This window comes from Brachypodium distachyon, chromosome 2 (genome assembly GCF_000005505.3).
Source record: "Brachypodium distachyon strain Bd21 chromosome 2, Brachypodium_distachyon_v3.0, whole genome shotgun sequence".
Taxonomy (NCBI): domain Eukaryota; kingdom Viridiplantae; phylum Streptophyta; class Magnoliopsida; order Poales; family Poaceae; genus Brachypodium; species Brachypodium distachyon.
This window is the reverse complement of record NC_016132.3, coordinates 34,769,168-34,823,460: the sequence shown is the minus strand read 5'-3', so window position 1 is coordinate 34,823,460 and position 54,293 is coordinate 34,769,168. Positions and strand designations below refer to the sequence as shown.

At 42.2% G+C, this 54,293-nt stretch overlaps 4 protein-coding genes and 1 non-coding gene across 7 annotated transcripts; 2 read left to right on the top strand and 3 right to left on the bottom strand.

Annotated features, from left to right (window-relative positions):
* Positions 1-17,350: 17,350 nt before the first annotated feature.
* LOC100843760 (serine/threonine-protein phosphatase 4 regulatory subunit 3B) lies at positions 17,351-31,921 on the bottom strand. Of its 2 annotated transcripts, XM_014899867.2 has the most exons (25): positions 31,619-31,917; positions 28,738-28,818; positions 27,765-27,864; positions 27,602-27,686; positions 27,462-27,511; positions 27,320-27,385; positions 26,838-26,917; positions 26,250-26,309; positions 25,164-25,263; positions 24,899-24,976; positions 24,684-24,751; positions 24,419-24,487; positions 24,231-24,311; positions 24,050-24,145; positions 23,383-23,453; positions 22,256-22,333; positions 22,072-22,180; positions 21,412-21,513; positions 20,875-21,086; positions 20,673-20,787; positions 19,347-19,478; positions 19,123-19,230; positions 18,860-18,942; positions 18,660-18,752; positions 17,351-18,329 (listed from the first exon to the last, which is right to left on the bottom strand). In XM_014899867.2, exons 1-25 carry the CDS (start codon positions 31,685-31,687, stop codon positions 17,876-17,878), a joined length of 2,640 nt encoding a protein of 879 aa, XP_014755353.1. In that variant the 5' UTR covers positions 31,688-31,917; the 3' UTR covers positions 17,351-17,875. The 2 variants fall into 2 exon arrangements, with proteins under 2 accessions (XP_014755353.1, XP_024315752.1); XM_024459984.1 differs by lacking the exons at positions 17,351-18,329; positions 18,660-18,752 and having other exon boundaries at positions 19,065-19,230; positions 31,619-31,921.
* MIR5070 (microRNA MIR5070) lies at positions 18,419-18,542 on the bottom strand. The gene has a single exon (NR_126854.1). It is a non-coding gene; the product is annotated as a microRNA MIR5070 (primary transcript).
* Positions 31,922-34,055: 2,134 nt separating the features above from the next.
* LOC100837564 (dihydrolipoyl dehydrogenase 2, chloroplastic) lies at positions 34,056-40,337 on the top strand. Of its 2 annotated transcripts, none has more exons than XM_014899885.2 (15): positions 34,056-34,562; positions 35,262-35,408; positions 35,910-36,044; positions 36,522-36,639; positions 37,369-37,493; positions 37,901-38,026; positions 38,128-38,208; positions 38,509-38,571; positions 38,667-38,741; positions 38,822-38,900; positions 38,998-39,098; positions 39,271-39,384; positions 39,501-39,614; positions 39,711-39,782; positions 39,910-40,337. In XM_014899885.2, exons 1-15 carry the CDS (start codon positions 34,248-34,250, stop codon positions 40,009-40,011), a joined length of 1,767 nt encoding a protein of 588 aa, XP_014755371.1. In that variant the 5' UTR covers positions 34,056-34,247; the 3' UTR covers positions 40,012-40,337. The 2 variants fall into 2 exon arrangements, with proteins under 2 accessions (XP_014755371.1, XP_003568887.1); XM_003568839.4 differs by having other exon boundaries at positions 34,059-34,562; positions 39,873-40,337.
* A 2,183-nt stretch (positions 40,338-42,520) lies between these two features.
* LOC100837257 (tubulin gamma-2 chain) lies at positions 42,521-47,983 on the top strand. Its single transcript, XM_003568838.4, has 12 exons — positions 42,521-42,881; positions 43,600-43,800; positions 43,998-44,109; positions 44,351-44,751; positions 44,955-45,008; positions 45,090-45,194; positions 45,794-45,868; positions 45,944-45,988; positions 46,073-46,201; positions 46,638-46,742; positions 46,907-46,966; positions 47,537-47,983. The coding sequence occupies exons 1-11, from the start codon at positions 42,753-42,755 to the stop codon at positions 46,958-46,960; spliced, it is 1,410 nt and encodes a 469-aa protein (XP_003568886.1). The 5' UTR covers positions 42,521-42,752; the 3' UTR covers positions 46,961-46,966; positions 47,537-47,983.
* A 577-nt stretch (positions 47,984-48,560) lies between these two features.
* On the bottom strand, positions 48,561-53,123 carry LOC100836952 (dnaJ protein ERDJ3B). Its single transcript, XM_003568837.4, has 10 exons — positions 53,044-53,123; positions 52,730-52,878; positions 52,494-52,626; positions 51,302-51,419; positions 51,004-51,120; positions 50,751-50,837; positions 49,482-49,541; positions 49,311-49,388; positions 49,132-49,203; positions 48,561-49,035 (listed from the first exon to the last, which is right to left on the bottom strand). Exons 1-10 carry the CDS (start codon positions 53,121-53,123, stop codon positions 48,877-48,879), a joined length of 1,053 nt encoding a protein of 350 aa, XP_003568885.1. The 3' UTR covers positions 48,561-48,876.
* Between the last annotated feature and the right edge of the window lie 1,170 nt (positions 53,124-54,293).

Below are 54,293 nucleotides of genomic sequence, written 5' to 3'. Positions count from 1 at the left end.
GAGTTAATTTTCTCAAGAATTTAAAATTTTCAAGCTTTCTTGCATTGTGGCTTAATTTAGTGCGGCAACTAATTTCAAAGACGGTCGATGTACGTAGCAAATTAAGTATCGCATGCCGTATTGCATTACGACTTGCTACAACTCTGCAGCAGCACTTTAATTATTTGAGTCTTAAATTAGGAAATTTTGATCCAAGCTGACATCACCAGCGGACACACAGAGTCTCTCCTAGCTAGTGTAGGGACGATTTATTTATTTTCTTAAAGGCGTTGGGTCAATAGCCAGCCGACGGCCAGAGGCCGGAGCACACCTCAAATTGAGAGGTGATTAAAGATGACACCGCCGTGGGCCGCGAAGAAGGGCGCGAAGACAAGGGCCTCGACTGCCATCAAAAAAAAAAAAGACTGCCATGAGCTTGATTAGGATATTAATCGAAGGCCCCGAGGTTTCCTTGAGCGGGTCTCGAATGGTGTCGCCAATCACCGCCGCCTTGTGCGCGTCGGAGCCCTCGATCGGGCCCGACCGCCCTGGCCTGCTACGACGCGCCGTCCTCGATGTGCTCCTTCTCGTTGTGACGTTGTCCCATTAATTCCCCTCCAATGTTTGACGTCGAGATAGCCACCCGCGCCCCCGCTAGCAGCCGTGCCCGCACCTTCGTCCGGAACAGAGTCCCTGCAACGAGCAAGCTGAGCACTAGATTCCACACTGTCATGGCGGAGTACGCATGGCGCCCACGAGAAGCCCCGCGGGCTGAGCGGCGGCTCGCGTAGGCGCCGAACAGCGCTGGTGGTGCTTGCTCAGCCGCTCGTTGCCGGCCGGGACTCTGTTCGGGACGGAGGCGCTGGCGGGGCTCTTCTTGGCCGGGGTGAAGGGTGGGCAATCTCTGCGTCGAACAGTGGCCGGAGGGCCGTGGGATAACGGCAAGAAATACATCCAGGCCGTCGGAGCAGGCCAGAGAGCGCGCGGGCCCAAGAGGTCCGTCAGACGCGCAAAGGCGGCGGTGATTGGGGATACCACTGGGGACAGGCTCAAGGATACCTCGGGGCCTTGACAAGCTTATGGCCGTCGAGGCGCTCGTCTTCGCGCCGTTCTTGCGGCACATGGCGGCGTCATCTTCAATCATCTGTGAACTTGAAGAGTTCCGCCCGCCAGCATAGTAACCCGGCTCCCTTAGGAACTATATAGACTGGGAGAGACTCTGTGTGTCAGCCAGTGATGCCTGGCTGTGTTTAAATTCCCCAATTTTAGACTTTGTAATAAGAGTGTTGTTGCACACTTGTGTTAGTGCTGCCTGTTTTTTAACACTAGCCTAAGGTCCGGCGCGCGGATAGCTAATACACTATGAGAAAACAAATCCAAGGTAATATACGAACCGAAAGAAGTTACCTCCTCTGTTCCGTTTTAGTGTTCCAAAACGTCAATCTAAAATGAACAGAGGTAATACTCTGAAGAACAAACATATATAGGGCACACGCCACATGAAAAGAAACCTCTTAGATGCCTATGAAGTATGAAGTACTCCCTCCGTCCAACAAAGAATATCTCAACTTTGACTAAATTTGAATGCATCTATATAATAAATCACATCTAAATACATCCAAATTTTGACAAACTTGAGACATCTTTTGTTAGACGGAGGAAGTACTCCTTTCATACTGGTTTACAAGGCTTCTATTGAAAAATTGCATAACCAAGACATTAGTACTACGATAAAAACGTTGACACCAAAACACCAATGCAAAACTGACACAATCCATGCAAGCGTATAAATGTTCAAGTGGAAACTAGGCGAACTAAGGCATACAGTTAAGAAAGGAAATTTGAAGAGTGGCCTTGTAGTCTTGAATTTCTAAGATTTGGAGAGTGACTTTGTAAACCCGAATGGAGGAGTATATGGAAAGAAAATTTAAATCTTTGGTTAATTAAACAACATGCACTAGAGTAGTTTAACAAACTTACTGGGGTACAAGCTAGGCAAGCTAGCCTGGAGCTCCTGATAACTTGACCAACACGTCGCTTTAGGAAGCACTAACAGAAGAATTAGTTGCAGCCATCTAGCGAAAATTTTGAAGTCCCAAATTAAAACACACAACAATGTGGTCACCAACTCCTTATCGATAAGAAATGGTTTGTAGACTTCTAGAAACCATGACCCCTTCACAAAAAATTTCAACCCTCCCGCATATTAAGTGAAGTTACCATGTAAGTCATTCTGTATATTCCACAAAGTTCATAACATAATAAACATCCCACCAACAAGAACTACTTTGGAAGGTAACTTCCTCAAAAACTGAGAACATTCAGCAACAAATGGCCATACAAACTTGGCAATCATGCAACCGAAGAGTAAGTGATGACTAGTTTCACATTACCACGGAATAAGAAGACATTGTAAACGAGGTTGCTTTTATTTTGATGTCTTCTTCCTAATGTATCGTAGACAAGGAACCAAATGAAAATGTGAATCCTGGGAAGTATGTCATTCATCTATCACAAATCAAGAAAATGGTATAATTATTTTAATCAAAACCCAAGAGGAGTGTAATAAATTCTAGAACAAATTGCCATGATCAATAGATCCGCTATTATGAAATTACCAATGGAACACAACTAGTCGCTCCAAAGATCATAGTCCCAATACACCCACCACCCTAACCCCAACTCTTCCCGCCCCAATCAAAAGGGGAAGATGTTTGTGTCCTATTTAACAATATGGGATCTGAAAAGGGGAGAAGGATCGAGTGAAGTACTGCCCCTGACTTTGGTTGGCTGACATGTGGGCCAACTTGCCGTGGGACCCACGTGTCAGCCACCCAAAGTCACGTGCAGTTACGTCACTGAATCCTTCTCCCTGAAAAGGATAGCATACTAACCCTTAATTTGTGTCGAGAACAAATTGATTCCACAAGAAAACCTAGATCGGCCGGAGAAAAAATCAGATCATGTGCTTTAGATCCAACCAAAGCAAATAAATAGCACGCGATCTCTGAAATTGATCCACATAACAAATCGAGATCTGGTTCGCCGAAGCAAAAAATTCAACTGAATCGATGTAGTCCCCTAGAAAAAGAGCGCAAACATACCATCCCAAGGAGAAACTCAACCTCAAGCTAGATAACAACAACCAGATATTCTAGGTTCTGTGGAAAGACAAGGGAAGCGCCACATTGTGAGAAGCTCCCATTAACAATACATGACATGAAAAAGATAGCATACTAACCCGTAATTTGTTTGGAGAACATATTGATTCCACAAGAAAACCTAGATCCGCGAACAAATTGGATCATGTGTTTATGATCCATCGAAAGAAAAAATCCCTCGCCATCTCTGAAATTGATCCACATAACAAATCAAATCTGATTGCCGAAGCCAAAATTCAACTGAATCGAAGTATTCATCTAGAAAAAGAGCGGAAACGTACCTCCCCATCGATAAACTCAACATCGAGATAGACAAGAACAACCAGAGATTCTAGTCAGTTCCATGGTAAAGACAAGGGAAGCGCCATCGCATGCAGGAGGTCTGATACTGGGGAGATCTGATGCCCTTGGAGATGGCTCGTGATGACCCATCAGAGGATCTCGTGGGAAGAGAAATGAACCGGAGGAAGGATAAGGGGAAGGGTCTAGGAGGTTGGTTGAGAACAGATAAGATAGATAAATAAATAAATAGAGAGAGAGAGGGCCGGGGGGGGGGGGGTTAGTACTAGTGGGCTAGGCAATTAGGCTTGCCAAAAGTGGGACGCTACTTGAACACAAAAAAGGAAAAGGAGAATAGTGCAGTGGCCACTTTCGTCCACCGAAAGTCTTTTCTTGTAACATAACACAAAATCAATTTTGGAATGTTAAAGAAGTGATTACCTTAATTAGTTTATTGTTTTGAATGTGAAAACATGTGGATGAATCAGTTAGGATTCGATCTGCAGATTTCCAAAAGCAAGTTTCACACTTTCTTTTGAGGCCATTAAATTAAGCTCCTGTGTGAAAAGTGAGCTGAAGAAAGAAAGGTTTCAACTCAGAAGATTCACAAACTTTCCTATTAACAATCATGATATTTGGACTCTGAAAATGAGAGTAAAAAGAAGCATAATTTTTTTATGGAAAAGGGATGTAAAAAAGGCATCCATGTGAATTGGGAATAGCATAGTGCACTGTTGGTAACGACCGTGGCCACGGTATTACACTATAAAGTCTTTTCTTGTAATGTAACATCCCAAAATTTCTCCATTTTGGAATGTGCAATGAAATAATTATATTAATTGAATTTATTGTTTTGAAAATATTGTGTTTGAGTTTTTCCGAAGAATTAAAATTTTCAGGAGTAGTTTGAAATTCCCCCGCCATGTTTGAATTTCCACAAGATAGGGAATTAAAATGACTAGATAAAATTTCACTAAATGGTCGCAAGATTTGTACAATTTCAAACTATTTTATTCAGAGTAGCTTGCATTTTATACTATTATTTGAAATTTAGGAATTTAATAAATAATAATGTCCTGTGTATGGATTTATTAAAGGCCTATCTGAAGATATCTTTTCAATTAAAATGTATTTGTGAGGGCAAAGAAATCCCTGTCACATTATGATTATTTTGAATTACTGGAATTTTTAGAGTCAATTTTGTATTTAACCGAGTCAGTTGGGAATGCCTTCACATGAGGGGATATAGAGTGGTTCTAGGTGTCCGAGTGTTATCTAGGTAGTGTACATGTGCATATAAATGTAATAAGGAATCCTACATAACATTCGAGCAAATAACATTATGCATGCATGCCTTTGAAAAAGATTTTTTCTTACACCCTCCATTTCAAATTAGTTGAACGTGCAACATTGTAGTGACAAAATATTGCTCGATCTGTTTTTTTATATTTCCATTCAATTTGTTGTATCATTATTCAATGATCCTCTAATCTCAACTTAGCCCCACCTTCCCTTTATTGGATAATGGCATTAAAAATTTCTGCCTAAAAATAAAAGCACAATGATTGATTAGGCTTTTGGATGTAAATGTACAACCCAAAGTTCCAAGGAAATCACTGTGCATGTGGTCATGCGTAGAGAACTCTCATTGCACCGTATCTTAAAATTGTACTCTCTATGTTTGCACTGAAACCATGACAAGTATATAGGAACGGAGGAAGTACCAAATACATTGAACGGCCAATCTAATTGGCAGACGTGCCCACGCATGCTCTATCGTGCGGCGCGCGTTGAGATTAGGAAACCTCCCTGTAACTTCTCGTCCTCCCGATTCACTTCCCCGATTCCTTTCTCTTTCCTGTATCTCTCTCTCGAGCTATCTGGTCCTCCCAATCCCACGGCTGCGACCTGGCGAAGGCGGCACGGAGACCTGCGGCGGCAACGGCCTTCTCCAGCAGCGGCGTACTCCAGCGGCTAGCGCATGTGACCTGCGGCGGCGGCACGGCGAACTGCAGCGGCCTTCGGCGGCGGCGCGGCGACCTGCAGCGGAGGCACGAACTCCAGACGCGGCGCGGCGACCTGCAGCGGCAGCCTTCGGCGGCGGCACGAACTCCAGAGGCGGCACGGCGACCTGCAGCGACAGTGGCACGAACTCCAGCGGCAGCGGCGACATGCCGCGGAACGGCAGCAGCGAGCCGGCGGCGCAGTGCTCAATTTGGCTGGATGTTGGAGACGGAACTGGGGAGGGAATCCCTGTTCATCTAAAGAAAATTGGCAGCTGCATGCAGGTGGACGAATCGGTGGTGGCGAGGGCACGGTTGTGCCGGACGATCGCGGTGGTGGCGCGCACAGTGGCTGCGGAGGGTCGTGGCAGCGGGGACGCGCTTGTGCTGATGGGTCACGGCATCGGCGGAGGGTCGCGATGGCCGAGTCGGGTGCGGCTGCGACGGCAGGGCAGGGCACAGCTTTGGAGCAACGCGCTAGTAGGTCGCCAGAAAACAACGGCGGCAGAGCCGGACGTCGCTGTGGTTGCAGAGCAGGGCACAACTTTGAAGCAGCGCGCTACCAGGTTGCCCGGAAACAACGGCGGCGGAGCAGGCACGATCCTTGGGGCAGAAGAGCAATTCGCGTGGCAGCATAGTGTGGCGGAACGGGTACGTCAACAGGGGACGGCGGAACATGTCCTGACCTGGAGGAGATGGCCGTCGGCCTCGATGGTGACGCAGAAGTGGGTGAGATCGCTAGGCACGAAGACGAAGTCCTCTTCCTTTTCATCTTGTTTCCCATCGTCGGCTTCTTCTTCCTCGCCTTCCACAGCGGTGGCTCGTGAAATTGTGTAACAAGATGTGCGACGAGCTAACCTAGTAAAGAAGCGACTATAACCCGATAAACATGCTATATTAATCTGATAAGCTGGTGACCATAACATGGTAAACAAATTATATTAACCCGGTAGACCAGTGACTATAACCTGGTAAATGGGTGATAGTAACCTTGTAAACAAGCAATAAAATCTGGTAAGCAAACGATATTAACCTAATAAACTAGTGATTTTTAATCTGATAAATGAGTAACATGAACCTGATAAACAACTGATATTAATCCGGTAGACAAACAATATTAACCTAGTAAACGAGTGATTTTTAATCTGATAAACGAGAAACATCAACCTGATAAACAACTGATATTAATCCGGTAAATAAACGATATTAACCTGGTAAATGAGTGATTTTTAGATTTTTAATCTGATAAACGAGAAACATCAACCTGATAAACAAGTGATATTAATATGGTATACAAACGACATTAACCTAGTTAATGAGTGATTTTTAATCTAATAAACGAGTGACATCAACCTGATAAACAAGTGATATTAATTTGGTAAACAAATTATATTAACTTGGTAAATGAGTGAATACAGCATGGTAAGAATTTAGGATCGGAGAGAATAGTAAATAGGTGATATAGTGAAGTGTCTAATAAGCAAGTAAAAGATGTCATCAGATCATAAAAGTACATGCAAGTCAGCTAACGAGGACGCCGCACGCTGGCGTAAGGTTGCACACGTAGCGCCAAAAAAACGGAGCGCGAGCTGGGCCGGACGTGCAAGTGCCTGGTAGGTTGTGCACACATGGCTCATAACTCTTTTTATTAATATGCTGTAAAAAATGTGTCTAATTTAGTAGAAGAAACGGAAAAAAAAGAGGCTAAAGCAAGCTAGGCTGAGCCTGCCACTGCACTGAGCGTGGAATGTTACTATGGGCTTGACCTGTTCGCGTGATGCTACTGGCCACAAGCGCTGCTGGGCCAGGCCGGCTGACACCGCGCGAGGGGGAGAGGCGCTAGGCTGGCTGCACAATGCAGGACAGGCGGGTACGAGCCAGGGGCGCCGCACGCTAAACTAGCCCGCGCACGTCGCCCCATAGTTGGCTCCTACATTAGCTAAATTTTTTTAAATAATACATTTTTTTAATCATTTTCAAAAATACGTGTTTTTCAAATTTTAAAAAAATAATACGGCCTCAGGCAGGCCGGGGCCGATTAGGCCCAGTCGGCCTCGCCCAGGCCGACTGCAGGCCGCTTACGCCCGGGCCGCCCGACTGGCGCCCAGTCGGCTTGGGCCAGGCCGACTGGGTTGTCGGCTTCGCCTGGGCCGACTGGAGCCGACCGCACGCGGGGCCCGCGCCTTTTCTCTTTTTCCTTTTATTCCTTCCCTTCTTCCTCCCTGGGCCGAGCCCGAGCAGCCCAGCGCCCAGCTCGCCCTTCCCTTCTCTTCTTGTTGTTCTCTTCTTCCTCCTCAAATGCTCCCAATTTCTAGCCAAAATTAGTGAGATTTGTTCCCGTTTAACCCACAAAACTGCATCCCCTTGCTATTTAGCACCCAATGACACCTTGATCTACTCTTTTCGTTGAACATTTTGAGCTAATTTTGTGTTCCTAAGTTTGGGCAATGGTGGTGGTTTGGAGGAGTTTGGAGGTGGTGGTGGTGCTCATCCGGTGACCGTGAGGCTGCTCGAGGTTGGGGTTTGCACGCTTCAAGGGTAAATCCTAATTTCTCACGTATTTATCTTATAATGTATATGTTTATGAGGATATGTGTGTACGTATATATAGAAGTATGTTTTAGCGTTTGGTAGTGCTCATTATTTTGAACAACTGTTAATGTCGTACTGCTTAGTATTTGATGCATCTAAATATTATGGCCGGGAGTAATATGTTTGATAGAATTTTTTTTTTGATGCCGTACTGCTTAGTATTTGACGCGTATTAATATTTTTAATATGCCGTACTGCTTAGTATTTGACGCGTATTAATATTTTTAATACACCGTACTGTTTAGTATTTGACGCGTCTAAACATTTTTAATATGCCGTACTTGTGATTATTTAACGCATACTAATATTTTTACTATGCCGTACTGCTAAGTATTTGACGCGTCATAATATTTTTTATATGCCATACTGGTTAGTATTTGACGCGAATTAATATTTTTTATATGCCGTACTGGTTAGTATTTGACGCGTATTAATATTTTTAATATGCCGTACTGGTTAGTATTTGACGCATATTAATATTTTTAATATGCCGTACTGCTTAGTATTTGACGCGTCTAAACATTTTTAATATGCCGTACTGGTTAGTATTTGACGCGTATTAATATTTTTAATATGCCGTACTGATTAGTATTTGACACGTATTAATATTTTTAATATGCCGTACCGGTTAGTATTTGACGCGTATTAATATTTTTTATATGCCGTACTGGTTAGTATTTGACGCGTATTAATATTTTTAATATGCCGTACTGGTTAGTATTTGACGCGTATTAATATTTTTTAGTACTGCTTACTAATTGACGCGTCTAAACATTTTTTTAGGCATCAGAGATGTCCGGTGTAGTGAAGTTTGTTTTTTACTACGGTTCCGGTACTGTCTTAACAACCGAGCACGGAGCTGATCTGAGTCAGTTTAAGTATGTGGAGTTGGATCTAACGGCCCCTCAAACATGGACGTTTAGTCAGCTGCATGAATGGTTGGTAGGATGTTTAGCGGTCAATCCTGAAACATACACCGTCCGTGTGCAAGCATTGTGGACCAGGTCAAGTTCAAATATTTTCTGGGTTTTGAGGCCGATAGACCGGACATCAAAGTGGGTGCGCTGGTTAGAAAGTTGCGAGAAAAGGGGAACTACACCTGTCGCCTTAATCCAGGTTGTCGCTCATGAGACCAATCGAGCTGAAGGCGAGGATAAATCAAGTTATGACTTGTCCAATGCAAACTCTATGTCGAATGCTGGAGGTGGTGGTTATGAATCAGGCCAGAGCTCCGGGGCAGTAGGAGAGGATGAGTACACTGGCGAGGCAGATGCGGACGAAGAAGATGGTCACTTGCAGAACGAGATGGAGGATGAAGATACAGATGGTCGTAGTTCTTATGACGATGAGTCTCATGAGTCGGACGAAGAGGAGGTGCCAATTCCTGCATCATGGAATCCGCACTTCTCTTCAGCTATGACCGTGAACGATGGGCATGACTCTGCATGGCAATATCATCAGAACAACATTGTGAAGGGTGCCAGATTTCCTGACAAGAAACATCTGCAGGATGCCATAGTTGCTTGGGCAATGTCCACGCAAAGGGTTTTCAAAACAACAGTCTCTTCACAAAAATATCTGACAATGGAGTGCGAACAAATAGATTGTCCCGGGAGGGTGCATGGCTATGTTCCTAAGTATGACACAGATTGGGTTGTGAGTGACTTGGTGTTGCACACATGTGTCATTCCCAGTATCCCTCAAGACCATCGTAACCTCTCGTCGACGCTTCTTGCTCGGTTGCTTTACACAGAGATAGTGGAGAGCAAAGCAATGGAAGTGAAGGTCATCATGCATAAGGTCAGGGTAAGGTTTAAGTACAACATTTTGTATGGCAAGGCTTGGAGGGCTAAGCAGAGGGCTCTTGAGGAAAGATTTGGTTCGTTTTTCGACTCGTACGACTCTATTGTCCGCCTCCTCCATACACTGCAAGCCCGTAATCCGGGCACCTATGTCGACATCCAACACTTCGTGCACCCAGAGTATCCAACTGTGAGGGTGCTGCAATGACTGTTCTTCACTTTCGGTGTATGCGTCCAAGCTTTCCATCATTGTCGACCGGTGTTATGCGTAGATGGCACTTTTCTGACTGGCAAATACAGGGGGCAGATTTTGACCGCCATTGGTCAAGACGGCAATAATCAAATCGTTTCGCTCGCATTTGCTTTCGTGGAGGGTGAGAACACTGAAAGTTGGTTATGGTTTTTCAGGCAGCTCAAGAGAGCAATTGTGCATGATAAGCCGAATGTGTGCATCCTTCATGACAGACATGCAGGCATACTCAGTGCGATAAGGACACTGACAAACCCTGGGCCTGATGAACAGACTCCATGGCAGGACATGTAGAGTCGTTGGTGCATGCGGCATTTGGGGGCCAACTTCTTCTCGCAGTTCAGGAACAAGTCACTTATGAATCTATTCAAGAAACTCTGCAAACAGAACCAACAATGGAAGTACACTAGGATACGTGGTTATCTTGATGAGTTCACGAAGAAACATGTTAGGGAGAGGACAGCGGCACGAAACACGGCGGTAGCAGCACATGTAGCAGCAGTGGCTGCACAGACAGCAGTTGGAATAGGACCATCTGAGGAAGAACCTGTTGGGCTTTGTGACTTGCCAGGGTTTGACCCACTCGGCACTAGGAGAAGGGTGGGGAGGCAGATTAAAAACTTCCAGCAGTGGATAGAGCACGAGCCTCTGGAGCGGTGGTCTTTGCTGCACGACACACATGGCGCTAGGTACGGCGTCATGACTACTAACCTGGCAGAAAAATACAACTTTGTCTTGAGGGGAAATAGGGCTTTACCACTTACAGCCATCGTCGAGGGTATTTTCCATGGCACGGTGAAGTATTTCAGAGAAAGACGCCAGAGAGCTGAAATGCATATCATGAACAACCCAAATACACCGTATTGTGAAAATATTATGAAGTACATGAATGAGAAGATGGAAAAAGCTAGGTCGCATACTGTCGTCGCCATCGGTAATCAAGAACACAGGTTTGAGGTGCGCTTGCCAACTGACAAGTTCGGCGTTGGAAATGAATTGAGAACACAGGAGGTGAAGATTGGAAATGAAGCGTGGCCAACGTGTGAGTGCACCTGCAACAAACCAAAGTTGCTTCGCCTTCCTTGCTCACATGTATTTGCTGCTTGCGGGCAGCTAGGGATGGACGCAATCTCATTTGTGTCTCCCTATTACTTGAAAGAGTCTGTGCTTAGCACATGGACGGGTGAGATGCTAGGGTTTCGTGCAATGGGCCATTTCAACAAGGTAACCCCTGGTGAAAGGCGGTACATCCCTGACCCCGGGCTACTGCGGACAGGCACAGGCAGACGCCCGTCCAGGCGCATCCGAAATGATATGGATGAATCTGAAGCCGGAGGACTGTCACGACAATGTTTTCTATGCAACCATTTTGGCCACAGGGACACTTATTGTCCAACTTTCGGTACTGGTGGAGCTACTGCCCGTGGAAGAGGCAGACGTGGACGACGAGGGAGAGGAAGAAACTAGGCTTATCATGCATATGTGAAACTATGTGTTAATTTGTACCCTATGTTTTAATTTGTACAATATGTGGAACTATGTGTTAATTTGTACTCCGTGAAACTATGTGTTAATTTGTACTCTATTTGGAACTAAGTTTTATTTTGTACTCCGTGAAACTAAGTGTTAATTTGTGCCCTATGTTTTAATTTGTACTATGTGTGGAACTGTGTGTTAATTTTTACGCTTTGTTCAACTATGTTTTAATATGTACTCTCGGTTTAACTATGCTTAACTTTAATTTGTATGTCTAACTATGTTTATAAATGTTGCAGGCACAAAATGGAGAGAGTATCGTTGCTATCTCCAGAGATTGAAAGTAAGCATCGGGCTGCTCGATTGGTGGCGCATCCTAGGAGTGTCGAGCCCCTTGTCACGCGCACTCCTAAGGAAAATTGGATGATACACCCTGCCTGGATTCAGCGGTATTTATTCAATCATCCCTTGCATGTCCATTTTATTTATTCACCCCTTGCATGTACATTTCATTCAATAATCCCTTGCATTTACATTTTATTTATTCATCCCTTGCATGTCCACTTTATTTATGCAGTTTGAAGTGGGCTGGCCTTTTACCTTTCGCACGACTTGTTGAGGCAACTCGTGCGGAAATGGTAGAAGGTGAGCGACGAGGCTTCAACTCTACACGGGTACAAATTGACCACTCGCTGCTGAGCTGCTTAGTGGACAGATGGAGGCCCGAGACACACACGTTTCACTTTCGCTGGGGAGAGATGGCTCCTACTCTCAAGGATGTGTCGATGCTGCTGGGACTACCATTAGTGGGTGATCCCATAGGACCGTTGCAGGCACCAGCTGATTGGCAGGAGGGTATGGCACTACGCTTTCAAGGTATGTGTTAATTCGTGCCGTGTGTTTTAATTTGTTTGTACTCTATGTGGAATTATGTGTTAATTTGTGCCCTACGTTTTCAAGGTATTCTTGCCGGAGCTGGGCCACTCACCTCGGAGGCTCACGGACCTAAGCTAGATTGGTTGCACAATTATCAGGTTAGACCTAACTCATATACTTGCATGGGTTTACTAACACTTGGTTTTTGTTGCATGCAGATTCAGAAGTTTGGGTATCTAGAGACCCAAATGACTGAGCCTCAGATCACTCGGAGCCTTGAGGCATATATAATGTGGCTTCTCGGGAAGGTGATGTTCACCGAGAACCACGTCACCACCATTAGCGCACGCTACATCCCTATTGCAGTGGAGATCGCAAATGCAACTTGTGGTGACGACATCACACAAAGGAGTTGGGGTTCGGCCGTCTTAGCGGCTACGTACCGAGGTATGTGCAACGCTTGCCAGCTTGCGTCGCCCAAGTCAGCCCTGCTTGGATGTCCTTTATTGTTGCAGCTCTGGTCGTGGGAGAGGTTTTCTATCGGCCAACCAGACATTACGGGTGATCACCCTAACCCTGAGCAGGAGTTGTTTGACTTAGAACACATCGACCTGCCTACTTTTGTGACAATTTGGACACGTAGCAAGGTATGTCGAATGTGAAATTCATACATTAGTTTACATAAACCATGAATGAAGCTAAATTCTTTTTTTACAGAGACGCTTTGCACACGATCAGGTCAGGAATTGCTACCCATCATTCAACGAGCAGTTCGACATGTTGCACTCTGAGGCGGTTGTCTGGGAGCCGTACACACAGGACGCCATCGAGGATAGATACCCTTGCGGGATGTCCACGGTCTGCACGAGAGATTACGCTTACTGGATGACAAAATCAAAGATCATCTTCGATGTCTGCGTGGAGGAGATGGCCCAGCAGAGGGTCATGAGGCAGTTTGGGGCACGCCAATTGGTCGTTCCTCCACCGACGGAGGATCCACTTCCACAGGTCGTCCACAGGTATCTGCAGTTCTCCAATTTATGATTGTCGTTCAGAATTGTCCAGAATTTATTGTTCAACTTTCTATTGCAATCTCAGGTTTACCAGGAAGGGAAGTATCAGGACCCAGACTCAGTGGCTGCAGAGGGTTCAGTCGTACGTCACAGAGTGGGAGACTGCGATGACACGGGTTTGGCCATTGGCGGCCTTTGATCTCGATCTATTCAACGGATATTTGCAGAGATACATGACAGCTACCCGATTGACCATCATTCAGCACTCTCACCCCCAGGAGATAGCCGAGCCGAGTTTGCAAGATATGTACCCTAGCCAGTCTACTTCAGGCTCTAGACAGCACGCGGTAAGTATCTTCTCTTAACATAATGCATGTGTTTGTTACGTACTTTGCCATATATATGTAATACTCTTTGTGCTAATTGCAGGCTCAGTTGACACAGGATTTACAGGCCGAGTTCGCTGCGTATGGACGTTTGCTTTCGACCGGTCCACTTCTACTACCACGGGAGCCGCACCGGTCCTGGCTTAGACGAATGGAGGAGAAGCTACGCTCTGTTTACGCGGCTATCACGTGCACCCGCACTTCCGACGTTGTTCACCACCAGGCGTCCGTACGGCCCCCTCGTCACTCCACGCACCAGCAGCGGCCACGTCAGCAGGAAGCACCGCACCCCCGACACCACCCGCGTCCACGTCTACCAGAGCAGTCGACGCCCAGGAGACCTCCTCCTGAGCAGGCGGGAGGTTCGTTGTGGCACCAGCCGCAGTCTTCTTTCGACTATTGGCACTAGCAGCAGCCCTCTTTTGAGGCTGGAGGTTCGGCGTGGCACCAGCAGCAGCCTTATTTTGAGGCTGGAGGTTCGTCGTGGCAGCACCAGCAGAGTCCCAGGATGAACTTCGAGTTTCGTCCACAGACCCAGCCACAGGGTATGTATATTTCTATCTATTGTGTTCGTTACCATGACTGCTACGCAATTGTAATGCTAAGTACTTTCACACATGCAGGAGCCTACGGGCATCAGTCATCGTTGTCCGAACCCTCGTGGGGTAGTGAGCAGGATCACGCTCAAGGAGAGGACTATTCTGTCCAACACAGTTGAATGTTCAGTACTCCGCCACCAGACCCCACACAGGAGGATACACAGTATCGTGAGGATGGGTCCGTGATTCCTCAGCGCAACGTAGTGCCACCTCATAGGTATGGCTGGACCACGCCACAGGCACCCCCGGAACGCCGTCACAGACGTCGTGCCTGATATTTGGATGTAGGTCCTATGTATGAGACATATTTCTACCTATGTATGAGAGAGACATGTTACTAATTTTCGCATTCTTATTCAAGTTACATTTGCATATAAATAACGGCAAGACTTAAATACATATGCAATAGAAAGATTGAAATTAAAACCGACAACTTAAAATAAACGGGAAACGGTGGCGGTAAAAGGAGGCAGGAAAAGGAGGCGGTAAACGGTGGCGCAAAAACGAGGCAGGAAATGATGGCGGGAAAAGGAGGCAGGAAACAGTGGCGCGAAAAGGAGGCGGGAAAACCAGGCGGGAAAAAGAGGAGGGAAACGGTGGCGGGAGAATGAGTTTGAGAGCCTATAAATACCTCATCTCCGGTAGTCATCTAAGCATCCTTCCCACTACTCTTTTTTCCAATATTTCAGTGTCCCCAAATGAGTTTGCCTTGCTCGGACCAGGGCAAGAGGCCGAGGAGGATGAAAGATGCGATGTTGCCTCGGGGGGTGGAACATCTCAGGTGTTGGTGCGGCAATCTATGCAAGGTGAAGGAGGTGACAGATTTTTCAGATAAGCTGGGCATGAGGTTTTTCATGTGCACGAACTATGAGTATGAACCACCTGTCCCGGTTTTGCCGTACGACAAGCCTCCGGTAAGCACATTTAGGTGTTCTAAAACATGTTTTTTGTGTCATATCAGATTTGTAACAGTAGGCTTTTTTGTAGTCTCCTCCGCCCCTATGTATGTGGTATCGTTGGATTGACACAGAGATGCCGGATTGGGTGGTGGAAGAGATCAAAACAAGGTCCCGAAATGCATGGCAGCGTTTCCACGCGGAGGAGCGTGCGGAAAAAGCTGCAGCCCAGGAGAAAGAGGAGCAAGAGAGAGAGATGAAAGAGCATAGGGAGGAACAACGTCGTTGGATTGACGAAGCACTAAGGAAAAACAGGGAGAAAGCGCTTGAGATGCAAGAGAAGGAACGAAGGAGCAAGGATGCTCGTGAGGCAGAAAGGGAGAGGCAAAGAGAAAGGGCCGCCGCGGCAAAGGCTGCAGAAGAACGTGGCGATACGAGCGGAAAATGGCCTAAGTGGACTCAGTATTGCTTGTGTTTTTATGTATTTGCTATCTTTAATTATGTCCAATTGCAGTATTACCAATGTATGTTAATTTACTCGTGCCTTGGTTCCGTAACTAGCACATTATCGATGTATGTTAATTTATCCAAATATCAAGTCTTTCAGTTCAAAAAACCGCAAAAAATCGACACAGAAATTGTCCAGCAATTTCTCGATATATGTTACTCTTTATTCAAGTTGTCAAGTTTTAAGTTCAAAAAACCGCAAGGATTCGAGACAAAAATGGGCCTCGGCCGTGTATGCGTTGATCATGCAACGAACTAGCGGCGAAGACTAATTACTTTCAATCAGATTCGGCGTGTTACTTTTATCCAGGTTGTCGAGTATTTTAGTTCAAAAGACCGATATTGTCGAGTATTTTTAGTTCAAAAGACCGGAAGGATCGGAAGAAAAATATGGAATTACTTGGAATCGGGCGGGAAAAAATGAATTGAAACCAGTCGGTTTGGCCCAAACCAACTGGGCCAGTCGGCCTGGGCGAAGCCAACTAGGCTTCAGTCGGCCTGGGCCAGGCCGACTGGCGTGGGGGGGGGGGGCCGCGGGCGAGACGGGCGGCCTGCAGTCGGCCTGGGCGAGGCCGACTGGACCTAATCGGCTTGGGCCAGGCCGACTGGGCCCAATCGGCCTCGCCCAGGCCGAGGCCGTATTATTTTTTAAATTTTTTAAAAACGCGTATTATTTTTAAAAATGATTAAAAAAATCGTATTATTTAAAAAAAAATTAGCCCTACATTAAATACATAGTCAGATACAATTATACTGATGTTTTTATGTTATAGCTGTATCTAAATAAACTCACAAATGTGTTTTGTGAGAGAGTAGCTTTTTTTTTTTGCGTTCAGTGCTAAGAGCCGTATCTAGATTACCACACGGCATCTCTCTCATTTTTCATTCATTAGGATGCCACATTAGATTTTTTTACTTGGTCGGCTTGATTTAGATACGGTACGAGATGGAGCATTGGTACTGCCCTTAGTTGCAGGTGAGCCCTTAGTTGTGCAGGTGAAAGCAAGTGCCCACAACAAAAATGCCAAACACCGCCCATTTAAATGCATCCTCGAGTAACAATATTCTCAGCTTCCTAATGCCATATTGTCTGGTAAGTCTTGTGTAACAATACTCTCAGCTTCCTTCAAACTTATTTTGTATGCAGGATGCTTGCTTGTTCACAGATGTATGCCAAAGTTGCCGTTGAGATTATAGCTTCTGGTCCCGGAATTATACGACCATGGACTTGGTGATTCAGAAACTAAGATTCCAATATGTGACACCTGAAGTACAACACTGGGACCTACTATAAATTGTCACGCCAAATTAAAATGAAGTCCCCCGGAGGCAGAGGAGCACATCTAGCCCGAAGATGCACAAATCTAGAAGCAAAAATAGACTGCCCTCGCGATGGCACCGATCGAATTTCATCTTCCTCTATTACCTGTCATCTCCAGTTTCCTGCATCAATGATGTGGTCATAGAAACTAAGGATTTACCAGTTAAGATCGCTAAAGGATGGTGCAGGAGCATCTGAGCACAACACCAGTACACCACGAAACCATTTATGCACCACCTATGTCACGTACAGAAGATTGATTGCTGGTAATCATATTTGTACTACCATCTGGAATTGCTGAACGGAGCAGCTTTTGTGAGCCAAACTAATCTACGGAGTATAGGTTTTACAAGAGAGCAGCTTCTGCCAGTCATACCACGGAGGGAGAAAAGACTCAAGCAAAGGGTGGATTCTGTGCCCCTGCGAAATCTAAAATTGGTCATACTAGGCTAATGCAACAAAAAATAAGTGGCTAGACCATTTTCCTATATAGCATGTGTTCGAGATTTCTTTTTCCTATACAACCGAGACAAAAGCTGTGTTTTCATTCTCAGCTTCAAATTCTGTCATTGAATATCAGTTCTACACTTTCACAAGGGCAGCTGTGCCCAGAATTATCTCAGCTTCAGCCATGCTTGCAGGCTCAAAGTTTGGGATATCATGAATGTAGCCTTCTGATGCATTTCCTTCTAGTGATGGTTGGGTTGAAGGCAATTCACAGAGAAAAAACGACTGTCATTTTGATGTATCAGGCTCCGAATCGGTTGCTTTTGCTGAATCTGCTTCCATCTTTTTTTCCCCAGCAGCTCCTATACAATCATCTCCAGTTTTATGCGTGAGATCCAAACTTTCTGGGGCATGTTGTTGAATTGGAGAGCCTGGGTTTCCATCCCCTACATCATCATTGCCGCCAGAATTTTCCGTGCCTGAGACAGGTGAGAGCAGTGGCTGCTTATCTTTCAGATCTGACTGCCTGCCAGCCACATTAGCTATACTCATGTTAGAGAAGCTGATTCCAGCATCCAGCTTGGGCTTCTTTGGAATCTTCCCATCTGTATTTTTGCCGTCCGATGAACTGTGCCCTTCCATGGGTATATTTAAGGCCTCATCATCTTCTAGAGGTCTTTTGGGCGATGTGTTATAATCTTCCGCATCATCGTCATAATCCACAAGACCACCAGATTTAGGCCTGAAAAGCAGAAGAACAAAAGGCAGTAGTAAGTTTAAGAGTTCAAAATTACACCACTCGTAGTTATCGACAGGGCTGCAAATTTTTGACCCTCAGGGTACCCTCTGACCCTACTTAGTTCAAACAAATGAACTAGTTTTCCAAAAAGTTGTGTCATTTTAAAATTTTAGTTCATTTGGTTGAACTAAGCAGTGTCAAAGGCTACCCTGAGGATCAAAAATTTGCAGCTCTAGTTATCGAGTTATCATCAGTGCAAAGCAGTAAAAGTGAGCAAACGAATCTTTATTACAATACAGCTGGTAATATCTCCCACTTGTGAAGATGAGATACCTTGCAGGGATGTGATGGATTTCACTTCCATGGGCTGACGTAACCATGGATTGTTGTTGTTCACTTGCCGTCTGTGTAGCAGAACCTTCATTGCTGGAGTAAAAATTAAAAAATCACAATGGTTAACAATGCAACATCTAAACTCAATTCCACCTAGCAACATAAAACAAGCAGCAAATGAGGAAAACAACTTAACAGACCTGTCCTTATCAAGACCTCTTTCATCTGCCTTTCCCATGTGACCCACACTAGTAGTTTGCTTTGTTTCAGCACTCTCCACAAACTAGCAAGAAAACAAGACCATCATTATTCATTTAAATAATGCATAGAGTACTAAGGCCTAATGAGGACACGAAAAGGAAGCTGTTAAGGAAAGAAATTGCTTCAATAATATACTGGGTAAACCTGCTAAAGTTCACAGTGATAACAGAATGCAGATTAAACGGAAGTCTCAAGTCTCAACCTCTTGATACTTGATTTTGAAGGCTTGAATGCTTTTCAAGTGCTCAAACCTCAGAAGTTGGCTCCAAAATGACTCGACAACATATACAACAAGGGAGTTTAGATTTTCCTGTGCACAAAAAATGCATCAGATCGCCAATCCCACTAGATAGTCAGTTTTTTTCCAAGAAAGATAAATATTTTCCCATACTTGGTAACAAGTACACAACAATGCATAGGATGTACCTTTCTTATGTATTCCAACAACTCAAGGACTCCAGAGTGTAGCATATTGTATCTATCCCCATTTTCAACAAATGCTTCAATAATTGGTTTCAACATGTTCTGGCTGATAACATGGCTAATTAGAAAAGCATCCTACAGAACACAGCCAACAAAATTTTCAACTCAAGTTCAATTATGACAAGAACATGGCAATTAGGATATGCTTGCTAGCTAGTACTACCTCCGTCCGCTTTCATAAGGCATGCACATGTTCCAAGATTACCAATTTAACTAACAAAATATGTATTATATTACACAAAAAAATATGCATGAAATTCATAGTCAAATGAACTTTTGAATGACATATTTTTTATGCCATATAACTTACATTTTGCTAGTTAGATTGATGATCTTGGAACATGTGCATGCCTTATAAAAGAAGACAGAGGTAGCATAACTCTTCTCTAACAATCAGTGGTAAAAGGTGTACCACACAGTTTTGCTAAAAAACGAGCATGTGTGATTGCCAGATGGGAGCTAATTACCCATCTTGGAATCATCGGTCTTTTTTCTCGGCTTTAGGCCTTCTCCAGTGTGGGATTTCAGCAGGACCAAACTCTGCCTTTTGCTTGTATGGACCGGTCCATGCCATTGGAGCAAGCCGGCGCTTGAAGTTAAAAGCATGAACCGGTCAATACGGATGCACCGGTGCAAACTACGCAGCTACTGGAGCACCCCTTTCATCAATGAATATAGTGTTTTTTAATCTCAGATGGATCCCACTCCAAAGTTTGGTCCGATGCATGCACACGGTGGAAATTTTGGTTTGAAGGATCGGTCCGTCCGGTTGCTACGTGGCAGAGAAAATACGAAGTATGGTCCGACCACACTGTGGAAGGCCTTATACCGTGCTGCACCACTTGGTAATACTTCTAGCACTTACATAAAGGGCAGTTTAGACAATACAGATCAAGATAAATATGCCTTGGCTAGAAAGCCATCACCTCTGTTCCCTTACATAGTTTAAGCTACAAATGCCTCTCTTTTTTGCAGTAATAAGATGTCGGGTCTATGCAAAAGATGCGAGCGCAAGCAAGTCTAGGTGCAATCATGCAAACTCACATGTGGATCGACGGACGAAGGATTGGTTATATTTGGGTGGTCTTCAAACGTGTATGCAAAATAGCTTGCACTTAGTCATAAATGTAGTCAAGAAGGAATGAAGGATCAATAAGCTTAGTGGTGCAAAGAAGAACATAAATTTTTGATTATGAACGTTTTCCAATGTAAAAGAACCTTCAACTTTGCAGTGCTTTATTTATTTAAGCGACAAAGTAAACTCCTTACATTTCTGCCAATAACAGTACGCATAAATCGAACAGCTGCCACAACCAAAAACCTCTCTCTCCGACGGGTCAGAGTAAGGATTTTCTCCATTGAATTCCTTGTAAAAAAGTTGACCCTGCAAGATTGAGAATTACATTTTATCAAAGAAACAAAAAGAAAGTAACATGAAACGTCAAATGAACTGCTGAATGAAAAGCATTACGTGATCTTGTAGGGGTGATGAACTACGCAAAAGCATAAAAACTCGCAGATGTTGGACAATATTTCAGGCTTAGCAGAATATTCGTCAAATCTTCTACCAGCACCATCTGAACCAAATGTTGATCCCGCAATACTCTTTGGAAGACAAGATGATTCAATTACATCAACCAATATATCAAAGTGATTCTCGTAAAAAAACTCGATAACGGCTCTCTGCAACAGAACAAAGAAAATAAAGTTCATACCACAATCTAGTCAAACATCAGCATTTGAAACTGTAATATATTTTAAGGACTGCAAGTCCATGGTGGTCATGCACACACAAGGACAAACCAAATGAGGATGGATAACTAGGCAACAGAAAGCACAGAGGCAGAATATGGTAATATTGCTACTTGCCTATTTACAGAAGAGATTCATGATACCACAGATGTATATATTGTATAATGTCCTCAATACAGATATTCCTACAGTATAACTAACACATTTTACACTTAGGGAACACCAAAAGTCTGTTTTATAGGCTACAATATCTTACACAATGTGTAACTGTATTCGGAGCAAATTCCAGCAGTATCTTTAGAATTTCCAGAAACTGAGAGAGCACCTCGCCACCAAATTCGGTTACCATGCCTTGCACCTGAAATTTGAGTAAGTTTTAGCGACATCCATAATTATGCTAGATGAAAACGTCAAATGTGAGTTTGTAAGATTATTCCAAGAAGCATCAGATAATGCAGGCACTTGATAAAATACCATACTGATTGGTAACTTTGAAATCATGGACCAAGCACAATGTTTCCATTTCATGACTGTTGGAACTCACTGAGCAAATAAAGTAAACCTTGCACAAGATATAGTAAATTGGTGAATCAGATGTAAATCACCTTGTCACCTGCAAGCCATGTTATCATTTGTAGTGTCTCAGATGAACAGAAAAAGGCATAAGGGTTTGCATGGATTCGAAGAACAAATGGAAGAAGAGCCACAACATTCAGTGTCCAAATGCTCCACCAAAAATGTTAGATACTCACAGTTCACAAACGGATAGGACATACCCAAAATACAAACATTTATATTACAGAATGGATTTTAAAGGAATGTAATTCAGTGCTTGGAGCCTTGGACCAAAAGTACTGGGGAGTGGGGACACAACCTGCACAGGGAGTGGGAGACCAAAGAAAGGGTTGCTACTTACTAAAAGCCCAAGAAGAGAAACGCCTTCTCTACGATTTTCTTCTTGATTTGCAATATATGATCCCAGTAAGTTAGGGTCTTGATTAAGAAAATGCAGAATGATGCCTGTCCTGCATTAGCCAGAAAAAAGATGCAGTTAGGAGATAAAGAAGAAAAAAGAATTAACCAATTGCTCCAGAAGTTACCCATCCGAGACAAGCACTTTATCTTGACTCTGCAACACATCAGAAATGATATCAAATACACCTTGACTTGCCAGATCCCTGAATAGAGAAGCAAGATTACTGAACTGCTACAGCAGTCTCTCTGCTCATACAGCTTAAAAGAATTTGCACATAAATGGTGTTTAGTTCAAATTGACTAAACTGCTCGAGTGGCATGTCTGCATTACATCAAAGAAGGTACGACAACAATCAAAACACAAACTGGAGGTTAACAGTGTCACTTTACAAACAATATAAATTATCCATTACCAAAGTTGCAAGGTATACCCCCACAAAAAAAAAGAAAAAAAAAGAAGAAGTTGCAAGGTATACTGTTGAAAACAAAATGTGCAGTGAATCATTCTGACATAAAGCGTATGGCTCGCACAAAAGTAAACACGCCGATAGAAGTTGTTGCCTTTTCATAAATTCATGATATAACTGAAAAGGCTCTGGCTATACCAGCAGGAAAACATCACAAATGGGCAACATTACCGTATAACCAACAAAAGCTGCTTCCTCCATTTGCAAACATCATATGTGCATTTACCATAAGACTTGGTAATGACGGTGAACAGGAACTTACTACTCCCTCCAATCCATATTAATTGTCTCAAATTTGCCCAAACATGGATGTATCTATGCCTAAAAAGCATCTAGATACATGTAATATTTCGACAAGTAATATTGATCGGAGGGAGTATTAGTTATTGTTCTCCATCTTAAAAATAAGCTTGTACTGTACTCAAAACTAAAGTGAGTTACACATTATTTTGTATGCCCATGTCTGAAGTAACTGTCTTCTGTTCTTTGAACAAATCTGTCTTACAGGATTCAAGAGAACTGATCTAGAGGGAGAGAAAGGGAAAAAAAACGCTGCTCCAACTATTGACGTATCTCATCCACAAAATGCTGCAACGAATACCCAGCAACTGAGAAAGAAAATTCTGCACAATCATGAGCAAAACATGATCTGCATAATCACAAATATAGGGTCCCTGACTCCCAGGTTAATAACATAATTGATACAGAGAGAGAACAGAATTTCCACAAAATAAATAAAGAAATTCTAAGGGGCATAAGAGAAAACAAATCATCCAAATACCAACCTAAATAGTTGTATTTGTTGAGTGGGCTGCAAACTTTTGCTGCGATCACAAAACTCAAGCAAAAAAGAGACCTGCAAAAAGAATGTTGTCAATGTAAACGGCTTATAGAAAGATAATTTCCATTGCTAAACTGAGTGTACACGCAATGCTATTATCATATATATTTTTTACGGTATCATATTAATGCAAGGAACTACCAGAACAACCTAGAAAGGACCTAGAAAGACAATAATGTGCATAGTACAAAGACTCATAACCTAGAAACATATCAACTCTCAAATGATGGAAGCCGACGATCAGCATGAACCACTTTTCCCATCTTAATTCACCATAGCCTAGCAACAGTACAAGGTGAATGAATAAAATGCTTCATCTAGAAACTAGCATCAGCAAAGCCCACAAAAAACCCAGTTCACTCCAACACAACCTTGGTTTCATAGTTTTTTTCATTTCCTCAAAACACTTCAAGGAATTATTATGATCCGTGGAAGCAACAAATAATTATTAATCTTTCTTCTTTTCTGGCAATTCAACGGCGGCAACTGAAGATTATCGGAACAGATATAAATGTTATTGGAACAATTATGACTAATAATGCATTATTACAGATTCTGATACAGAAGGATGTGTCTAAGAAACAAGCAACAGAATGAAACACTAGTTTCACCAGTTCGCTTTTTGATCCAGCAGAAATATTTGAAGATCTCATCTTAGCAAATAGTTCTTGGATAAACAAAGCATCATCCTTTAGTAAACAAACAACCTACAGGGAAATCATATAATCCTCAATTAGAGAAGATAATTTTGATTTAAAGCATGTGAAAACTTGGTAACGTCGAAACACTAACGAAAGCGTTGTTCGCATGAATCATAGTGTTAAGGCTTGCCAGAGTAGCGTCATCCAGTACTTTCGGCGGTAATATAACATCCTGTAGATGCCAAGCACTTCAGTTTGAAATAGTCAAGCACAAAAGTTGGTGACAGAGGCCAAATAAATGGAACTCCAACTAGTGGAAGGGCAGGGGGGAGCACTGACCTTTATATAGTTTATTCTGTATGTTTGGTGAATCTTTGAAACCACAGAAGCATTTCTAATGGGTATGGCCTATGGCAGAAAGAGGGTGTCACTAAATAATCGTTACATCTTAATCAGTTTAAGACGTACTCCCTCCGTTCCATAATTCTTGTCTCAATTTTGCCCAAAAATGGATGTATCTATTCCTAAAAAACGTCTAAATACATGTAATATTTCGACAAGAATTATGGAACGGAGGGAATATTATAGATGAAACTCGATTTACCTCCTTGAAAACTGCATGCTCCTTCAGGAAAGCACGATGATTTTGCACATTACGAACCTCTGGATTGTCTGTATCGATCAGAACTCATTAGTAAAGAAGTACAGAATTATGCATGCAGTTCTACAAGTAAATCGCTATGTAGAACACAAGAGTTTATAATTTACTGATGTAGAGAACGAATGAACGTCATGAGAGGTAGATGATATAGTGTTTACACTCAAGGGCGCCAATTATGTCAAGAATAAGATCATCGGAGAAAATCACGTCAAATATCGCGGAACTGTTCAACGATACTGCAGAATAAGAAACAATGTAAGTAACAAGCTAAAATAACCTATGATGAAGCTTACTATGTACTCCCTCCGTCCCATAATACTTGTCGAAATATTACATGTATCTAGACGCCTTTTAGGAATAGATACATCCACTTTTGGGCAAATTTGAGACAAGAATTATGGAACGGAGGGAGTATGTACTTACTGATTGCCTTGATTAATTTGAAGATCATGTGGAGACCATCCATGTCTCCTAAACCCTCGCACGTTCTGAAAAGTTTCACTATCTTCGGGAAAAAATCACGCTGTGACATTTTAGAAGGTGAAAATACATAAGCTTAAAACATGACAGTATGCAGTATATAAATACATTTTGGGCATATAAGGCATGTCAGTTAGATCTCAGATTGGAAACTCCAAGCAGAACAGAAGGCAGAAAAGAAACTGTCGAGGCAGATTGAAAAAACTCAGAAAAAAGATTGCTACAGCGGCAGCATTTTCCGCCGAAATTCCTTCCGTGGCAGGATGCTCTCTTCTCTCTGTTACGATGGGTAAAGCTTTTTGTAGCCCTGGAACTTCCCAGGCTTTTCTCCTTTATTTATAATGAATCAGATTATACGAGTCCAGCTCCTAATAACTTAACCAACTTATAGTTTTCCAAACCCTCACGTATGGCATGCAAGGCATTCTCACCCATATCCTACCCAAACACCGCAAGCAAGAAGGATTATTTCCAACAATGTCCACTTTTGGAAATCAGGTTTGAAGTTAAAATGTGCAAGAGGAACTTTCTGGCTCTGCAATGAATTTTGTGATAGCTGGCAGACGTGGGACTCTGGGAGATGAATACTAAGATAACTGCTTAGTCTTGATCCCATCAGTCAAATGCACATGCAAATCGGACGGTTGGTTCGGTTCTCTCCAAGTATGAAAGATTTTCCACACTTCAAAAGATGTTCCAAGTTCGAACTTTCTTAATCTTATGAGGAAGGGACTTCCAGCTGCAGACTTTGATGCATACTTCATTTTTCCCTTTGATGCCTTGTGAACTCGTAACATAGGAACAAGGAACAATATGTGATTTAAGCAAACTGCATCTTTAAGTGTACGTTTAACATCTAAAACAAAATATTTGATCCTGTGTCTGCATTCTGCTCCTCTGTAAAAATCTCGGGTTGTGCTGCATTCGCCTTAATGGTTGCGTCAAATCTACTTATATGTACCTAGTTGCAGGGAGAGAAACAGGCTAAATAGAACATCATGACACCATATAAACAAGTCGATGACTTACATCTTCTGATATTAGATCGATAACCCGCATCTGCTCCTTCATTCCATATTCCAATATAGTCTGTACATTTTGGTGAACAATATTTCAACAATCAGCATGTAGAACATTGTAAAATTCATTATATATGCTTTCTACAGGCATATTGAGCAAGCTGAGTCTATACTTATATGAAAAATGCCCCATTTCCTAAATCTCTTCACAATACTTTGTACCTCCTAATATCTGCTTACAAAGTATTCCCTCTGTACCTAATTAATTGAAGCCGGCAATTTCGCAAAAAAACCTTGCTATTTCCCAAAATCGACCTGCAATCCACGTTCTACCGGAACTTTTGCAAAAAAAAAAAAAAAACATGTAGTCTTTCGGAATCAACACGCAGTCCACATTCAATTGAAGATGTGTACTGCAGGTTGATTTCGTAAATTAACAGGGTTTTTTGCAAAATGTCCGGCGCCAATTAAATTGGAACGGAGGGAGTATATGATGTTTCTACTTTGACACCCAAAAAGATGAGTCAGCATCATGAAAATGCTAAACAAGTAAAATGTTTACTGTTTACATGGAAACAACACCAAAGGTAGCTCACACCTTTAAAATAACAGAAAGATTGGACAACTCAAGAGGAGGAAGTCCCTGCAATCCACTGCTAGCTTTACATAAGGGCTTATCTGCATGCAAAGCAAATAATTGATTATGGCATTGTCACCAAATCCATATACACCACCAAACAGCTATAGACAAAAGCAATGAAGATAAGAACATTATACTTCAATTATACCTATGAATGTAAGAAATTAATATTCTGAACCTTCCAAGTTTATCAGGTCAGAATTCAGGTGAATAAATAAATACAGGAACGTATTTGTTTCATATTTGTGCCTGTGAAATCAAATCTGATGCGATCAAGCCACCAAATAATCTACAGCCACTGAATCCTAGGAACGTGGTAAAGACTACATGCACATATTGTACCATAAAATCAATAGTTAGTCCTAAAGATTACTTCGATCTGAAGCTTATGAAGTATATAGAGAGAATACGTCACAAATGAGCAATAAGTAGTTATCTACCACGCGAAAGGGAATCACTTGAGGCTTTTAGAGATTTCTGTGCTGGCTGTGGACCAACCTCATGAGCTGCAGGATATGGCAAAGTAATTATAAGAACCCATGAAAACAACCATACAAAATCTAACTGATTTGACAAACTCACAGCTGAGAACTTCAGATTGTAGTTCCTCCCGTATGTTACACATGTTCTCCCTACATAAAGCCATAGGAATGTAAAATAGACATGAATAAGCTGCTGAAGGAAAAGGAACACACCAATAACACCATCTATCATTGAATCACCATATAAACGAGCATCCTTCAGCTTCTTGAAAGCTCAGTGCTAACTCTAGTGCCTTTTCAGGATCTTTCCATGAGATGATTGTTTCTACCAAATAAAATGGGCAAACCAGTTGTGTTAGGAGAAAGAAATGGATAGTAGAAAAAGGATAGGATGTCAGTTCACCTTCTTGTTTCCTGTAGATATCATCAGGTGTAATGTTGTGAAGCAGCAGGGTGTCATTGTCCTCTTCATCCACAACAGCCAGAGCACGTTCTCCTGACTCCTGAGTCAGAAAGGTTGAGAAAAAGTGAACCCCAAATATCCAACAGAAAGTCTTTAAACAAAGAAATTTCTAAAACAAAATATCTTGTTGCCACACACTGCTTTGTGCCTTACATTTTTCTCAGTAATAAGTGTTCCTTTCACTTCCGTAGCAGCTAATTAGAAGTCAGAGTTTCCATAAAATTATAACAATATACAAACCAAAATCCGGCACAGGGTAATGTCATGTACGAACTAGGAATACAAGTGGGTCGACCCATTGGGCCAATTCACTATAAACAATTCATTTCGAACTTAACTGGTGGCCCACTTCATAATACAGATTTTTTTTAAATCAAGCAAATGTACTCAGACGGGTCAGGGGACAACAGGTTGGCCTGATCCACTTGCCTCCCTAATGTCATGAGAGTTATCATAAGGTCCCATACATCAAACATGTTGACCCCTACATGACTAAAAATGTAAATAATCCAGTATACTTAAACAAAATAAAGAAAAAAAACAAGATGAACATGCGATCAATAAGATAGAAAAACTAAAATTGAAATCAGATTGTAGATACAAATGAAATACGGTAACTTGCAGGAGTACGGACAATGATATGTACCTCACCACAAGATTGTAAAAGTTAAAATTATGTACTATCAGCACAGAAACTATATTTAACTATTCGATGCAGTTTCATTTTAGTGATGTATCACCGATCATGAGCCGGAGATTTGGATCGACAAAATCATACTCCCTCCATCCCATATTAAGTGACTCAAATTTGTCTAAATATGAACGTATTTATATACTAAAATATGTCTAGATACACATAATAGAAAGTCACTTACTATGGGACGGAGGGAGTACAAGCACAGTCAAAACATACCATGATATTGTCAATGGTTGCGTGCCCAGTTCCGTGATCATCCCACTTTCCATTTTCTTCCAACCGGTACACTTTGACACGCTGGAACACATTTTTAAAACTGTTAATGCATTAATAACAGTGCTTATGAAGTATAACACAAAATGCATACATAGAAGTAGGGTCCACATAATACGTAGATTAACGGTAACATGTAAAGCATATAGTACAAGAGAGACAAAGTAAACAGGGACCTGGTTAGTATGGAGTGAAGGATAAGATAGATAGTCATCCTAAGATACTTGCAAAACCTTTAAAACGCCATTAGAAATTATACTTGAGCATGCAGAAAAAAATAAACTATGGCTTTCTCATTCCCTAACCCCCCAAAAATTATCTGATCTGCAAATTAATGTAAGAGTAAAGTGCATCATGCTATCAGGTCCTCAAAGTATCACGGGGGTGTCATTTAGGTCCGGTACTTTGAAAAGTACCAACTGGTTCAAGAGGTACTATGTGTACATGTGGGCGTGCACAGCTGGCGTTGGACCAAGACCATGTTGGCCAAGTGGTTTTGACGAAAGTTTTCACTCAGGCTGTTGGGAATTTTGAAGGTTGAAAGATATATAGGGCATCACATGGACTCGTTCTTCCCCATTTCTCCACTATTTCTTCTTCCTTCTTTCTTCTGCTTCCATCAGCATCGCATTGATAACAGTATTTATTAATGCGACACCTAACTCCGATGTTGGTCATCTTGCTATTGTTGGGAGTCGCATTACTCCCAACATCACCTCCCTCACCGACATAATCAAGGCTGACGCTAGGCTTTGGACTCGTGCTGGGGCGGTTGGGCTCGGAGCGCTGCTCCTGACAGTCACTAGCGCCTAGTCGTGTTGCGTTGTAATCTTGGGGTGTTGCCCTCTTGGGCTTGTACAGAACTCTTTCTCTCTTAATCAATGCATCGAGGCGCAAAGCTTTTGCATTTTCCCGAAGAGAAAAAATGGACCCATCATGCATTTATTCTTAATGTAATATGACATGATCTCTTCATGCTTGGGAGTTTTCGACGCCACACTTTTGGGTATAGGAACTAATCTATGCGCAAAAAAAAGGTATAGGAACTTATCGAGCTATTGTGGAAACATGCATATCAGTAATAATTTAAAAACTCGACCAACAAATACTACCAACCATGGCATTTTTCATTAGACAACCATGAGCACACCCAACATGGTGGGCTGGGCATGCACCCGTGCCTTTAGCCAACTGGGCAATGCTTGGTTCTTTGTATCTTCTTTTAGAAAACAGAAGCTAAGTTACCCCCAGCTTCTGCATCCAGGATGCATGTAGCCTAAAGTCTTGCATTATTCGCATCACCACAAAACATATGACCGCATCCAAAAGTGTGACAGGTCACACCACGAACCAACCTACAGACTAAGCAATCTTGAGCTAGCACGCCACTCAAAAAGTTGTGGTCTGCAAATTACTGTAATATAACATTGAAACTTCATGCTATGGAGTGAACCGATAACTGGGAACAGAAAATGTTTGAGCTATTGCCTGAAAATATCTGTAGCAGTAGTGAAATACTGTTATACTCTCAAGTCATTTGAACCTTGACCTACAATTATCCTCCTTACCAAACAGAACCAGATAAGCAGAAACCTAAATATTACAGTAAACAGATAGCAACTCTTCAACAATGTAAATTTTGAGTGAACCAAATGGAGCAGAATGACTAAATTCCTTATTCTAACCTATTTAGTGACCCACAGTTGTGTCATGCGCCAGTACTGTAGCAATCATGCAAAATATCATATTGTAGGACCACAGACAGTGTAGAGTATCCCCCCGCCCCCCTCTTTCTAATGCCCTAACCCCCTTCAAACCATGAAGTTTGGCCTTCTTCTACATGGTAGTTACCAGATGCAGACATCAGGTTACAAACTGATATATAATTAGGTGAAAGCTGACAATTCATACAAGATCAAGCAGATCTACATGGCATGGGCTCAAATCAAGAAACTCAAAAATAACTAAACTAAACATGCTATATTCTTACTATTAACCAGCTACATAAGATGTTAAGCAGGAGCTCCCTTGTTAATAACAAATCCACAGCATCAGTGGGGTTTGTGTAATACTTGTTCTGCAGCTAGTCAGCATATTTGATGAAGTTTAAAATGAAACTATAATGGCCTGAGTAAAAACTACACAGCAAACCTGAAGTTCACCACCCTTCTAATTTACACGAGGTGGGGAAACTGCATTGCAAAAATGAACTGGACAATTTAAATACTCCCTCCGTCCCATAAAGATTGGCACGGATTTGAACTAGCTCTAGTTCAAAACCGTGCCAATCTTTGTGGGACGGAGGGAGTAGCTCAGTATCAGAAGAGTCACAAACTTATAATCTACACGTGACAATTTAAATAGCTCAGTATCAGAAAACTCACAAACTTATAATCTACACGTGCTAGTAGCAAGAGATCATCACTTGTGGGACTTGTTGTAGCAGCAAGTTGCACAAATCACAGTGTAAATTACCCTCGGATTCCAGTCACCCTACAATACACGATTCAACTGAAAAAAAAATCCCCAAAACCGACCCACCCTTCACCGTTCTGAACATGAACGGAACGTCAAATTAACACCTCTCAGTTCCAGAGCAGCAACCTCATCAAACCCAGGGCACGCGGGCTTATAGAAACATCAGGTACCTCGAAATGGGAATCGATGATCAAACGGAAGCTTCCGTGACAGCCCGCACCCAAAACCACTAAACGAAAGCACGGGGCGCGCCTACAAACTGCGACGAGTCGATCTACCGCACCAACTCGCCGTTTCAGAAGGCTCTAGAAACTCCGAGGAGAGGCGATGCGCGGGGGGAACTCACCTTCATGGTCTTGGTCAGCGACTCGCCCTGCCACCTCTCCTTCTCGCGCCTGCCAACCTTGTCCGCCATCGCTGGAGCCTGGAGACCACGCGCGCGTTCCACGGCGAGTGGCGCCGCAGCTTCTGGGATCGCACGGCGGCTAGCAGCGAGAGGAGGCTGGAGGCGAAACCCTAACGAACATTGGCGAGCTCCCTCGATCCACCCACACGGCCACACCTCCCTCCTCCCTCTCTCCCCTCCCTTCTCCCGCTCCCTCTCTCTCTCTCTCGCTTCGCGGGGTTCTCTTCGCGTTTCGCCCCCTGAACTTCCCCTCTTCTACGTTTTCACTCGCGGGACGGAAAACTACGGGGTGGGAAGAGGGAAATGGGAGTCGGATATTTATGGAAGCGGGTTGGGCTTTTCTTTTTATCGGGAAAATTCTGTTCTAAGACCTGTGGGTGCGGGTTCATCGAAAATTTAACTGTTCCTGTAAAGCTATCGTGGGGATCACGTCTTTTAAAACTAAGCACAGGGAAATCCTACTCAATTGATCCAAAAATATAAGACGCACGAGTAGGATTTATGTTTGATGAACAACAATAGATAAATTATGCAACGATAAATTGATGTCATATTATTATACTTCCTCCGTACCATATTAAATGACGAGATATTACGTGTATCTAGACGTTTTTTGGTATAGATACATTCATATTTAAGCAAATTTGAGTCACATGATATGGGACGGAGGGAGTATGTGCTTGCGCACTGTTCTTTTCTCACTAATTCCTTTAGAGGACTGATGCATGTCAAGATTTTCACAGAACCACAGTTATCAGGCAACCACTATTTTGAGCCATGGCTTATGAAAAAACAAAATATGTCGGTTTAGCACATTTGACAGCAAATCCGACGCATGTCCCGCGTATGAGATGCTAGGTGTCCAATTTACTTGCCACGTCTTGCAGATCCAACCCAGCGGACAAACGCAAAGCCACGGAGGAAGATATCAAGAACGGGTTGGTAGAAGCCCATTAATAGCTGACGTGGCACTTACATGTGGGCCCTATCAGTCGGAATCTCCGTTAAACACACTAGACCGGCAAATTTGGATTGTTTGAGAAGACATGTCTTAAGAGTGGTGTTTTTTTGACACACTGAGTGATAACTTTGGTTTTCTGAAAATCTAGCCACAAAAAATGTGATTTTCTAAAATTTACTCCTTTTGTTACAAGGAACTCCTATGGGTAGCAAAACCTACAAAACAACACCAACATGACCACCGCTTGAGCTATGTTTCTTCCTTGTCGCCTCCACGTCTATGGTGCTTGTGAAGACCTATTACAATAATCCAACACAATCAAACACATCAAGGGTTAACAAGTCTAAGTTCTATGCACAAAAAGATTGCTTGCCTTCAGGGAGTGCAGCATGAAACACGATCAAAGTTCTCGAGTTGGGAGGCAAATCGTGGCAAAGGTCAATAAGGAGGCAACATCTTTTTTAGACCGAAGGCCATGGATGGCAAGACCGCGTTTGTGTGTTTGAACTAAGTGGAGCTCAGTGGCCAAGAAGGATGTCAGACTCACAGCATAAACATAATCCATGAATAGATGATCTATTCGTTTAAAGAAAACTTTGCAAATAGCTTAATCATTTACAACGGTGGGACACGTTGTTGCTCTTGATGTGCATGCATAAATTAAATCGTTCACTCGATAGCAAGAGAGTGAAATACATCTTCATGTTTTTAATCTAAAAGAACCAGTCACAACCTTTACACACATGTGGTCGTTAATTCCGGAAACCTATGAATGTGAAGGGTGTCCTACTTATCGCTTCAGATGTTCAAAAGAGATCAGGAAATTTCAAAAATTAAGCACAATACAAAATTCCCTCAATGTTAATGTGCACATGCATAACATGCATAAATTCCCAAATAGTTGAAGCAACTAGGCCCTAGAAGCAACGATGAATGCCATGAAGTGATACCTCATCAAGCAAGAGAGATTTCAGTGATGCATCCAAAATATGAATGAAAAATCACTAGACGTAACATGAAATTTAAGCATCTATTCAACACATTGGCGCACGAAGAAAAGGCTAACAACTGGAGAAGGTACAAAACGTTACAATGATTTCCAATGTCAAACAACACGAAAACATTAGACTTTACCTCGCCTTAGGGCTCAAACAACCTGCGAAACGAGTAATTTCTAAGTTCTAATTGTGTTCCAACTACAGTTGCGTGGTGAGCCGCTTGAGAGACATCATCATAAAACTGCCGACGATTTGCCTTGTCAAAGTAATTAAAATTTGGACTATTCGCTTCATCGCTTGTTAAATTTGGGAATCTTCGTTTCAGATTTGCAGCTTACACGTTAAAATCTCCGCGCTGCTGCCATCAGGTAGCGCCCGCCCGCCCGTACAGAAACTGACAAGCGGCCCCACCTCGCAGAGTCTTCTCCCTTCGCTCCGCCTCTTCCCCCGCTTCGAATCCTCCGCCCCTCGCGTAAACCCCCGCACACAGCAGCAGCGAACTCCCCTCGCCTTCTCCGCCCGCGCTCGCCCATATTGCCTCGCCCACTACGCCCTCTCGCTGCGCGCGCGAACTCCTCCTTCCTACTCACCCAGGCCCTGCCCCCTCCCGATGCACTCCGGCGTGGCAGTCTCCGCCCCCGCATCCGCCTCGGCGATCGCCGGCGGAGGCGCCAGATCCGAGGCGGCGGCGGCGAGCCGGCGGCCCGGCGGGATCCGGCTCTGCGGGCTCCGTGGCGAGGCCCTCGCACGCGGCTCGCTGCGGATCTCGCACGCCCCGGCGGCGGCGAGGCGCGTGGCCGCGCCGAGGGCGGCTGCTGCTGCCCCGCAGAATGGCGCGGTGGCGGGCGGGGGGTTCGATTACGACCTCGTCATCATCGGCGCTGGCGTCGGTGGCCACGGCGCCGCGCTCCACGCCGTCGAGGAGGTCAGTGCGGCTCGTGTTCACCGCTCCGTGTACTGTCCGAGCGTGTGCTTCTTCCAGTGCCACGGAGCTGCGGATTTGACTGAACTATAAACCATTTGGCTTTCACGCTCTGCTGAAATTTACACTTAAATTGGAAGCTTCGATTAGTAGCTGGTGCTGGAGCTGGAAATTTGTTTGAATTTAGTGAGGCTTTGATGTTTATCTTTTTGCTCGGGAATTTCATGCAGTAGCTGCAGTCAACTGTTAATTTCATGCAGTAGCTGGTGAAATCATAGGCTCTTACTATTGTTACACTGAAATTAGAACATCCTCTCCCACCAAGTGGTTTGAATATTTGTTAATTCAGTGTCTGCAAATGGGTGGCATGTATAGTTTTCAACTTATGCCGTTGGAAATAAATTTGAACTTATTTACTGCATCAGAGAGAGTCGCTGATCAGTTGTTCTGGTGCTTGTCCACCTTTGGGTTGGTAGTCGGCACACCTGGTGGCAGTGTAGTTGGATTGTTGGCATATTTGATGATTATATTTTTGAGATCAACATATTTGGTGATGTAACCAAGAAATATAATTATGTCCACCTTTTTTGTTTTGGAACTCAATTCTTTCTATGGCATAAGCTTGCAGAATTATAAGCATGTCAACATTGCTTTTTACTATTGCCCCTGTCTTCAAATTTAATTCTGTCCAAATCTGTGCAGGGACTGAAAACCGCCATCATAGAGGGAGATGTTGTGGGCGGGACTTGTGTCAACAGAGGTTGTGTTCCATCGAAAGCACTTCTTGCTGTCAGTGGACGGATGAGGGAGCTTCATGATGAACATCACCTGAAGTCCATGGGTCTACAGGTATAACAACTGGATGAATTGATGCATTGTGGTTCTGTTAATCTGTTTTGATGATTCGGAAATGGCTCATATAACGTGTTACAACTGCATGCATTTTTTTCCTAGGCAGCAGGAGCTTATTTCAGTAGGTTCACAAAGTCGATAATTCAGCACTAAGCTTAGGAAGAATAAATAGTGCGAGATTCTGCATTCCTTTTTCACATTTACCTCACGAAGTGTATATAACATTGATAACTAATATAAAAAATTAACCCATGTCAACTCTCTTCATCTTCTCTTCCTTCTTCCCTATGCTTTGAGTTGTCTATATGTTTATGTTGCCTTCCATCATGTGAGGTTGTCCTGAATTTAATATATTTAACCGGGAACATGCTTGTTCTTATAAGTTAGAAAGCATGAGTAATTTTTAACCATTACCTGTTGGCATGTGCTACCTTTTCATTCTTGCATGTTACATCAGTTATCCTGCATAACCATTAAACATATCTTACCTTGTAATAGGTTTCTTCTCCTGGATATGACAGACAAGCTGTTGCTGATCATGCAAATAATCTTGCCTCTAAAATCCGAAGCAACTTGACTAATTCAATGAAGGCTATAGGAGTGGATATATTGACTGGATTTGGCACAATTGTGGTAAGCTCAGTGCAAATAACGTGTTGGGTATACAATCGTAAGCTTTTTAGACCATGCTGTATAACCTTTGTATGCAAACATTTTATGAATCATGTATGCTAACATTTTGGTTGAAAAAGTTAATTTATCTGAAAATGCATTTGTATTTCTCATCTTTGTTGATTTGCTGAACTTTGCACTGATTTTTGAAGGAGAGTCGAGTTCTAGTTAGTTATGGACCCACTGGAAGTCTGAAATACGCACATATATGTGAATGCAAACTGTAACTGTTTTATTCAACCAGTTGTCGTAAATGAAATAATATGATCTATTGTTTATGGTGAATTTCTTATAACAATAATGTCTTGCGTAGATTATGCTTGCAATAATGCATCTGCAAGCATGGAAATTTGTGGCCGTTTACTGCCTACTTCGTGGGAGTGCATCACAGAGAATTGCATTTATTGATCTACTTCTGTCCATTTATGATGTGATCAGGGGAAGCAAAAGGTACGATATGGAAAAGTTGGTTTCCCCGATAAAGAAATCACTGCGAAGAACATTATCATTGCCACTGGATCAGTCCCTTTTGTTCCCAAGGGCATAGAAATTGATGGTAAGTCCTTAATTTTCTCTTGATAGATCATTATTCTAAATTAATTAGACTACTGATATTAAATTCAGAAGTTTAGTTCCTTATTGATGTAAACGATTAAAGTTCTGCTGAAATCTGTTCTCCAAATAAGAATGGAAACAGAAACAGATACTCCCTCTATTCCAAAATACACCTCATATAGATTTGTGCACTTGGACCAATGCAACTCTCGTTTCTAGTGCCTGACCACTCATATTGGGTTAATAATAAATGGATGTGATTAGTTATTGGCTGGGTGCGGGTAACGAGAGAAAAATGAGGTGTATTGTGAAACAAATGAGAAAAATCTATACACGTTGTATTATGGGATGGAGGGCGTACACATTAGCTATCTAATAATGCAGTACATGACCATTTCCATATGCATGGCTTCGGTACTATTGAGCTGTGGGTGCTTATGTCTAATGTCGATGGATTTTTTTCCTTCCAAATGTACATTTTAATACTGCTCCAACTGCCGTTCAGTTTAGTTCAAGTTAAGCACATTTCTTTGTAGTAAGTGGCATGAAGGCAAATATGTGATATAAAAATTGTTGTTACCACTTCCAACATTTTCAACTACATTGCACAAATTACACACTTCATTGCAGGCTCGTTATATTGGTTACTCCCTCGATTCATATAACTTGTCGCTGCTTTGTCTAGATACACATGTACCTATTGGTTAGGCCTGATGGGTGTTTTATGCAGGCAAGACTGTGTTTACTAGTGATCATGCACTAAAACTCGAGTCAGTTCCGGACTGGATTGCTATTGTTGGAAGTGGTTATATTGGACTTGAATTCAGCGATGTGTACACAGCTCTAGGAAGCGAGGTACGCTGAAAGTTCTTGCTGTCAATACATCTGAAGATATGGATTATAAATTATCATGTCGTAATGGCTTTCTAATAGTATTCCTATTAATTACTTCATGTCATGCAGAATCATGGTTACATGATTACTTATGAAGGGTTCCTAGGACATTGGCATTTTTATGTCTCTGCATCAGGGAACCTGTTATGCCTTGTGCTTTGCATGCTGCATTATTATGTTACAGGCATTCAGAATATGTTCACAACTTCACACCATTTTCAACTTCAGTAAATGCTTGAGCCTTGAGTATTCTATTAGATGTTATAACAAAATGTTTGGACCAAATACACTGCTTATGTGTTTATGAGGAATTTATGGAATTTTGATCTATTCAAATGGGCTAAATTTACACAATTTTGATTGAGCAGGTTACCTTTGTTGAAGCTCTTGACCAGCTGATGCCTGGTTTTGATCCTGAAATTGCAAAATTAGCACAGAGAGTCCTTATCAACACTAGGAAAATTGACTATCACACTGGTGTTTTTGCAAGCAAGGTTAACTTGAGCTTCCACCGTAGCTTTCTTCGCATAGTAGAATCTTCAGATATTATTTTATCATCATCTGTATGCTGAATTGCTGTTGCATTTACCTCAAGATTACTCCAGCAAAGGATGGAAAACCTGTGTTGATTGAGCTCATTGATGCAAAAACAAAGGAACACAGAGAAACCCTTGAGGTAACTTACAATTGTCATAGATTTTTGTTCTTGTACGAAGGTGAATTAAGTGTTCTGCTGCCCATGTTTTTACTAGGATACAACACATGGATGATTTGATTATTTCTATTGTCTTGTTATGGATGACTTAACTGAATGAGTACTTGTTATATGCCTATATATGTCTCACGTGGCAGTTGCCAGTATATTGACTATTTATTTGACTCGTTTGGTTCATCCAAGTAATTTGGAGATATAATCAACAATTTTGCTGCATTTCAACGAAGCATTTTATGGGAGAGTGGAAATTTGTGTGTGTAGGTGGATGCAGCCCTTATAGCCACTGGAAGGGCCCCATTCACCAATGGACTTGGCTTGGAAAATGTGAGTACTTGAAAGTTGGAGGTGTTAACTATCAAAAGATAATTCTACTGTTAATTACAACTTACAAGAATCACGGATATAATTATTTTTTTCAGATTAATGTCGTTACGCAACGTGGTTTTATTCCTGTTGATGAGCGGATGCAAGTCACGGATGCTGATGGCAATGTGGTATGTTGAACAGAATAGTTGCTACCCTTATAAATTGTCTCTAAGGGCCAGTTTGGAAATTAACAAATAATGCATTACAGGTACCTAATTTATTTTGCATTGGAGATGCCAATGGTAAACTCATGCTTGCGCATGCTGCCAGTGCACAGGGCATCTCGGGTAAATTTGAAATTTGTTGATACCTGCTTTTCTGTTGTTGCTCCTATGACTGCTGATTGCTATAGTTTTGTAATGTACAACTCCTACGATAATGTAGTTATCGAGCAAATATCTGGGAGGGACCACATTCTAAATCATTTAAGCATCCCAGCTGCTTGTTTCACTCATCCAGAGATTAGTATGGTTGGCTTGACAGAGGTTAGTCAAGGATCTCAATTCTTAGATATCTCTTCATGCGTTCTCTATGCTAAAAACCCATATTTAGTTTGTCTTTCCTTATGGTAGGAACTACTAATTTGATGCATCTTTTTACTGCACTGATATGTATCAGATGTAAAAAAAACTTGACCGGGTGTGTTGACTATTGCAGCCACAAGCGAGAGAAAAAGCAGATAAAGAGGGATTTGAGGTAAGTGTTGTTAAGACCAGCTTTAAGGCTAACACAAAAGCTTTGGCAGAAAATGAAGGTGATGGGATTGCTAAGGTGATTTTTTCTCCTATGAAGTTTTCTACTTGTTGGGTTTTCTACACTTGGGGATCACAATTTGCATGGTTTGTGTCCACTGATATTTAAGTTTAACAATGCATGTTCCTCTGCAGTTGATCTACCGGCCTGACACGGGAGAGATTCTTGGGGTTCACATCTTGGGTTTGCACGCTGCTGACCTCATCCACGAGGCTTCAAATGCCATGGCCCTAGGAACTCGTTTGCAAGTGAGTATAGCTTATGTTTTTTCTTAATTTTGTATTCTTATTTACATTGTTTAGCAGTTTACCCTATACTACCACATAATCACTTCCACCCTGCAGGACATCAAGCTTGCTGTTCATGCACATCCAACATTGTCCGAAGTGCTTGACGAACTCTTCAAAGCAGCCAAGGTACAGATCAATGCCTTATTTATTACCGTGCTTAGAATTCTTGGGCCACAACTCTGAACAGCTGCAAGCCATGCTTTCTCTTTCCGACAGGTTAATTCGGGTGTTTCTCATTCTGTAAATGAACCAGTTGCAGCCTAAAGAAGGGCAGGAGCGCAAACCGAAACATCCACCACAGCTGCTGTTGAAGGTCCTTAGTTTCATCACGAGCGTGCTGTCTTCCAAGCAATGAGATCCGCAACCCTAGTCGAGTAGCTTTTGCAGCCAACCGGTGCCAGCTAGTAATATCGAGGGAAAAAGGTTCATTGCATCTCCTGGCTTCGTTTACATATGAAATACTTGCAAAATTTTGTAGCGTGCTTAGATTTAATTACGAGGGGCGGTGGTTTCGTTCTTGTTGCCTTTGTTTCTTTGTTATTTCTCCTGTGTTGTATACCCAGGCAGGGTTTCAAATAATCAGTGTTGTGGCTGCAGTGTACTGTAACATTTGAAGATTGGTCAATTCAGCATGATAGATGTTTAAAAAACTGAAGGCGATAAATAAGTTTGCACGTTGAAGCGCGTGTTTCTAAAGTGGTCGCATGAAGTGCTGTTATTGCAGCCTGAATTCCCACTGTCGTAAGTGCCGGTAGTTGAGATTCTTTTTTTGAAATACCTTTGGATGCAGGTTTTGTACAAGTTGTATCATGCATGAGTACCCAAAACGTATTAATCGAAAAAATTATAACAAGTGCGCTTGGAAAAATGGTTGCGAAAAAGAAGAAAATAAAATGGTTGCAACATTCCCTTTTATCCCTTTTAGGTCAATGTTTGGTACTAGAGTTTTTGGGGTGTTTTTTAGGATATTATCCACTTCAAATTGAAAAACACTACAAACCTCAAATGGTTGTTTGGTACTCCCTCCGTTGGCACAGTTTTGAACTAGAGTTAGTTCAAAGCCGCGTCAATCTTTATGGGACGGAGGGAGTAGAAAGTGTTTGGAGGGGATTATTTCTAGTTTTCGCAACAAAACACTTAATTTTTTAATCAAATTAAAACATTTAAAAACACTAGTGTTTTGGATTTTTGAGTGTTTGGGTGAACAACCAAATCCCTCAAATATCAAAACAGTAGTGACTACTCGTAAAAAATATACTAACACCAAACAAGGCCTGAGAAGGAAAATGCCAGTTGGGCATTTGGAGCTTCACGTCTCAGTGGTACTTTTGAATTTGATTAGCACGTATCCAATTACTTCAGTTTATCCGTGAATATTTTCATGACGTGAATGTACCTTTCCGAAAACAATGTACGTATCCAATTACTTCAGTTTATCTGTGAATATTTTCATGACGTGAATGTACCTTTCCGAAAACAATGTCTACTGATCTATCGACTCTTGTAGATTTCTCGCCAGCTAGTGATCTATCGTTGCTTGGATTGTTGTATTTCTTTTGGGAGGGGATGGTATTTAGTTCAACTCCCTTCAAAGTTGAACTAAATACTTGTCTCTCCATTCCAAACAGCCCCTTAGTGTAGGTTATTGTACGTTGGTTTGAGAAGACATGCTTCTCTTATCCCTACATGTCACCCAATGACCATAGCAAAAGACACACAAACACAATTCGAGTACTAATTGGTTACAGAAAACCCAAAATTTGTAATTCAAACTGGTTGATAATATAATTGACAAGGGAGCCCACACAAGTTAGCATCCAGGTGGAAAAGAAAACGATTTCTTGAAGGTACGTGCTGATCTGGCTTGAACCCGTCAATTTGGACACGCCCGTGCATAAAGAATTAAACCCGACAGGTGGGATCCTATCGGCAAGGGCCGAGAGTGGGAGAGGGAGAGAGAGGAGACCAGCGAGATCACGTGCGGCGGAGGAGAACTCGGCGAGGATCCTCGTTGGGTTTGGGAGGACCAGAGGGGATCCGATGCGCGGTCGAAGACGGTGATTTATGGGTGAGGCTAGCCACGATGGAGCAAGGATGGGCGGCTAAAGTGATGGAAAAAAAATAAAGTAGAGGGGAAAGGCTCAGGAGGTTTTGGCTATGCTCATTTTCAACAAAATCGAAGAGAGGTAGAGCGGAATCGTGGTGGACAAGGAGGTGCGGCAGGGCTACTCACCAAATTAGAGTAATGAGGGTGCTCGGCTTCCAATTGGAAGCACATTAGGGAGGAAGTGGAGTCAGGGGAGGGAGGAGCCGAGTGTAGGATCAACTAAGAAAAATCTGTGGCACGCCATGAAAGAAGGAAGTGACAAGCAACATTATATAGTTGGTTGGACGCGTACAAATAGCCGCGTCATGACAACATGCACACACGGGTAAAGGGAGGGATGAAGACGAGCGAATAAGACACTCTCTCGTTGACTTACTCACTCGGATCCAAAAACTAAGACGTATACATTGTGTTGACCGTCAGACTTTTCAAAGTTCGATCAAAATTGTAACAAAAACATTAGCATTTGTTATGCCAAATCAATATGTCGTGAAAAGATATTTTATATTAGATCTAGTGATCTTGTTTACCACTATAAAGTAGTAGAATTTTTTCCTGTAAAGTATAATAAAAGGTTTAATAGTCAACAAAATTTATACGCCTTATATTTAAAACCATAAAGTTTAGTTTTAACTGAAAATTAGTAGTGTACAATGGAAGAAAAGAAATATTCCGTAATAAATGTCGCGGAAACCTGATGCACCTGAAAATTCGAAATTTGCGCGCATTTCTCGCATTTTCAGGTCGCGAGCCGCTTCCCCTTCCTTTGTCCGTCTCGTTTCGTCACCTCCCGCTTCCATCCCCACCAGCGACTCTACTCTACAGTACTTCTCGCAGTGGGTGGGCGGGTTCAACCCTTGCGCCCAAGCGAAGCAACCCCCAAAACCCTATCCCGCCGCCGGCCGAGCTCCCTTCCCTCCTCCGCCGCGCCCCCGAGGAGTGGTTAGCCCTAACCCTAGCACCCGCCGCCGGAGCAAGGGGACGACGAGATGCCGCGCGAGATCATCACGATACAGGTGGGGCAATGCGGGAACCAGATCGGGATGGAGTTCTGGAAGCAGCTCTGCCTCGAGCACGGGATCGGCAAGGACGGCCTCCTCGAGGACTTCGCCACCCAGGTCCGCTCGCTGCGCTCCCCCCTCTTTCCCTCTCTCCCTCGCCGCTCGATCCGTGCGGCCTGCTTCCGTCTCTCAGTTGGCAGCGGCCGTTCCCGTTGCTGGTCGCTGGAGATCAGGTAGCGTCGCGGCTTGTTCGATATGTGAATCAGTTCGTGCTGTTCCTGCATATGGCGCGGTGTCTTTATTTTTCTCTAGGTTTCAGGGGTTTAGTGAAGTGGGTGGTTGCCTTGTTCATCTTGGGAGGGCGCTGTAACTTTTGCGCTAATAGTATAATTTAATAATTGCCCTCAACTGTGAACCTTAAAAGTTTTCAATTGGGACGATCAATGCTGTTTGTTTTGAGTACAACAGTCACATTACTTCACTAAATTTTGTTATTCATGTACAAGGCACAATGCCCCAATATGGAGTATAACATAGGGTTTAGTGCCAAGTTGTCTTTAGTTACGAGAAATGTGCTATTGTGCGTATGGATGTGTTTAAGCATACTAAATTGAACTGCATCTGAGAACCTGGAGAAATATTTTGGTCAGGATGCTACTTGCTTATGCTTGATTTCATTATATCACAATGTGCACCTGGTCGTCATGTACTTCATCACTTACATTTTCTTCTCGATTGGATGGATGCAACATCTATCATTTCCATGTATCTTGCCTATGCTGGTAGCTGGGTTAGACAGGGAGTCACAGAGCTCTAAAGGACCATTTCTCTGCAGGGAGGAGACAGGAAGGATGTTTTCTTCTACCAGGCGGATGATCAGCACTACATACCCAGGGCTCTTCTTATGGATCTAGAGCCAAGAGTGATCAATGGAATACAGAACAGTGAGTACAGGAACCTATACAATCACGAGAACATATTTTTGTCTGAGCATGGTGGTGGTGCTGGAAACAACTGGGCCAGTGGATATCACCAGGTACAGCTGCATCTTTGTTTCTCGTTTTTCATCTACTGGACTGGTAATAGTTCCTATAACTATGTTAATGGAGGACCAACATTTTAGGCTTTCTAGACTTCTAGTATGTCATGCCATTAATCCAACTGTGCATCTTGCATTTCATCAGCTTCTAGTACACCTTTTAGATTAATACCTTCCCCATTCTCACATTTTAGGGTGAACAAGTTGTTGACGACATCATGGACATGGTAGATAGAGAAGCAGATGGAAGTGATAGCCTTGAGGGTTTTGTTCTATGTCACTCCATTGCTGGTGGAACCGGTTCAGGTTAATGAAGGCTCTGGCATTTTGATTTCCTTTATTTTCACTTTAATATTCCTTCCATCAATTCTTTGTAAATAGCTGTCTTATTACTCTTCCAAGGGCCGGTGGTTAGGCAGACGCCCCATTGTTTGTGGTTGTCTATCAAGTTGTTCACTGTATTTGGGATGTTGTCTTTGCAATCATGAAAAGGTGGCATGCCGAGTCTGCTTAATTGTCTAATGTTGTCCATGCTGCCCTTGTTCAGGTATGGGTTCTTATCTGCTGGAGACCCTAAATGATCGATACAGTAAAAAGCTTGTGCAGACATATAGTGTCTTTCCAAATCAGATGGAAACAAGTGATGTTGTTGTGCAACCATACAACTCGCTTTTAACTCTGAAGCGTCTGACACTGAATGCTGACTGTGTGGTTGTTCTTGACAATACGGCTCTAAACAGAATTGCTGTGGAACGTCTTCATTTGGCAAATCCTACTTTTGCACAAACAAACTCTTTGGTCTCCACGGTTATGTCTGCAAGTACAACCACCTTGAGGTATCCTGGATATATGAACAATGATCTGGCTGGCCTTCTTGCCTCCTTGATCCCTACTCCAAGGTGTCATTTTCTTATGACAGGTTATACCCCACTGACTGTTGAACGCCAGGTAACTTTGTTTACATTTGTTACATTGGTTATGCAGCATGTTTGAACTTACAGTTTTTTTTACATTCCTACTGACTTTGTAGTTAGCTTTGGTTGAGTTTAGTTTGGGCCACTAGTGAAATTCGTGTCAGACTTGTTACATTTTGTTTTCCTGCTATCTTGTGACAAATGCTTAACACTATTTAAATATCTGTTCCATGGCAGGTTAACATGATACGCAAGACCACTGTATTAGATGTTATGCGACGCCTTCTGCAGGTATTACTTGCCTGTCCTCTAGGATATTTTGTTAACTCTCTGTCTTTTCGAATTTGAACCTCTATCTATGATATCTTGCAGACAAAGAATATAATGGTGTCGTCGTACGCTCGAACCAAGGAAGCTAGCCAGGCTAAATACATCTCCATACTTAACATCATTCAAGGAGAAGTTGACCCAACACAGGTACATTTCTGTCAAATGCATTTACCATTTGACATACTTATCAAAGAATATAAACATTGCTTGTCTATGCCAAACTGATTTTAAGTGATACCAAGTTCTGGCATATCATACCTCATGAATTACATATTTTGTTAGAAATTTGTTGTTCCATCTAAATTTGGAATTCAGCTAAAAAATGGAAAAGTGTGGCACCATGCATTCACATTGAACACGGCCCAAGACACTCTTTCATTTTTTCTTCATCATTGTATTGGATTCATTTACATTGCTTTAGTACGCAGCAAACCCTCTGTCCACTTCAGTGTCATCATTTCCTTAAAAGCATGAGATGTGACAGCTCTGTAAATTTTCATCAGGATGTTTAGTAGTAATAAGGAACAAATATATCTACTTTTCCCTCATAAGCTCGTTGTAGCCTGCAAGAGTTGAAAATAACAGAACTTGCATTCCTTTTTTTCTTTAAATATTGCTGTTCGTACTACATGGTACTTATTGGTCAGCAGCTATTAACTCAAGCGGATGATGCTTTCCAGCATTAAACTTTCCATTCTTCTGTATCTTGTGGATTTATCTATGCTTATGGTCATATCATGGATTAGGTCCATGAGAGCCTACAAAGGATACGTGAAAGGAAGCTTGTTAACTTCGTAGAGTGGGGGCCTGCAAGTATTCAGGTAAATAAACTTCCAGAATATTTATATAGTTTAAGTTTCTGACATATTAACTTATGCACATTTCAATTGCGACAGGTTGCTTTGTCAAGAAAATCTCCATATGTTCAAACCACTCACAGGGTAAAGTGATCTTTCTCCCTCGTCGTGTGAATTTTGTGCCTTTAACTGAAATGTAGCATTCTAATAACCAATGCTGTCCCACAGGTTAGTGGTTTGATGTTGGCAAATCATACTAGTATTCGCCACTTATTCAGCAAATGTCTAGGGCAGTACGAAAAGCTGAGGAAAAAGCAAGCCTTCCTTGACAACTACAGAAAGTTCCCAATGTTTGAGGTAAGAGCACTCCATTTTCTCTTAGATGTTTTGACTCTGCTGGCATTTAAGTTATTCTGAATAATTATCAAACTTATGGGATTTATGCACTTTTGTGCACGTGAAGATCTTTATGCCTTTGTCAAGATGAAAACCTGTTACACACCAAGCAACTGAAACACTCCACTAGCAGACTGCAAATTGTGGCTATTTTACTTTGCTTAAGCATTATAACTTGTCATGTGGTTTTCCTAGAAAATGCCCTATATTACTCCCTCCGTCCCATAAGTGACTCAATTTGCCCAAATATGGATGTATCTATGACTAAAAAGCGTCTAGATACATGTAATCAAAAGTCACTTAATATGGGATGGAGGGAGTATTATGTATATGATTGTGGCGAACTTATGCATTCTTTTCTGCAATATGTTTATCTCATCTGTCTGACTACATGCAGGACAATGATCTCTCAGAATTTGATGAGTCTCGAGAAATTATAGAGGGCCTGGTTGATGAATACAAGGCTTGCGAGTCACCTGACTACATCAAATGGGGAATGGAGGTACTATGATCCAGCTCTGATATCATCTATTCCCTCCGATCCATAATAAGTGTCTCAAATTTAGTTTAAAGTTAATACAAAGTTGTACTAAACCTGAGACACTTATTATGGATCGGAGGAAGTACTTTACTTGATATGTATGCTGAGCTTTCGTTATGAAACAGGACCTTGGAGAGGCAAATGTTGCGGCCGCACTTGATTCAAAATTAGTTGTGTAAACAAAGGTAATGCCTCGAATCCTAACATAGCTTGATTTATGGGCATCCCGAATCAAATGGCTACTCGAAACCTTGTTGAATTGTGACCTTATCCTTTATCCCTGATATTCTTTAATAATACAGTGCCGTTTATTTTCCTGTAAATTTTCCGTGAAACCAGCAGGAGGGCTACCTATTCATTAAGTCAAAAGTATTTTCCTCTAAATAATAATAACATAAACCTCTTGAGTCATGACTTCTACTCCCTCCGATCCTAAATTGTTGTCGAAATATTACATGTATCTAGACGCTTTTTAAGAATAGATACATCCAAATTTGGGCAAATTTGAGACAAGAATTTAGGATCGGAGGGAGTAGATCCTAAGGTTGCCTTTTAGTATATATACAAAAACTGCCAACTCTTACAAATTTTGGCAAGTACTAAAAGCAGATAATGGTGTGACCTTTTTTCGTGACGTGTGAGATACTACATGATGGAGCTGATCGAGATTTATATATACTTCACATGTTCCTGAGGTTGCTATGGCTTATATTGTTACAGTGATTTACTTGACTGAAAGAGCTTTCTACTCGCAGGTCCTGCTGGTTATCCAGAGATGCAACTGCGGCTGTCCGATGGTCATCAGTTGGATGCCAGCTGCTCAAACTCAACCCCATCCCATCGTATTGCTAGTGTGGTCCTGAAGTGGTTGATGCAGTTCTCTATTTCCATAGACTGTTGCCATCTTGTGTTAGCCCGTGTGCCATGTATATTTCGAAATCCTCTGCAGCTTAGTTTTTGTGCCGTTCTGACGTTCTGTTTTGCATGTATAATTTCTTTGGTGGTGATGTTTTACGTGCTTTGTATGCCCATAGGTTTTCCGCTGAGTTATCGTGTATGCAATCTTTATTGGTGAGTGTGTTGCTGATAGGTTTTCTAATGAGTTAACCGTAAAGAGCTACTCACTCCGATCCTAAATTGTTGTCGAAATATTATATGTATCTAGACACTTTTAAGAATAGATACATCCATATTTGGACAAATTTGAGTCAATAATTTAGGACAAGAGGGAGTATTTTTTACAGGTGACATAACAGTTGCCAGCAACTTTATCTGGTTAGGCTGTGAACAGCATGCTGTTGTTCTGAAAGTTTTCACTTAGGGCATGTATAATGGGGTGATTTTAGTTTTTTTAAGGATGACATGTAAGAAAATCTGACGTGGAAGAGAGAGGAAAGAAGAAAGTACACAAGTCTTCTCATAATTAATTAAGAGATGATTTGATTTCCTCACAAGAAGGAAAAGATAAACATAAGACAAATCGATTTCATTCGTGCAAGAATATTTGTATACCTTTTGTTGTCTTTTCTAAATGATGTGGAACATGTAAGAATATTTGTACAGCTTTTGTTGTCTTTTTTAAATGATGTGGAACATGTAAGAAAAGACATTCTTGTTGACCATTGCACAATATGATATCTGTCAATATCCAAGGCCGGTTTTCTCACGTTCTGACACAGTATTTACATTCGATGTTGTGTCGTTTTATCTGCGAATATTCCCGGCTGGCTTAAAATTTACACAATTGTCAATGAAAGCTTTAAAAATTTGAACCATATAGCGCAGCAAATAACCCAGATAAGAAGCAGACGAACAGTAAACACAGTTGGGGAATACAAGCTACAAATTCTATGTACTGTATTTTAGCAGTACAGATATTTTGGTACACGTCAATGTACTTTCTAATACTACAATCTGTTAAGGACATTGAAACATAAGGAGCTAAAACACAACTGAGCTGCTAATATTACCAAGGAAATGTAACACACACCAAGAAAGTAACATGTATTGGTGCTTCCTATGCAAGCTACCTGGAAAATTTCCTTGAGGTACACCTCAAATAAGTGGTTGCAGCATAAGAGTGAAAAATCAACAGTTATGCAAGAACATCCTTCAGCTTGGTTTTCTGGTCCTCCGTCAGGGTTTTCGGGAACAACACCTCGAATGCTACGTACAGATCGCCTTTCTTGTTACTTTGGTGCAATGGCATGCCTTCTCCTTTGAACTTCCTGACCTCCTTGGGTTTAGTGACACCCTAAAGATTTGTGATCAAATTAGTTGTTTAGGTCCACATGATAAATGTCTACAGATTGAAAATCTTTGCTTTTGTGGTCAGGATTTGGCAACTTACCTTGGTCCCTATCTGGACCAAATGGTTGTCAAGATGCTTGAGGGTCTTCTCAAAACCCACTAGAGCTTGCAGCTGTAACAGCAAAAGGTGATCAGATATCTAGAACAGAACTCCAGTGCACATTACTGTGACAGGAGACTATAAAAAAATATGTTATAAATATGAGAAAGGGACAGTACCAGGGAGATTGTAACTGTTGCATGCAGGTCGTTGCCTTCTCTTCTGAAACGTTCATGTGGTGCTGTCCTAATCCTAAACTGTTCATTTAGTCATTGATTTGAGGATACATTAGTAAAATCAATTATCCCCACAATAAATTTTAACCAACCAGGCAAAGGGAGAAAGCAAACCTTCAAGTCTCCAGGTTCTCCATCAATCTTAGGCTCCCCTTCCTCAAAGAAGGAAACCTCCTGAAAATATCAAATGACATCGCGAAATCAAACATCTAAGCAGTCAATTAGAATATATAGTTACGGATAGTACATTACATCTTCATGCTAAACAACTTGTCAACCTAAGTTCTAAAACGTCTCTTGACCATGTGGTGACCTTTTGTTTTAAGGCGACCATGTGGTGACTTGTTAGCATTATAGCATGTCTCCCTATACTTTTTAAACATGCCATTCAGGCACAAAAGAAAAAAAGACAATTAATTTTCTGATGCTAACCATTGAAGTAACTGCATATAGGAGTATGTTGTAGTGTAATCTTATCTGGAGATTTATTTTTTCCGTAACTCTAAAATCTAAATAGGCCCAAGTTCCGAGAACTTCTAAGGCCCTGTTTGTTTGGGCTTCTGTTTGTTTGAAGCTGAGAAGCACCTCCGGACGTGCTTCTCAGCTAAAAGCACCAAAAGCACGTCCGGAGGTGCTTCTCAGCTTCATGTGTAAACAGGAGAAGTGCTTTTGAGATTGCTAAAAGCACCAAAAGTTGAAGCAGAAGCCCAATCAAACAGGGCCTAAGTAATTTGCCATTTCCCAGGTCACAAACAACATTTGTAGGCATTAACAAGCAATAAATTGTTGCAAGACCCTGATTGCCACTGGCAAGCAAGCAGCCAATAAGTTGCCTAAGGAATTCTCATTCTCAAGTCTCAACTAACTGTAGGGCATAGGCAATGGACAATATCTTTACTTTGAGACAGGGGGTGTCACATAATTTAGATACATGAATTATATATAATTAATTAGTCTTAATGCTGACAAAGTTAGGTATAAAAGAGTAAAATAAACTAAGATGACAGACCTAGAAGAAATTGAACAGTTGTCATATATGAAAGTTAATGTCTTTCACTTTGAGACAGCGGGTGTCACATAATTTAGATACACGAACACTATCTTTACTCCTATAAAGATTTCAGTTGGTGGTGACGGTTCATCACCTTGGGACCACATCACCTGTTGTTAGATCTACATAAATGGTTCGGATATGAGCATACAGAGATGATTTTATCTGACTCCTTTTTTAAGACGTGAATCTGTAGCAACCATGGGTGTTGTGCCAGTCAAGGAAACTATTTTCAACCAGGTGCCCTGTGCACCATGGTAAGTGTACATTGGTATGCCCTGATTACACCCAAGGTTAGGAACTGTAAAGTAAATATGACAGTTGCTTTGTACCTGACCATCTTGCATTCCTTTCTCAATATCAACAGTCAAAAATTCACCATCTCGTACATACTTCACATTTGCACACTGGTCGCAGACCTACAAAAGACCCAAAAAAAAGAGACCATCATTATGAAGCACAAAAAATCATCAAATGATTAATAAGTTATTTTGGTCACAAAAAATGTATGAAATGCTCCAATTTTCAGTATGTTAAATTACATCAACAATAGAATATCATAGGATGGTGCAATAAGAAAGATACCTGCTCGGTCATTTGTTGATACATTCCAGGACCAATTTGACGATGGTAAACTTCATTCCTGCAGTTGCATCGCCTCTTTCCTGGCGCTGGTTTTATTATGTTTTTCTCTCTCCAAACCTATCATGCACATGAAAATAGGAAATCAAATTTGATGCTCTACTTCTCAACTAAGTGGCAATGCAGCCTGATTCGTGAACCCTCACATCATGCTCCAAATATAGCAATAGCATACTAGGTTCAGCCTTCTATGGAATCATTAGGGACATTCTAAGTTGCTAAGCTGCACAAACTTTCTTACCTTTAATGAACCACCCATGTACAAGTCCTCTAGTGAAGCATCGAGTTCAACAATCACATCATCACCTTTTATGATTTGTTCTTCCTCCTCTTCCATCCCACCACCACCTCCGAAAAAGCTGAAGAAGTTTGTGCAAAGAACAGAAAAGCGATCACTAATGAGTAAGAACTGAAAGATTCATGTGGTACATTGAAAGCAAATAAATCAACAGTATTGAGTTGCGTCCAGGTAAGTTGTACTGACTAGTTTTAACTAATAAGCAAAATGATAACAGAAGATAAAGACATCCAACACAAACTTAATATGCGCTTCAGCAGGAGCAGCAAACCCTATTTGTGCATCCCATGGATTCATGAGTAATACATACATCTATGCAATATTAGTTGGTCAGAGAATGGTGTTTGCCTGTTTGTTGATCCTTACGATAATAGATTTTGATAGTATGAACTCATATGCAGAACAGTAATATTCCCCGCTAACATACTCCCAACTTGCTAAAAATATTACTAATGGAGCAATGATGAACATGAAAGTGATGGATTTTGTCAACATACTCAAAGGTTTGATATACGTATTATTGACACTGTCAGATCTCACACAATGTAAACCATATGTGTTCTGCTATAGTCATACTAAATGGGTATCTCAGGGCATATTCCAACTCAAACATGAGGCAGCATTTCATCAGTTAAGTGCATGTCAATTAAGTCCGGTCTCCATATATTCAGTAGTTCCTATGAATCAAAATATTGACTATATTTTTACAATTTCATCCTACATGGCTAGCAACCAATATGTTCAAAACTATCTCTTTTCTATATCATCTGCAAACAAGAGACCCATGTGAAATATCTCTGTTGATATATACAGCAACCTAGGGGTGATCAGTGCATGTTTCTTGATATTTAACTAGCAAAGACGGAACATTAGACATCACAGCCTACTGATAGTTTATCGCTCCAAGTTCATAATTTTTCTTGAAAATGAGAATCGAGATCACTATAAGTCTGCGTCTGATAGCAAATTATCACTTACATTTTTAATGGCTCAAATGCGTATCTCATACATCAGAGCACCACACATACTGCCTATAACTACAAGGCATACCAATATAGAGGCTTCTAAGACAACAGATACTAGCACCAAGATTAAGGCTACTAAGACGACAGATACTAGACAGCATTTGCCTCACCTGCTGAAGATGTCTTGCATATTCATCCCGCCACCACCGCCTCCTCTCCCCCCACCTTGGAACTGCTTCAGCCCCTCCTCGCCATACCGGTCATATATCTTCCTCTTCTCCTGATCCGTCAATACCTCATATGCTGCATGATAGTAACACATTCACACATCAATTCCCTTCAAGAAGTGTAAATTTTCAGCTCAACGATTGAAATTCAACTCCTTTAACCCCTAACAGTCCAGTACCATTATTGATCTCAGCGAATCGCTTGGTAGCCTCCTCATTGTCAGGGTTTTTATCCGGGTGGTACTTGAGCGCGAGCTTGCGGTACGACCTCTTGATTTGATCCTCCGACGCGCCCTTGGGCACCTGCAGCACGTCGTAGAAGCTCTTCCTGATCCATAATAACGAAAACAAGACAAAATTTTCAGCGGGTTTCAGGTTCCAATCTACCGCACAGATTGAGATCGAACGCACAGATCAATGCCGATCGAATCGGGGGGAAATAACAAGATCTCGAAGTAAACCACGCGAGGATCGACAGTTGCTCCGAACCTACCCTTCGATCACCGCCGCGAGATGCAGCAGCAGGGCGAGCACGGCCGCGATCCGCTCCCCTCTCCTCCGCGGCGCCGCCATACCGCCTCGCCGTCCCCAAATCTCCTCGGCCGCCGGCTAGGCCACCTCGCGCCTAGGACGATTGGGGCTCCCGCGGCTCGCGAGTCCACGCCAATGCCCTCACGCGCCCGCAACGCGGTGCTCCCTTCCTCGTCGTCGTCGTCGTCGTCGTCGCCGCCGTCTCCGTCTTCCTCAGTGGACGGCTCTCTCCCGCCTCGCGGTTTAAGATCTTCTAGAAGGGGAAAGGGGGCCTGCCGCGAGTTCCTTTCCGGAGAGACGTGGAGACGGGTGACGTGGACCAATGGGACGCGGGACGTGGGGGTTTACAGCGAATGAGGTGGCGCCACGTAGGCGAAACTGCAGCATCGATGGTCAGCCGGAATTGCTAGGGCCACCGTGGACTTGACTTGCAAACTATTCCCCGTGACGCACAATATTCCCTCCGTTGTCCTCACTCAAACATCAAGAAGTTTGCTCCAGTTTATAGAATTTTTGGTCGATATCTACAGTTCTACTCCGTATTAATTTTTCGTGATAGATATATTTACATAGCATGCTTATTAGATAATCCTTCCGATTCATAAAAGTGTCGCCCATTTTTTAATAAATTAGTACTCCCTCCGATCCATATTGGTTGTCGAAATATCACATGCATCTAGACGTTTTTTAAATATAAATACATTCATATTTGTCCAAATTTGAGACAATTAATATGGATCGGACTCGGAGAGAGTACAAATTTTGTACTAAGTGGATGACACTTTTTATGGATCGGAGAGTGATACGGGTGCGGGTGGCCCGATCTTTCGATGAGATTGGTAACTCTCGATTTGGGTAGGAGGTGACGTTGATGATCCGACTACGGCCTAAGAGGCAGCGCCTTAGCAATCGATACACCAACTCCAAAGGGTTATTGATCACACAGGGGCATGATCAACCTGACCACGAAGGTCTTTGTTCCTGCAAGCAATCGAAGAACAAGCAAGAACAAGATAAATAGCGGATGCAATCTAAAATTGCGAATATACTATATCAAACCAATGTCTCAACGAGACGATAAGTTGGGGTTCCGAAAGCGGTAAAACAGGTGGTCTAACCGACACACGCGATTACACGAAGTAGTAGCGATGGCTAACTTTTAACTAAACAAAACCCAAGGCTCCTTAGGGGGGCTCATGGGGTATATAAAGG

What these genes read in the sequence shown, in the direction of transcription:
- LOC100843760 (XM_014899867.2), bottom strand. Translation starts at nt 31,687, where the DNA reads ATGGCGGACAAGGTTGGCAGGCGCGAGAAGGAGAGGTGGCAGGGCGAG. An exon ending in AAAGTGCTTGTCTCGGATGG is followed by an intron (nt 22,181 to 22,255) that starts GTAACTTCTGGA and finishes TGGCTAATGCAG; the next exon opens with GACAGGCATCATTCTGCATT. An exon ending in CGAATACAGTTACACATTGT is followed by an intron (nt 21,087 to 21,411) that starts GTAAGATATTGT and finishes GTTCTGTTGCAG; the next exon opens with AGAGCCGTTATCGAGTTTTT.
- LOC100837564 (XM_014899885.2), top strand. Translation starts at nt 34,248, where the DNA reads ATGCACTCCGGCGTGGCAGTCTCCGCCCCCGCATCCGCCTCGGCGATC. An exon ending in CTGGTGTTTTTGCAAGCAAG is followed by an intron (nt 38,027 to 38,127) that starts GTTAACTTGAGC and finishes ATTTACCTCAAG; the next exon opens with ATTACTCCAGCAAAGGATGG. An exon ending in AAGGTGATGGGATTGCTAAG is followed by an intron (nt 39,385 to 39,500) that starts GTGATTTTTTCT and finishes GTTCCTCTGCAG; the next exon opens with TTGATCTACCGGCCTGACAC.
- LOC100837257 (XM_003568838.4), top strand. Translation starts at nt 42,753, where the DNA reads ATGCCGCGCGAGATCATCACGATACAGGTGGGGCAATGCGGGAACCAG. An exon ending in TCGAGGACTTCGCCACCCAG is followed by an intron (nt 42,882 to 43,599) that starts GTCCGCTCGCTG and finishes ATTTCTCTGCAG; the next exon opens with GGAGGAGACAGGAAGGATGT. An exon ending in ACATCAAATGGGGAATGGAG is followed by an intron (nt 46,743 to 46,906) that starts GTACTATGATCC and finishes GTTATGAAACAG; the next exon opens with GACCTTGGAGAGGCAAATGT.
- LOC100836952 (XM_003568837.4), bottom strand. Translation starts at nt 53,123, where the DNA reads ATGGCGGCGCCGCGGAGGAGAGGGGAGCGGATCGCGGCCGTGCTCGCC. An exon ending in GAGAACCTGGAGACTTGAAG is followed by an intron (nt 49,389 to 49,481) that starts GTTTGCTTTCTC and finishes CTAAATGAACAG; the next exon opens with TTTAGGATTAGGACAGCACC. An exon ending in TGGTCCAGATAGGGACCAAG is followed by an intron (nt 49,036 to 49,131) that starts GTAAGTTGCCAA and finishes ACAAATCTTTAG; the next exon opens with GGTGTCACTAAACCCAAGGA.